Consider the following 72,089-nt stretch of genomic DNA (forward strand, 5'->3'; position numbering starts at 1 on the left):
GCAGCATGTTGCCATTATTCAACGCTACCAGCGTGTAATATCTATCATACTTAAAAAAAAGACTACTCGTACAAAAATTGATTACTCAAATGAGGTGAATGAAAGGAATGTGTATTAATAAAATAACATGAAATATGAAAAAAAGGTTTTTATCGAATTCATTTATGTTGTTATTGTCCATATTACTCTATCCCTACCATGCCTTTTTCACATTTTGGTTTCACAAGAAGACAAACTATTAAAAAAAAAAACATCATTGTTGTCAGACTAGTATAGGCTTTGATTGGCTGCCCGAACACAGCAGTTATTATCACCCTTATTATGCAAAATATGCAAAATGTATAGGCCTATACTTTTTCCCAAAGGAAAACCCATCCCAAAGATTTGGCTGTGGGGACTATGGATATGAAAAGATGGCAACACACTTGTATCCTGCCAGGGTACTGTTTAAGTACCCTGGCACGATGCTACAGATAGTAGTGAGCTTGCTTTTGGAACGGCTAGATGGCTGCAACCAAAGAAAATGTAATGCACACTACTATGAAACTGAGACCAGTATCCTAATGTCTACGTACTTGTCATGTGGCCTATGAGCTAATATACTGGTACGTAAATAAGACTTTTTTCTGGCTTACAGGCAGTTTTTGTACAACAATTCAGTGGATCTCAAACATTCTTTAGGCTACTGTACCCCTGCTACAATATATTTTCAGCTGAGTACCCCTTCACCAGCACAAAACAGTACTGATGCAGAAGAATGTATGTTTCTGTCTACATATCTAATTTTAATGTTAATTTCTTTAGTTTGCTTTAAATTCAAAACTCATTCAGGGCAGGTAAAAAGAAAAGTATACAAGGATCTAATTGGCAACCTTTTTATTGGTGGGTGATTGACGTATATTGGCAAGCAATTCATTGTATTGAATATGGCATATACAGTTATACAGTTAGTTTATTCTATGATGTGGGATAAATTAGACATTTTCGGAGTCCCCTTAGGAGTACCCTAAAATACCCCTATTTGAGAAACACTGCTCTAAATAACCTATACTGTAGGGCACCCTTAAGAAAACAATCATCAGTTGGAAAACTGATGGTCGTGAAAAGTATTAAGACCACAAAACTGGTAGAACAGAAAATGTAGAGCCACAATTAGATGTTATTTTGTAATACAATCACACTAATTTGGCCAATACAATTCTGAAAATAAATAGGGCAATGTACATATAGTATGACACAAATTCTGTAAACAGATACATTTCTCATCTTTCTCTCTCACTTACACACACACACACACACACACACGCACAGTCGCACACACACACACACACACACACACACACACACGCACGCACGCACGCACGCGAGAACACGCACGCATGTGCATGAACACAAATAAAGTCACTCTCAAGACAGAATACATCCAGCTACGTGTACAATAAGTACATTAAGTACTATAGTTTTGAACAGCAGCAATCTCTATCTCTCTTAATCTAGAACCTTTTGACTTTTTGCTATGACCTAGACACACCTCCAAATTCAAGAGCAGTCAACCTCTAACATTAACAGTCCTGTGTATCAGCTGTCACAAGTCTCATGGAAGCAAAACTGGCAACAAACCAACGCATTTCAGCTGCCAAGGCCTTCATCAGCCATTCATTGCTGTGTTGTGTTAAATTAAGATAATAAAGTATTCAATCAATCAATCAATCAATCAATCAATCAAAAAGTTAACCCCCAAATATCTGCTTTGGAATCTTTGGGAAACGTCTTTATTTCTATGATTTACTTGTTGAATTTGTGGTGCCATTATCAAAGGACTCCAGAGATCGTGTGTACCACCACATTTTGCAAGTGTTGGTTCCTAACCCTAATGCCCATTTCACACAAGCAGCGGCATGACGCTGGCACATTCTGATTGAGCATTTCAAAGCAAAGTCATGGAGACGAGTGTCTCAATGCTTTTCCAGTGTTAGGACACTCCACAGCAAAACATTTGAGAAAACCTCATTTTTGACACTATGCACTAGTCCAACTAATCAATCCCCCCCCCCCCCCCCCCCTTCCACATTTCACTTCCCACAAGGGTACATATTTTCTCTCCATCTTCCCTCACAACAGGATATACTCAAAATAAATATTTTTAGTTGTTAATCTGTGTACCGGTATATAAAAATATATATTTCTCAGCAAGTCTCAGGTTATATGAACATTGTTCCTGTGGAGCAGTTCGTTTCTGCTTATTTATTAGGATTATAAAGATTGTGTCATTTTGCAGCACCGGTGCTTGCGGTGCTGTGAGGCAAGCTGCCCTGCCCTAGCGAAGATCTGGATAGGCGGCCCTCGGGCGTGGACTAGTCATATACTCGACGGCACTTGAAACGGACAGAAACAAATTGCAGTATGAACATAGAGCACTGAGGAATTACATCACTGTCGCTAGGTCACCCCTAGGTCATAGTTTTTTTTTCTATTGGAAATCCCATAGGGGAATCTTAGATTGCGTCATATATGCGCTTTTACCCCAAATGTATCCAAACAGTAAGAAAATATAAATATTTGTTTTCCTCCAAAGTAAACACAGACGTTATCAAAATGTAACTCATAAATGACATAGAGTCACGTACCTGACTGAATCAGCTGGGCTACAACTGACCTTCATGAGATACCGGATGAAGGTCAGGTGGACCGAAATGTTGTATCCTAAAAATAAAATACTTTTCTGCTGTAAGTGAAGACAGTGTGCGGGATCTCCATTTGTTCCTGTCTCATGCACTGGTTGCCTGCTCCTACACACCTGTCCCAGTAGGAGTGCAAAAGGACCTTTTTTTCACAAAGTAATAGCTGACAATTATGTTGACACACGGTGACAGACTATGACTGATAACCTCGGACATGCTCAGGTTTATTGCTTTTAACGTTGTGGACTAGTGTCAACAATGCTGGTGTGAATTCAGCGTATCCCTACAAGGTGGTTAGTTGTTACAAACATTACTACGTCTTTTATGTAGTTTTGCTGTCATCGTTATGTCTCCCATACTAGTATGCTATTGTTGTTATTGATCAATTCTTGCTGAGAGGAAGGGAGAGAAAAAGAAATCAAATGCAAACTTAAAGGCCCGCTGCGTGGTGCGTCTCCAGTCTCTTTCAATCTTGACCTGTCTGCCCCCAGTAAGTGTAGATACACAGTCCAGGCAGTGTATAGCCTTCAGTTCAAAGGCTGGAGCCCTCGCCCCCAGACGCCCCCCCAGCTTGGTGCTGAACTCCACCATATTACCAGGGACCAAGTTAAACAGGACGTGCATGAACTCATGGCTGGCCATTAGCATTATATCACAGCCCGGATCTGCCATCCCCACATCCGGGATCATTCCGACAGTCACCTCAAAACGGTAGCTGTCGAAGCGCTTGACGTGGCAAGTATGCTTGGCCAGAGCTTTGAGTATGCACAGCTCTTCCTCCTCCTGCATCTGTAGAAGAACGGGCAAAGGAACAGGATCTGGCATTGAGCTGGCAGTAACATTGGAAGTCAGGTTTGCGACTGGGGCATTCCTTGGCTCACATTTTGGATACTTCTCCCCATACAGGCAGCGCAGCCAGTCGGCCATGAACAATGGCAGCATGCTGATGACGGACTGAGCCCCATTCTCTGTTTCAGCCACGCGGACATGCTTAAACTGCCCAGTCCAGGTGACTCTGTGTCCATCCAAGTGACTGCAGAATAGTTGCGTCTGGGCCATGCCCTTGGTCTGCCAGGCCGGCGGGCCACAATGCTGGCCGTACTGCTTCCAGGTCAGGGTGGAGTTGTAAACCTTCAGCCCCTCCGAGTTATACACATACAGCGCAAAGAACATGATCACCATGGAGATGCAGAACAGGATGACTTTGACGGGCCCACTCTGCCTCAGTGAGTAGAACACGTCCAAGATGGACATGCTGAACCGCGTCCAGAGGCGCAGGATGACAGGGACTGCGCACACGGCCAGAGTCACGATCACCTTGGTCAGCTCCAGCTCCAGGAACCACTTGATGACCTGGATGAGGAACAGGGCAGCCACGCCGAAGGCAAGAACAGGCAGAGCGAACAGGAAGAGAAAGTAGGCCACACAGGTGCGGAGGAGACCCAAGGGGGAGGAGTTCTGGAGGAGCACCATGGTGAACTCGCACCACATGAAGCACACCAGGTAGGGAATCAGGAAGCAGTAAGTGCCATGGAATCCTCGCATCTTCGCCATTCTGAAGGTAGGAGTCGGATAGACAGAGAGCATTAATCAAAGAGGGCTATATAGTCCTAAAACCTGAATGTGTTCCCTCATCAGAAAAAATATAATAATAATAGTCAGATAATCAGAAAATAAGATTTAAAGTATGATAGTGTTTCACGATATCACCAGCTTACCTGAAGAACTGGTAGAAGAGATAGATATAAAGTAGGCAGGGCAGACTGAGCTTCAGTTCCACCGACTCCCCAAGTGGCACTGTGGCGAATGTGACCCCCAGTAAACGAAGCACTTTCAGGGCTTTCATGGTGTTTTGTGGCAGGTATCTGGTCAGGCAACACACAGACGCCGCTACCTGGAAGTGGCGAAATATTAATATTGTGCAGGTTCTCATAAAAAAATTAATTCAGTTTAATCAACCATGATAGCAAAGTATTCACTTCAAATATCTTTCATTATATTCAGTTGAAAATAACTGATGTTTTGAAAGCCAGTTGTTTGCAGTGGTGTAAAGTAACTAAGTAGATTTACTTAAGTACTGTACATTTATTTGAAAACTTTAGTTACTGGTTACTTTGCAGGTATAAATTATAATATTATAAAACATAAATTAACCCACTTTAGCCCTATTTTATACCTAGGCTATTTGAAAATAGCTGACGCGTTGTGAGCTTGTGGATCTGCTATTTTCAAACATTTTGTACTTTTACTTTTGGTACTTTAAAGGAGTAGTTCACCCCCCAAATTACATTTTATATTTTGATCCCAATACTTTCGTACTTTTACTCAAGTACATTTTCTTATACAGACTTTTACTTGTAACAGAGTATTTCTATATTGCAGTATTGACACTTTTACTAAAGTAAAACATCTGAGTACTTTTTCCACCACTGATTGTTCGGGACTGCATTGACTCTGACCTCTATGATCATGGCTTTCCTTGCAGAGGTAGCAGCCATGGGGCTGAGGCTCATGTAGCTGATAGCAGTGAAGAACATGGTGACAGTGGAGAGCTCAGAACAGGGGATCCAGGACTTGTCCGCTACAGGGAAGGAGAAGATGCCGAAGAAGACGGAGAGGATGAAATAGAGGTACTGTTCTAGATTGTTCCAGCCGAAGTTGGTCTCAGCCTGCTCCACGTCCAGCCCAGGTTCGAAACGTGTCAGCAGGGCAGTCAAGGTACTGAAGTTCTCCCAGGTCTGGAAACACACACAAGATGGGAAGAGGGCAGAGGATAATAGAAAAAGGGGGCGTTGAAAAGAAGAGAACAGGCCAAGCTCACAACGCGTTGCATCACAATACATTGTGAGCTTGTACAGTAGATCTAGTACTAGTAGTAACACTACTGAAACTTTTAAAAAGTCCTATAATGATGAATGTGGTTAAGGTAATCTATTGGTTTATCAAGATTAACCAACAAAAGGTATTAACAACAGCTTGTGAACTAAATAATAACTATTGGAACCAAAGAACACAGGTTCTTTCGGACATACCTACGGTTAAGGTTTCTGCCTGACAGCAAAAATGTCCTTGATGGTGTATATGACATGGTTAAAGCTTTAAAAGCCTCACTTTAAAGCGGCACTATGAAACCTTTTTTAATTCATTCATTTTTAATTTGTCCAATCTGTATGGTTGAGTATGTTAATACAATATAACGTTGTCTCCCTGCTCTTCTATTGAGACATTTAGCTTGTGTGTACCTGATGGTCAGATTCTGTTTATCCCCTGAGCAAGCAGGCTAAAATGTCAGCACTAGCGCAGGAAGACAGGTTCAAATCCGGGGTAGAATAGCTTTAAGTCAATTCAGTGGAGACCATGTTTTTAATTTAGCAAAGTTGTGGAGAGGGGTCCTTAATGTTGGGCTACACTCAGCAGAGAGGAAACTAGTAATTAAAAAAGAAGGACCTTGCTGCTTTGGAAGATGCGTAGCGTGCAGATTATCATGGAGATGAAAGAAAGGTAGAAGACCAGCAGAGGGATGACAAAGGCAAACAGGTCGACTGTCAGGTTGCTGATGATGAAGAAGAAGATGAGAGCATTGACATGGTGTGTGGGGATGACGGTGCTTAGCCACTGGACGCCGGCCCGCGACGCCCAGTCAACTACGTGATCCTTCATCTCAATCATGGATTGGACAGGGTACTGTAGCACCTGGACAGGGGAGAGAGAAACAGAACAGAAATGTAATAAATGTACTTTTAATTTAGAGCAGACAATTTTGTACATCCAATTTTTCCCCATTCCAATTAATCCTCCTCACACGTTTCTGTGTCAGGAGGCAGGGCTAAATGTCTGAAGGACATCTTTAAAAGTAGATTTAGCTATGAAAGTACAATTGAAAAACAAACGTGTAGGTCGTTCCATTCTCTGGCTGTGGCAGACTTTAATGATGACAAACCTCAATGCGTTGCAAGCTTGTCAATTGTCTATTTGTTTTTGGCCCAGCCCATGAATCGCTAGCCACGCCCATTAAAAAAATATGTACGGGCGAAACAAAATGTAAATTCAGGCTGAGTGTCAGGCTAGGCTTTTATGCCTTTATTGATAGGACTGACAGGAAAATGGGGAGAGAGATGGTGAGTGACACGCATCAGAGCCTATGTGGTATGCACCTGGACCGCTACGCCAGCGGGCGCCCCGCGATTGTCTATTTTCGGTAAGCAAACACCATCATTATGATAAAGTATAAATGATGCTTAAGTGGTTAATTGGATAACGAATAGATTAGATGGATAATAGGTTGAGGAAGTGAAGATGCATCAAAGTATGATGTTTTAGAGAATGTACAGTGAACAGATAATGGAACATACCGATAAGTGATGTTTGATGTCCATAGCTGTTTTTATTGCTCCACTACGTTTGGTGTCCAACATCATCCCACCACGTCCTAAAGTCCATGAGCTGGCTCTCCTGCTTCCTGCAGGGACTACCTCAGATCTCTGTGCGTGAACACACACAAACACACACGCACGCACGCACGCACGCACGCACGCACACACACACACACACACACACACTCAGGTGAGATGCTGTAATTCATTCATTCAATTAAGAACGGCAAGTGTACGTATAATTCAGATTCAGGTTATTTTACTTGCGTGTCATTGCTCAGGAATGGGGTTTTAGTCTGGGCTTTGACCTGGCTGCTGTCCTGGGGAGCAGAGGGAGAGATTCCCTGGGCAAACCTCTGAGTGAGTTCCACAAAGTCTTCAAGGTTCACCATCTGATTGGCTGAGAAGACATAGTTTACTCTCTCTCTCTCTCTCTCTCTCTCTCTCTCTCTCTCTCTCTCTCTCTCTCTCTCTCTCTCTCTCTCTCTCTCAGGACTAAAAGTACTTAGTAATACAGTAATAGAATTTTGTCTGCCATTGGTGAGTGTTAAGAATAGAAACAAGCAGAAACTTACACTCGTTGATGACCATGCTTTCTAAAACCTTTTGGGTCTGGTTTGAGGTTGGAGAAGGGAGCCCTGTCGAGCCGCCACCTGCTGGTAAGGAATGGAAGCAACACAGAGTTACTTACTTACATACTTCATGCTTGCATGTCAATGCAGGCCTCCAGGGACAAATCACAAAGGGATGAATGAGGTGATGCCACTGTAGATATATTGTAAAGTAAAAAAAAAAAAATCATAATATTAATCTTAGGCCAGGAGTAGTCTTGTGTAGCCAGACAACTATTCCACAATCTCTGAATGCTATATAGAGTCTGGAACTACATCTCCCGAAATCCAAGTAATGGAAGCAGGCATTTCCGTTCACGAAAATATATTTTAAAATATCTTTTAAAATATCTTTACATAATGTATTTTATTTCCATTCATTCCATCATACAGCAAGCTATATGATTTTTATTTAAATTAGGATAAATGTGCGCGACTGTAAAGACGGAACAGTGTTGAGGTGACTTCACATCTGCTTTATATTTGACTCATGATCAGAGCTTCCGTGCTACAGATGACGGAAGCATTTGAAAATTGTGGGAGACAACAGCCTAGCCACGCAAGACTAGGCCAGGAGCTAACCAAACCATGCCAGGCATGCCAAGGAAAGGACCCCCAAATGCAAAACGGAAAAATACAAAATTGCCCCCCCAATTTTAGATTTTGACAATCATGACATGCCCAAAATTGGGACCCCAGGTTGAAAGTGGTTAACCTGGCACAATAATGAATACCTGTACATAAATTGAAAAATACTGTATATATTTTAGATTTTTTTAGGATTTCTTCTATTCCCCTCTCCTTTTCAGGCGACGCTGATGCCACTGCCTCGTGCCCCGCACTTTGAAAGTCTGTATAAAGATGGCAATATAGTATCGTTGTTGTCGGGTGGAAACCTTGTATGTCCAAAACCGTTCATTTTGTATTTATCATTTTAAAAATAGCAAAACTAGCAAATAGTAAAAATCACTTGCTTGTAGATTTTCTATTTTCACTAGTTTTGTGCGACAGTCTTATGATGAAGCTTTTACTTTACAAAAAAAAAACATACAAATTTTAAACTTGGATACGAGGCCCCGACAGTGCCGATATACAGTAATGCATCCCATTTTCTACCTCAGTCTCACCTTCCACATTATTGATCTGGCTGACGTTTTCCAGCATCTCGGCCATAGCCATCTTATCCTTCCTGTCTGGGTTCAGCTTCAGGAACATCATCCTGGCTGCCTTTCTCACTGTCTGCTCAAACCTGCTCTCTGTTGACAGCTTACGTACTTCTGCCTCATTCTCTGGAGTGATGCCTGGAAGAGAAGGACACAAATAAAGTGTAAAGAATGAACACACACACACACACACACACACACACACACACACACACACACACACACACACACACACACACACACACACACACACATACACACATACACACATACACACACACACACACGGTGTGCACATACCTTTATTCTGGATCCAGCAGCGCTGTAATATTCTTGCAGCACTTCGTCGACCCTGCTTGGCTGCATTAATCAGCCAACTAACAGCCAGGGTGTTATTTAGGTCTGTGTCCTTTTCTTCAGCCAGAATCAGGTAGTGTTGACCCAGCTGAAACAATTACAAGAAACAGCCTATTAAAGCTGGGAAAGGCAGGTTTAGCGGGAAACCAGGGGTCGTGAGTGTGCGTGTGCTTGTACATTTGCTTGTGTGTGTGTGTGTGTGTGTGTGTGTGTGTGTGTGTGTGTGTGTGTGTGTGTGTGACGTGTGTGTGTGTGTGTGTGTGTGTGTGTGTGTGTGTGTGTGTGTGTGTGTGTGTGTGTGTGTGTGTGTGTGTGTGTGTGTGTGTGTGTGTCACACTTACACCAACTTTGATTAACAAAGCAGCTATACTTAACTTTTTTCTATTCTATTCTAATAGTTCCTGTAACTTTGCTCCCATCGCAACAATTGATTATAAATGATTAAAGACATTTCCTACAATGCCACATGCTTCCAGAAGAAAGCAGTGGCATTATATGGGACTTGTAACTAACCAACCACTTACAAGTTTAGCCTCTGACATACTAAGTCTCATGTTCCAACCCTCAGCCCTCCCCCAGCCAAGACCCCTTCCCTCACAATGTGTGTTTAAATATGTGTAGAGGGTAATAAGAAGTAAGCAGAGAAAGGGGGAGTCTGTGAATTGTTTGAGTGAATGCTTACCACAAATATGGATTCATGCTGGAATACTAACACACTAACTAAGCATAGCACAGGACCTATAAATGTGATGGTATAATGTGTGATATTGAAAACATGGGATCATCTTCCACAAGGCTGAAAATAGACAGACATGTATGACCAGGCAGAGTTTCTTTGTGTGCAGCCGCAGAGCAACATCCTGAGTTTCAATCTTATACTTCATCGTATGCCGGTGTCCCGTGGAAAAAGATGATCTACAAGCTCACAATGTGCAGCAGGTTGTGGATCTTTTTTTTCTGTTTGTTTCTGAAAATGTTGTTTTAAATGTTGCAATGTTTATGATTTCACAATGTGTTCATCTGTGTGTGTGTGTGTGTGTGTGTGTGTGTGTGTGTGTGTGTGTGTGTGTGTGTGTGTGTGTGTGTGTGTGTGTGTGTGTGTGTGCGCGTGCGTGTGTGCATGCGTGTGTGTGGGTGGGTGGGTGGGTGGGTGGATGTGTTCACTCACACGGGTCTGTGATCTTGCATCACCACCTTTGGCTTTCTCCTGCAACTGCTCCAAGGTCAAGTCCTCCTCTGGTTCTTCATCTTTGGATGAGTTGGATGAGGAGAGGAGTGTAAAGAGCTGTATCAATCAATCTACATTAACCACCTAAACTCTATATACTGTGCTTCATTGACTGGGATCTATATTTGGTACGCTCCTTTTCTTCCCTTTGCACCACATATATCTGCTGAAAATGTGATGAGAAACTTGACATTGATTGGTCTGGTATAGTTTGTGAGATTAGCTACGGACACACAAACAGCCACACATAAAAGGGCAGAAAATATCATCTCCCGCCCCGGCCTTTGGCCTGGTGGAGATAATCAATGACAGAAATGAAATGATGAATGTATAATAATAAGACTTTCTCATAAAAGTACATTGTAAGATGTTCAAAAGATGGTGCTGAATTTGCAAGTCTGAGATACTATAGAAACATTAACAAACAAACAGAAAGAACTGCTGACATATATTAAAATGTGGACCTCCCGAGGGGGAATTCAGTTATCAGCTCAACCCAGCTGATCGCAGCCATCAAGGGCTGCAGAGCAATTAGGGGTTAAGAAGAGTCTTGCTCAGGGACAAACATCGCCATTGGTGGCCTGGCCTGGAATCATACAGTACTTAGGACAACCAGGGGCTCTGGCTCCCATGGCAGGCTCACTAACCACTCAGCTATGGGCACCCTCTAATATCTTTTAACATGAGCAGAAACTGAACATGCATGTGGTGGAGTGGCCATGTGTGCATGCATTTTAAACATGTGTACGTATGTGCAACTGTCTGTCTATAAACTAAATCTGTCTAGATACCTCAAGCCAAGATCCTGGAGCACCAACTCTGTGCCAACAGGTTCATTTAATACCCACAGACAGCATATTGGTTTCACAAATGTCTCCCCTGTGTCCTTTATGCACAAAGGTTTGCCAGTGTCGCACACTGAAGATAGCAGATCTATAAGCTCACAACATGTCTCGATGGGACACATTGTGAGCTTGTAGATCAGCTATTGTCTGTGCACAATAGAATAAGTCAGGCAGTACAGCATGTTGTTCTCTTATTTCAAATAGCAGTGTCTCTTCTGCAGGACAAAAACCTTTTAGTCACAGCACAACGTGTCTCCTCACCGGCAGGTGACAACAGATTACACACATCAAGGAATGAGTGGGCAGACTAAACAATAGTTATTATGTGCTGCCCTCTTTGTCTGCCTGAATTAGTTATTTCGTAAGGCTAGATTTATTTTTGGGAATTGTTTCATTTAAAGTGATATAGTTTATCAGATCAAACAAACTAACTTGTAGTCTTGATAAGTATCATTTGGATGACTATTTTACTTCTACTTGAATCATAATTACAGTATTTTAAAATATCAATACTTTTACTTGAGTACTTTGTTTGCTACTCTATACCCACCTGTCTACAACAACCTAACAGTAGAATAACGTTGGAGATTCAGGCTAACATGGTCATAGACCAGGGGTCTTCAACAGGGTGTCCGGGACCCCTAGGGGTTCTTCAGAGTTACTACAGGGGTCCTCCAAATCTTTGTGTGATAGAAACTTGTTTTTTTCCCTTATTCCCATATTCTGAGAACTTTAGCCAAAAATAGCCGATCTACAAGCTCACAAAGCCTCGCGCTGCGAGGCATTGTGATCTTGTAGATCGGCTATTTTCGGCAAAGAGCTTTGGTGTAGAGGAGAAAAAGAGCAGACTAGGTACATTGTGAAAGGTAACCTTTCACAAGGTACATTGTGAAAGGTAACCTTTTACAATGTACTTAGTCTGCTCTTTTTCCCCTCTACACCAAAGCTCTTTGCCAAAAATAGCCGAATAAGTATGGAAGGTTAAAGTGGTTAAATATCTGAAAACACACATTAACATGAATCCATCATCCACTGATGATCGTGCTGTCAAAAAATGAAACTATATGGAATCTGTGAACATATTGTGGGGGTCACTGGACTCTATCACACATCGTCATTTTGTGACATCAACACAAATGTATCAATCAATACCAAGTCCAGCTGAAGGCTTTCCTACCTTCATCGTCAGCTATGGTGTCCTCCTCTTCAGCTTTCCTGAGTCGCTCCTGTATAATCACCTTCTTGGCCAGGGCGGCAAAGGTGGGGCGCCTAGAGAGAGCTTTCGGAGGCTTTGAGGGCCCTACATTGGCAGAGGGAGAGCTGATGGAAGCCGGTGTAGAAGGGGATGGGGTTGGAGGGGTCAGTGCTGGGTTAGCAGGTGTAGCGGCTGCTGTTGTGGGTTGGGTAGGCTGAGGAAGAGCCGTGGTGGGTTCATTGATAATGGGCGGAGGAAGACTCTGGGATGGACCACCCTGCACAGGACATGCCCTCTCAGAGTGGCTGGCAGCGGGGGGAGATGGATCATCCATCCCTGTCTGTTGTTCTGGAGAGAGAGAGACACAGACAGATAGATGGATAAAAAAGAGATAGTGGGCTATGGAAATTACACCACTGACCAAAGAAATGTATTAGTCAGGGACCAACAAGCCCAAAAGCTCAAGGAATAGGGTTGAACTTGTGATGTCTTGCCGTACTTTTTATTTCAGTTTTATCTATTAGTTTGGTCATTATAAGGTCCACAGAATGAGAGGTCTGCTCTGCCGGAAACATCGTGAAAAGAAGTTATGGCCATTTGTATATTCACTGTCCCATTAACTCATTGACATATTCCTTGGGCTAAATTTCGGCCCCAGAAAACGGTGAAAAGCGATGATGCATCAACAAAAAGTTTAAAAAAAAGTGATGACTCATCACTTTTCACCGTTTTCTGGGGCCGAAATTTAGACCAAGGAATATGTTTCATGCAAAACAAATGCTTGCAATGGATTCAGAATCATGAAGAACCCCTATTTGACCCTTCACATGCTACTTAAAGCAGATGTTTTTCTTTCTTTTTTTTAATATATTTTTCTGTTCCTGTGTAGTGGAGTCAAATGGACAGTGAATATACAAACGGCCATAACTTTTTTTGGCTATGTTTCTGGCAGAGCAGACCTCTCATTCTGTGGACCTTAATGACCAAACTAATAGATAAACTGAAATAAAAAGTACGGCAAGACATCACAGGTCATCCTGGGTGAGTGGGTCCCTGGCTATATGGTATGTTGCATAAATATTATAAGTCTATTATTACAGTACATGGAAGTCAGAAATTACAATCCTGCATGTGAATTGCACAACACCACTCCACACACATATGTAACACGTGCAGTCGTGCACGGCTTGGGGAATTGGAGGACTCATTCCTCTGGTTATTTTACCCCCTTCCTACCCTCAAATATGACACCATCTCCTTGAAAGGAGTTCTAACATGGAGACAAACATGTGTCCTCATCTACCCCCTAAAATAAGTAGGTGAAAACTTAAAAAGATAACAATAATAATAATGATGATGATGATGATGATGATGATGATGATGATGATGATGATGATGATGATTAGGGTAATAATAATAGGCCTAGTTATTATTATTACTTTTATTATGATCACCTTATTGTCAGCTATTGCATAACAAATCTAAATACAAATGGTAATGTGAATCAGCTGTATTATACCCTAAAAATGTCCAAGGAAAGATGAGAGTGACAGTTATATAATATTTGGCACAATGCCCAGTGGTGGAAAGTAATTAAGTAGCCTACATTCACTCAAGTACTGCATTTTAGGTACTTTTACTTTACTTGAGTATTTCAATTTTTCGATATTTTATACTTGTAGCCTACTAAATCTCAGAGGCAAATACTGTAATCTAACCTTTGTTAGTTACTTATTACAAAACAAAGCCTATGTACAATCATGAACTGACCATTTATGCTATATTATTATTATTGAGTAAGCAGCAGCAGCAGCAGCAGCAGCAGCATGCAGCAGCAGCAGCAGCAGCAGCAGCAGCAGCAGCACATAAATTCATTGAAGTAATAGCCTACATTACTAATTATAATCCAATATTAACTCATTGACTGCCAAGGCCCGAGTTTCCCGAGTTATTACAGTAGTCCCAGGCTGCCAGAGCCCGAGTTTCCCGAGTTGATTTTTTTTTTTTTTTTTTCAAAATTTCTTTTTATAAAAAAAATTCTAAAAATGCCTCAAATGTATTAGGCATGATCGCAATTGTGAAATTGCATGTGTAGCCCCATAACAAACAAACACATCTTTCAAAATGTCAAAAATGGCTGTTTTGTCTGACTTTGAAGGCTTGTAACTCATGAATGCCTGAACGGATTTCCAAGCGGATTTTTTTGTTTGAAAGCTGTTAAAAAGTACTACACATATGATGCATATATGGTGCATGGGCGTGCACGATCCGTGCACTAAAAATTGATCCGTGCACTAGAAATCTAGGATAGTGGCAGTCTGGTACTTATGCATCTTGAAATGGCATTCAATTATGGTGAAATGGCCGGGGCCATTGTTTATAGGCTAATAACTTTTGGTAGCCTAAACCTAAATGGTAAATATAATTGATACCAACTATACTTTAGTAATTTTACCCAAGTAAAATGTTACATGCAGAGCATACCGAGTATTTCTACATTGTGGTATTATGTGCCTACTTTTATACAATAACATATGTCGAGAGTAGTCTGACTTATTCCACAAATAACAAAGACACATGTTTTCACGTTTATAATGTTGGCTGTAGCCGACGTGTGTGCGTGCCATGCTCTGTCATCTCTCTCTCTCTCTCTCTCTCTCTCTCTCTCTCTCTCACACACACACGCACACACGCACACACACTCACACACACACACACACACACACACACACACACACACACACACACACACACACACACACACACACACACACACACACACACACACACACACACGGTCTTGCAAAACATGCATCATGCCAATTTATAACTCCACACACTGTCCCATACAGGCATATACTATAGGCCCTCAACACTCATAATTCAATAAAAAATGGAGGTATACTACCTTGCTTGTTGTCCAACTTTGAAGACTTGTTCAAGACATAAACAAATATCCCTTTTGAATTCAAGAGTTTGGAGTGAATTCTTTGCTTGTGTGAGTAGTGTCCATTAGCCTACCCTCTGCATGCGGAGCGTCCTGTAAGTAACCAGAGATAATGATAGCTTCAGCTTTGGCGACTGCATGAGCAACAGGACAGCTGATACAGCCCGCCCTCTTAAAATAGACCATCCTCTCATTGGTGGTATAAATCACCATCACCTGTCTGTCTTAGCTGATTGGTTGTGGGTGGGACAAGCTGGAGACTTTTTCTTAGGTCTGTGTCAACCTGTCAACAGTCAACCTGTATGTATGTATGTATGTATGTATGTATGTATGTATGTATGTATGTATGTATGTATGTATACTATGTTGTATGTATGTATGTATGTATGTATGTATGTATGTATGTATGTAGGCCCTATGTATGTATGTATGTATGTATGTATGTATGTAGGCCTATGTATGTATGTATGTATGTATTTGATTGATTGATTGATTGATTGATTGGTTGATTGATTGATTGATTGATTGATTGATTGATTGATTGATTGATTGAATACTTTATTAACAGTTTTCAAAAACAAGGCATGCACGTGCACAGTGGCACTGATTTATTCAAAAGAATGCTAAAAGGATAACCCAGATATTAAGCTCATGGGGCTTGTTTCCATTAAGGTCCTGTGTGTATCGAGACATTTAAAAGACAAACAATAATATACAATATGTAATAACAACAATAACAACAAAAAATCACACCCGTGTGAACTGAGCGGTGGTCGTGGGGGGGGGGGGGGGGGGGTGCCTGTGTGTGTGGGGTGTGTGTGTGTGTGTGTGTGTGTGTGTGTGTGGACAGAGAAAAAAATGAAATTGAATTGAGTGAGTGACCCACCAACCCCCCCCCCCCCCCTTCCCCCCTGTGTGTGTGTGTGTGTGTGTGTGTGTGTGTGTGTGTGTGTGTGTGTGTGTGTGTGTGTGTGTGTGTGTGTGTGTGTGTGTGTGTGTGTGTCTCTCTGGCCTGGCCTGAACAACAGCGCCCCTCCCTTAACATGTGTGGTCATAAAAGGTACTGCAGGCTAAAAGGTACTGCAGGCTACATACAGACACGCACACACACACGGACGGACGGACGGACGCATACACACACGGCCACGTATAGGAGACGGTGTAACCACCGCTCAAAAACTCATAGGCCTATAGGCCTACGAGTATATAGCCTGTCAGCGGGGGGTGCCTCCTAGTGGGGAGCTCCCTGGCAGGTGTCGAAGACAGCGCAAATGTGTGTGGACTGGAGTATTTAATATAGTCTCTATTAAAAAAAGAAAGGGGAAAAAAAAGAAATGTTAAAATTAGTGCTGTCCGAGTTAACTAAATTAATCGCAATTAACTCACCGTTATGTTAATCGCGATTAATTATTTTAATCGCAATTAATCGCATATTTACAGACATTGCTATAATATCGGCTATATTGGCTACAAGGTCCATCCCTGTTGATGTAACAAAAAATACAAAGTATAATTAAAGCATAAACGTGGACACAATCATTTAAAAGATCCTTATACCCATCAGCTGCAGACTGTTTAATGCAATACCATTATGATTTATTCAGGTTTTTAGTTGATTTTCAAATAAAAGATTAACATACTTTCGCATAAATCCAGCAAATATTTCCACTCCCAAGTTAATAGGGCCACGAAAAACTTGAAAGATATCCCTTGAAGTTGCATTGTGACCTGATAAAAGCTGATGACTTATTTGCGATTAATCGCGCGATTAACTACATAAATCATGTGATTAATCGCGATTAAAATATTTAATCGTTGGACACCACTAGTTAAAATTATTCATTTAGGTAGATTATCAGTATGGTCCCAAGTCAAAAGCTAAGCCTTAATCGAGTCAGCTGCAGCCCATATCCCATATGGTTATACTGTGAAGTGTCAGTCTTGACACACACACACACACACACACACACACACACACACACACACACACACACACACACACACACACCCCCACACACACACACACACACACTTTAGATTTGAGGCTGGAAGTGAAATTTTGTCACGGTACGGCACCGGTGGAATTCCCTCAATTTTGCACATTGTTCCCTTAGGAGCTGTCCACCTCCGCAGGTGCTGAAATGACAAAGTGCAGCACCTGTTCCGTTTCTGTCACCGCCGGAAACGTCCGTGCCTTATAGCAAACCGATTTTACATTAGAAACCAGCTTTAAAAGCACAGGACGTTCTGAATGTATTGGAGATAAACATACCCAGGCAGTTTCGCTGGACAAACAGAAACTTTGGAGTTTGGATCAACAGCAAAACATTTAATAAGCTGTCTGTCCATCCAGTGATGATCCAGATATGGGTCAAAGATCACGTTGGTTGATTTAACCCCGATGGTTGCCATTCAAGTCGTCATCCGCCGCTGCTGGTGGGGACTTACCGAGAGAGAGAGAGAGAGAGAGAGAGAGAGAGAGAGAGAGAGAGAGAGAGAGAGAGAGAGAGAGAGAGAGAGAGAGAGAGAGAGAGAGATTTTCACATCAAACAAATGTAGTAAACTGTGACATTCTCCGCCACTCCTCCTCGGCTCAGCCGAATCCGGAGGACTGCATCATTTCTGTGTGTGCATTAGGAGGCAGCACTCAGTAGGCTTTACGCGGTTGCTTGAGACTGGAGCTGCGCTTCACCGTTCATAGCACTAGATCAGAGGCTGTGCTGAGAGCGTCTGGCGGCGAGCGGAGACGATCGTGACCCGGTTATTAAAACAGCAACAATAGGCGAAGCTGTCTCCATTGTTCTGTGAGGAGGAGTATCCGTAGACTAGTGTTTCGAAATCACCATGTCTGACTGCAGAAGGGAGTGGAACCGGGAGGACGAGCTGCCAGTCTACCTGGCAGGACCAGTCGCCACAGGGCCGAACCAGCGCAGATCGGGATACGGGATGTTCAGCTCTGTGGAGGGAGCGTTCGACAGCAAGACGATAGATTTCGACCACTGCGCGGCGGGGAGGAAAGGCAGCCGCACCCCAAGGAGCGGAAGCCGAGAGAGGGTCCTGGACACGGGTGAACCCACCAGCCAGACGCCCAGCGAGACGCGAGGCAGCAGGTCACCATGCAGCTCCCCCGCGGAAACGACTGACATAAACAATTCAACCGAGAAGGAGATCGGGAAGGTATTAAGGCAAATCATTTGATTTACAGCATCTCGGGTACAAGCTCGATATTATGTAAGGCGGACAATAATTCTTCAAAGGTTGGTCTGCATAAATGATGAACTTATTCTGCAGTGCAGTTCGTTAATATTGGATCATGGTTTAATACACTCGGCTTTGCCTTTGTGGCGCATTCCAAATGCCAAGGCTTTGAGCTTCATGCGTGCAGGCAGGCAGCACTCTGTTCTGATGCTGTGGTGCTGAATTGGACAGCGACAGACAGGATTCAGTCACCGTGCTTTGTTTTCTTCTCTCACGGCATGGCACTGCAAATCAAACATCTTTCTCCAGCCACGAACGTCACCATCCAGCCTAGACGTTTGTCCCCTCACATTCATGTTCCTCCCCCTTTTGTCCCTGGGAGAAGGCAGGCTTCATTCTCTCTCTCTCTCTCTCTCTCTCTCTCTCTCTCTCTCTCTCTCTCTCTCTCTCTCTCTCTCTCTCTCTCTCTCTCCCTCCCTCTCTCCCTCTCTCACTGTCTGTCTGTATGTTTGTCTGTCTCTCTCACGCGCACACACATTGCCACACATTGTTGGTCCTCTTCTGGGGAGAGTAGACAAAGGGCACAGAGTCACAGCCTGTGGCTACAGCGAGTAGAGCATGACTGGTATGTTATCAGGACCTGGCAGGGGAACATGAGCAGGCATATGAGAATCTCTGTGCCCAATACCAACAGATCAGAATACATTCTTAGAGTGGCAGAAGAGAAGGCCCATATGGTAAAAGTTTGAAATCAGTAAATGGCTTGAACCCTAGTCAACACATGATTACAGTAATAGTAGAGATCAAAGAGAACATTGCAGTGCTTGAAGATACGGCGTACCTATAGCATCTCTAAAAGAACATGCTGTATCTGTCATGCATCTGTAGCCTGGTTAATAAACCAACAAAGTGTGTGATAGAGTCTGGTTTATTAACCAGGCAAATGCATCTGAGCATTTGTGTACTTACTTCCAGATTTGAATTGGTTTGGGGTTTGGTGTGCCAGCGTTACTTAAAGAGCGCTCCTATCTCATTAGTTCATATTGGCCTTAGAATCAGATTCTAAAGATGAATCTTAAGTATGGATTAGAATCCTAGATGCTTGTGACCCACAATCCACAACCATGGATGATTGAAGGTTACCATGGAGACTCAACATCTTCCTCATGCAGTTGGCAGGCTTCCAGCGGAGCAGGAGGGGGCATGAATGCATTGTGGGCTGTGACGTCTGTCAAATGTATGCATTTGCTTTATCGCTGTGCTTCTAGATATGTGAGATTTATTTGATTTGCGCGATGAATATGATCAATTTTTCTTTGTGAAAGACAGACCCCACCCACACATGGATCCTCTGGATTAGGCATGTCTGCCCCTCAAGAGCTCAATAATGTTTAAAATATTTTGTCTGTCTCTTCTTCTCTCACCCCTTTCCCTCATCCCTCATCATGCAGAGGGATGATGCGCTGCTGATTAAAGGAGGGCGAGTGGTCAACGATGACCAGTCTCTGTATGCAGATGTCTACATCGAGGATGGCCTCATCAAGTATGTATTTGCAGCAAAAGAAGCATACAAGGAAAAATATCACACAGTAAAATCCTCAGTGTCAAGCGGAAACATGTGTCCAATACTGTTACTTTTCACGAAAAAGGAAAACATAACCTCTATTCCATTAGACCCATACAGTTATTATTATATAGCCAAAATGTCAAAATTCAAAAAGTATTTCAAACGTAGCAAAAATACTACATTGCATTTACGCAGTTTCGTTTGAATCAGTTGTGAATGACTGAGTAGAATGTAATTGTATTTATTCAGTAAAGTCAGAGTCTCAGAGATGCGGAAATGTGTTAGTTTTCACTCATTCGGAGGCATTTTCTGCATCCGCCGAGCATTTCATTTCCGCCCTGCCATGTCTCTTCCTCCCCATGATTCTTATCTTCCTGCGTGTGTTTATACTCCTCTCTCTTCCTGTTCCTCCGCAGGCAGGTGGGAGAGAACTTGATTGTTCCCGGGGATGTGAAGGTGATCGAGGCCAACGGCTGCTTGGTGATACCGGGGGGCGTAGATGCCAACACCTGTCTTATGAAGCCCCACCTGGGCAGTGAGCCGGTAGACGACTTCCTCCTGGGCACCAGGGCAGCGCTGGCCGGGGGCACCACCATGATCAGTCAGTGTGGAAATAGGGCTGTCTAATCGTCTAATCGTGATTATTTGACATTATCACAATTATTTTGTCATAATCATCATAATCGTGAATGTTGAAAAATGTCTGAAATAGTGGAAATAGCAGATCTACAAGCTCACAACGCGTCGCATCGCGACACGTTGTGAGCTTGTAGATCGGCTATTTCCACTATCAAAGTTATTTTTTAAGTAGTAAGTTGTCATTTCTTTGTATATTTAGGTTATGTGTCATATCTACCATGTACAACTTCAAAGCCTAAAAGCCAAACAGAAATGTAATTATCAACGACAAAAACACAATTAAATCGTTAATCGCCAATTATTTGAGTGACAATTAATCGTCATGTAAAATGTCATATCGTGACAGCCCTATGTGGAAACGAGGGTTCAGTTACAGTATGTACTCAGCTGTACATGTAAACATTCTCCTAATCCTTGACTGTCACACCTTCCACCCTCAGTTGACCATGTGGCCCCCCAGCCCGGGGATAGCCTGCTGGAGGCATTCGAGCGCTGGCAAGAGGCTGCAGACAGGAAGGCATGCTGTGACTATTCGCTGCACATTGACATCCCCCAGTGGCATGAGGGCGTCAAGGAGGAATTGGAACTGCTGGTCCAGGACAAAGGTGCAGTCAATGTATTCCATGTTCCCTTTCCACTCTTTTTTTTTCTTCTTTTAAATGGCCGTTGACAGTCTTTTTGCCCTCCCTTTTTTGTCCCCATTTGGAAGACTAACAGGGCTAGTTTTAGAAACGTTTTATTTCAGAATTCCCCTACGGCAAAGTCACATGGCTCGTGTGACATTATTCTGTTATTCTTGTGTTGCCGCAGAGGCCAGGTGTGAAGCACATTATTAATCTGTCTTGAATAAGCGGTTCATCATGATTTGTGTAGCAACCATGACCGTAATATAATACAGGTTATTAATTTTCCTCTACTCTACCCTCATCGCATGAGTCAGGTATCAACTCCTTCCAAGTGTACATGGCCTACAAAGATCTGTACCAGATGACAGACACTCAGGTGAGTTTCATACTTTACTATTGGTATACCACCATGCTGTTAAATTCATTTGATATGATGTGTACATCATATATTGTATGCTAGGGCTCATGGAATAATATGGTACCATTACCATATATTCCATATACCGTAATAATTGACATGCCATGTTATGGCATATGCTGTTCAATACCTTTTCACTACAGCTTTCAGTGTAATGTACCAACCTCACAGAGGTTGTATGTGAAAACATACCTGACTATAAAAAATGAATTCTGCTTGTTTCTGATAAACACTATACGCTAGCAATGATAACCTTACCAGTGCTGCATGTGACAGAAATTACCGCTCTTCTGTGCCACATCACTTGCCTCAGACACTAAAATATCTCCCCTTCCTTTCATTCACCCACACCCAGTTGTATGAGGCCTTTTCATTCTTGAAGGAATTGGGCGCCGTGGTTTTGGTTCACGCTGAGAATGGAGACGTGATTGCTCAGGTAGGTGTCCTCTATAGTTTATTATGTCCTCTGTTCTACAGCAATGGTTCTCAAAGTGGGGTCTGGGCAACCCCAGGGGTCCTTCTCTACAGGAAGTAGCACCATTAGAACCGCTCTCTAGAAAAACGTTTGCTATTGTTACTTCTATCGACTCAATCCACTCTATAACTCAAATCACAAAAAGAAAGAAAAAAAAAACTTCTTTAAAAGAAAAATCTATAAGCTCACAACATGTCACATAGCGACACATTGTGAGCTTGTAGCTTTTTGGAAAAGCGCAATTTAAGATCTAGGATGAATGTCAGGCTTTTCAGTAGACATAATTTCCTGTGTTCTGGTGATTTCTTGTGGAGTTTGATACCAAAGCAAGGAGGGATCCAGGAGAAATCACAATCAAGGAGTCCTCAAGGCGATGTGGTTGAAATCAAGTAGAATACAGGAGGGTTGGGAGCCCTGGCTACAGCTATAGCACATATCACTCTCTGTCTGCAGCTTGCAGCTCCTGCTGCAGTACGGATTGTTGCATAACAGCCTGTCTCTCAGAGAGAGGATTATTGCTGTCTGATGTTGTCACTGCTGAGGGTGACAGGTTTATCACAGGCAGCCATGGCCGCTGACTGTGATTACAATAATGATGATGATGTAACGATGATTAATATGGTGGTGGCGATGGTGATGGTGATGATGATGAGTATACTGTATTTGATTGTACAGTAGATGATGGTGGTGCTAGAGCTAGAGAGGGATTAATAACTAAGGCAGTGTGTCCACCATAGCATTTTCCCCCAGGTGAAGGTGCTGGTGTTTCTAGCATAGCGTAAATAAGTGCTGCTCCCATTGAAAACAATCCAAAACATACGCTGCACAAGAAAATGCTTTGGTGGACTTCATATAATAAGGATGTTTTGTTTTTCATTTTAGGAACAAAAAAGGATCCTTGATATGGGAATCACTGGACCTGAAGGGCATCCTCTGAGTCGCCCCGAGGAGGTAATCTCATGTTCTTCTCATTCATTCAATGTATCCGTAATTGTTCCATCCATCCATCCAGATTACATTCACCCACACGTTCATACACCGATGGTGGAGGAAACCATGCAAGGCACCAACCTGGACTCGACACTAACTCTGGGGGAGCCCGGGATCAAACTGGGAACCCTTCGGGAACACTCCGTGTTGTAAGACGGCAACTCTACCCCTGAGCCACTGCCACCGCACAACACAATCTATCCATCCATCTATCCATCCGTACATAAATAAATACACCCTTGGCTTTATATTTATGTTTTCCTTTTACAATACAGCTTGAGGCTGAAGCGGTGTTCCGTGCCATCACCCTTGGTAACCAGGTCAACTGTCCCGTCTACATCACCAAAGTGATGAGCAAGAGTGCAGCCGAAACCATCGCCCAGGCTCGCAGGAAAGGTATGTTTCTTTTTCCCTCCTACATTTCTACCCGCCCAACTCAACTCAACTTTGCCAGATTTCACAGATGTGATGTATACAATACATTTTTGAAGTACAGTCTATGTATCGATTTCCATCGAATATTCCATTGACACAAATGATCTCTCTCTCCAACCGCCATGCAGGTTCGGTCGTGTTTGGAGAGCCAATCACAGCCAGCCTGGCTACCGATGGCTCTCACTACTGGAGCAAAAACTGGGCAAAGGCTGCTACCTATGTGATGTCTCCACCCCTGAGTCCTGACCCTACCACCCTAGACCACCTTCACACACTGCTGGCCAGGTAAGACTAAATATTCATGTAGAGAGAGAGGGAGAAAGACTGTATTAGCAGGATTCAGGAGGTATATTAACCTTGTGAACCCTAGAATCCTATGGGCATATCATGATAGGCAAACAACATGACACATTGTCAGTTTTTAGATTGGCATAGAGATTTGGTGTAGAGGGAAAAAAGGGATTTGGTGTTGAGGGAAAAAAGGAAGGTGAACCCTGGAGAAGCTGGCACAAGTACTATTTTTGTATAATATACTCCTTTATTATGCTCACAAGAACTACTCTTGATGGTGCGTCTCTGCATCTTTAAAATGCCCTACAAAACACACATTCAAATTCTAGTCTCCTCAAAGGCAGATAGTCTAGACTCTATAAAAAATAAATGCATAGAAATATTGTGTATAGAACGCGAGAGCAGGCCCACAGCAATATAGGACGACTATTATCACTGTAACGTTCTCAGTGTTCATTTATCCATTTGTAATTCAGAGAACATAATAATATGGTACCTTCGGTGACATTTGTACACTCTCAGAGGTAAATGGGTTTGACTGTGTATGGCACATTTTTCATGACTCTCATATTGCCCCAAGTACACTACGAGCCCTAGTTCTCTCATCCTAATATCAAGCATGCACACGCATCCACGCAAGCGCGCACAACCCTGCTGAGTATACCTTTCACTGTTCCTGATTCCATAAATAGCACAGGAACTCGAATTCTCCATCAGCTGTTGCCTTGGCAACCCCCCCCCCCCCCTTCCCACTCCCCACTTCTCTTCCACTGCTCCATCTCCTCCACCTTTTCCCGTTTGAGTCTTGAATCTTTTCATCGTCTATGGGTGGGTACATCTGTTGTCACAGTGGCAGCATGGCACTACTGTCATCTTTGAGCTCCTGTAGAAGTGACTGTGTTTATTTTTAGAGAGGTGAACCGAAAGGGCAGCCTTTTTGAAATACTCGAGGAGCCATATTGTTTCAATAACTATAAGACACCACATACTCTAATGGTATGGAGGGCTCTCTGCCTGCAGCTACATAACGCATGAAATCAAGGCCCTTGATGTGATAATGAGGGCAATGCGGGTGAGGCAGCCTATTGCATATCGCAAGGAAAAGTTAAATTTGCATATACTGTACGGTTCTTCACTAACGCAAAATTCCTGTATGGGATGAACTAACCACTTGAATTAAGTGTCATTCCCACCGGGCACGATAACTATAATGATATATCGTTTTAAAAATCATTCTAAACTCAAGTGGATGGCAGCGTTCACACCAACTATTAAAAAAATACAATGGCGAACTATATCTTTATACTTATCGTTATAGTTATCGCGCCCGGTGGCAATGACACTTTAACCACTTACGCCCTTTGTCGATGAATAGGCAATATGAATAGGGATTACCTATAATGACATGCCCATAATAGGGACATCCTGTTGAAAATGCATTAAACCCTGAGGGAATGGTACTGCAGCTGTGCTGCATCACTTGGTGTGGACCAGCTGGCTGGCTTGTCTGCCCTTGGCCACTACCATGACTGGTCCTGTAATTCACACTATCGTGCTCACTGCGGACACCTGGTGGCTGGTAGAAGAAATGCTTGTCTGATATTGCCTGTGCAGTGAAAATTACCCCTATAAGAAGCCAGACAGGCTATCAAAACTGGATCTGCCAGTAAATGACATTGCTATTTTTTAACTGGCCTGATACTTTAGGACAGTTGGTGAATCTGCAATGTCTACATTCCCAAAACACACACACACACACACACACACACACACACACACACACACACACACACACACGCGCGCGCGCGCGCGCACGCACGCACGCATGCACGCACACACACTCGCACAACGTTAAATAGAGTACAGAATGTATTATGCAATAACTTATAGGATTACTGTAAGGGATGATGTACAATGTCCTGAATCTGCACTGCCTCATCCTATTTTGCACTTTATGTCCTGGCTCACTGTACATAATCGCTTAGTTCACTGTGAGGACAAACTCAGTAATGTGACACAAAATATTGACAACAAATGATTTGGTTAAAAGCTGCTTCATAAACAGAGGCATAACTGTATAAGTATTCAACCAAGCTGTGTCATAAAGTATTATTATAAAGTTGTGTTGCTCTAAATGCTATTTGTTATCCTGATGTGTCCATAAACTATGTTGTTGCTGATACAGTGGGGACCTACAAGTGGTGGGCAGTGCTCACTGTGCGTACAGCTTATCTCAAAAGGCCGTTGGCAAGGACGACTTCACTCTGATCCCAGAGGGGACCAATGGAGTGGAGGAGAGGATGGGCTTTGTCTGGGACAAGGCTGTTGTGAGTACTATCTTGTCTTATTGTTTATTGTTTATTTAAGATCCCCATTAGTCACTGCCTCAGCAGTGACTATTCTTCCTGGGGTCATATTACAAAATTACAGTATAATCAAATTTAAAAAATTACAGCACAAATAAAATAGCAATTGAATGACTGTACATACACATTTACATTACATACGATAGAAAACGGATGATAAAAAGTAGTACATTATTTAGTGCCCGTCATGTGCTCATGTTGGACTATGCAAGGCAGGGCCGTCCTCTTCCCTGAGCCAAGCCTAAACCTGGCCGCATACCCCAAATTATCTTATCATGCGTGTCTGGGTGATAGTCAGGGAATATTAATAAAAACCTGGGAATACATTCCTTACCAAACGATTTCTTTACCAATGTAAAGGTGTCTAGTAACATATCTAACAAAGATTGAAATTCAACATCCCTAGGAAAATCTTTGACAGCTAGGGTAATTATTCGTCTCATTCACTCACTATACACTACTATAAGGGAAAAAATTACTCCCAAAAATATGCTTTAAGTGGGATGTGAGGGGTCTAACTAGGTGTTTTTAATTATTCTGAATCCATTGCAAGCATTTGTTTTGCACGGAAACCATTCATTGGGCTAAAAACAATACATAAAAATTATGGTTTAGTGATGAGTCATCACTTTTCACAGTGGTATGGGGGTCCATTTTTAGCCCAAGGAATGTTTTTCGAGCAAAACAAATGCTTGCAATAGATTCAGAATAATTAAAAACACCTAGTTAGACCCATCACATTCAACTTAAAGCATATTTTTTGGGAGTCATTTTTACCCTTATAGTATAGTGTATAGTAAGTGAATGAGACCCAGAATGACCCTAGCTGACAAAGATTTTCCTAGGGAGGTTGAATTTCAATCTTTGTGTTACTACTAGACACATTTAGGAACACATTGGTGAAGAAATTGTTTGGTAAGGAATTTATTCCCAGATTTGACAGGTATTCTGCTAATTTTCCCTGACTATGAGTGCTCATTGACCATTGCATCTGGTACGTTTGTTTTGAACTTGTTTGCCCATCTAAAAAAGAAATGTCTCTGTGTCTCTCAGGCCATGGGGAAGATGGACGAGAATCAATTTGTAGCAGTCACCTCCACCAATGCTGCCAAAATCTTCAATTTGTACCCACGCAAGGGTAGGATAGCTGTGGGGTCCGATGCTGACATCGCTATCTGGGATCCTGACAGAGTGAAAACCATCACTGCCAAACTCCAGCAGTCTGTGAGTAACACAGAATAATTAAAAAGGCCAGGAGGGTGAGGAGGTGAAAGAAAAAGGAAGACAAAAGTACTGTACCCTTTTCTCCATTTAGGGAGAAAAAGTGGCATGAGACAAACAAATGATAATATTATGATGATATAAACTGTGAAATTTGATAGGGAAGATCAAGGTCAAGAACTGAGACAGGAAAGCCAGACTGCACTTTAGGCATTTTTTAAAATATTTTGAGCTCATAGACATTATTTATAAATACCTTCATTATGAATTATAATGAAGTTATATTATATTATAGAAATGCTGAGATTGTATAGGGATTGCACTCTGTCCTTGAACTAACAATTACATTGATACATTTTGGGCAAGATGCCCGTTTTGTGTACTGGCAATCTCACAATGACTGGCATGTTCACAACGGTCTATCCCAGCTTGAGGAACCACAATATCATCACACTATAATGTAGTTGGTTGGTTATGTGACTTGCTTCTGTATCTGAGTCTGAGACTGCTGAGTTCATATGATGAAGATGGTAAATAATGGTTAATGTATTCAGTCTGCTCTGCTACAGCCAAAAGGCTGGGGGTGGGTTTAGGTTATAATCCCCAACCATTCTGTCATATAGGCCTACCATATCTCTGCCCATCCCCCTTGTCGCTCTGCACTTTGTTCTCCCTTTTCCTTTGTCTGCATTTTACACCATCTTTTAAGGCCCATGTCTCATTTTCATTTTCTCCCTATCATATGTTTAGCACTATAGTGCAAGTTGTATACAATGTTTAAAAAAAAAACTAAAAACTACTTTCTCGCGCTTCCTCTGCTTATTTCCTGTTTATTTTATTTCCCCTTCTCTTGTACCAATAATGTATGTATGAAGCCAATGATCTCTGTACATCTTACTTCTACCCCTCTACACAGGCTTTGGAATACAACATCTTTGAGGGTCTTGAGTGCCGTGGGGGTCCAGTTCTGGTAGTGAGTCGGGGTCGAGTTGTGTATGAGGATGGCCAGCTGCAGGCACAGCAGGGCACTGGCCGATTCATTCCCCGCAAGCCCTTCCCAGACTATGCTTACCATCGCATCAAGTTCAGGAACCAGCAGGTATAATACGGGCTAAAGGGTTTAAAGCATGTATGTTGTTATACCTTTAAAACAGGGAAAGCATATGTGTAATGCAACAGGAATTGTCTTACATTGTTTTGAATAAAGATTTGAAGATTTTCTAAAAACGTAGAAGCCGTTTTTAAAATCAGCCTCAGGTCTAAATGGGTTAAGGAAAAGCAAGAGAGATTTCAAAGCATCGTCATTTGAAGCAGTAGCATGGTATGACAGGAAACTTCCAATGTTATGTAATGTTTCATTACACTCAAGTTCTCTTGCTATATGATTCATTTGAATGTCTATTAGGGAAAAATGCCTATTAGGGAAATACAAGCAAGTATTGATTCTGAATAGATCAGTGGTTTTCAACCTTTTTCATAATCAAGGGCCATTATTTATTCAGAATTTGAGCCACAGACCACCATTTAATGAGATTTAACATCTCAGACCCAAACCGTAGAATATTTCATTATCATTGGATGAGATGTTTTCAACAATTCCATGCTGTATTTATGTTGGTACCATACAGTAGGAGAGATAAAACAGGCAAACGTTGATGAAAAAAAAAAAAGAAAAAAGAAAAACACGTTTAAATGTTTTAATTGTGTTGATTTCTTGTAAATTAATTAATGCAGATGTTTATCAATAATTTAACTCTTGAGAGCATAAAATGAAACCAAATGGGTCCATTTGGTTTCATGTTACGCTCTCAAGAGTTAAAGATCTAGGGGTCCATTTGGTTACCAACTCTTCATCATTTAGCTGGGGACCACCTGGAACCCCCTCAACAGATGATGAACCCAATGTGTCCTTGAATATCTGTCATAAATTGTTACTTTATATGTTTGTATTGTACTTCTATGTAAGTTAACATGTTGATAATACAAAACTACTGCATGTACACATTATGGTACAAAATATATTTCTCAGCTCTGCTCTGTAACCTATATAACCACTTGACCCTCATCAGATCTACAAGCTCACCACGCTGGTGTAGAATTTAAAAGTAAAAGTGTGGACCAAGTACAGAGCCGACCCCGGGCAACTAAGGGTTTTGGTGGTAAAATATGCTTGCACGGAAATTATGGACTGAGCCCACGATTCATGTTATACATTATTTCTGTACTATAATTAATAACCATGTGCTTTTGTGATTGTTTCTGTGTATTTACTGTCCAGGCCAAGGGAAGGCAAGGCGTTTGTCGAGGGACGTATGATGGCCCCGTGTACGACGTCCCTGACACCCCCAAATATATCACTCCCTCCCCCTCAGCCAAAACCTCACCCACCTCTCACCAACCTCAACCAGTCCGCAATCTCCATCAGTCCAGCTTCAGCCTCTCAGGTAACAGGATAGAGAAATGTTATCATACAGTATGCTATCATTTGTAACGTCTTGATGATGTTGATGCTATAGTACGTGCACTCTATATGTTCTGTAGGATCAAACTGGAGTATAGAGTGGATGATTTTCACATTTTCAAGTACACAGTTATATAATCTGGATCAGGGGTGGGCAACTTTGACAATGGCGAGGGCCAATATATTTCCACCTTCACTCCAGAGGGCCACGTTGCATATTGCTACTTCCTACTTTGTCACTCTAGTATCTCATACAAAAATGCGTTTTGAGCTTGTAGATCTGCTATTTTTGCTTCTGTTGAATTGGAATCCTAAATAATTTTTTGTTAATTTTTTATTGGAATCCTGAAATGTAACAGTTTGATTTCATTTCAAACACATTTAGTTATTGTTACTTCCACCAGCCGTCAGGCCTTCCTTCCTTCCTTCCTTCCGTCACGTCACGTCACTCGTCACACTTTCCCCCTACTCATATCTCCGCCACCGTTGCCCCGATCCATGCCAAAATTTCCACACAAACTCCTTGCCTGCCAAACTACAACCTCCAAGGACCCCCGGAGCTCCAGGGACCCCTAGGTCCCTGGGGGACCCCCAGGTGTAAAAAATTACCAAATGTGCAAAAATTACCACCCCAACGGGGCTGCTCACGGGGAATTCCCGGGGACCACCGACTCCTGGTGCTCCAGAACGGATGCAAAAGTGGTGGCGCCCCCAGTGGAGGACTCCCTCCACTGCAGCTCACATAAAATGCCTTAACTCGGGCTAGGAGCGACCGGGAGAGCCGGGGCCGGTACCTATTCGTCCGACTCGGCGGCGCGGAGACCCCACCCCTCATTTCTCACATGGCCCTCTTCTAGCGCCACCATGAGGCCGATTCTTGCAAAACACATTTTTGGACACTGCTCCTAAAACTTTTGCCCTAAAATCACGCAAATCGGTACACAGTATGTCTACACTCATGTCATCAACTTGGATCTGTCCCATTTAGCGCCACCTTCAGGCCGATTTTTTAAAACACATTTTTGGACACTGCTCCTACAGATTTTGCCCTAAAATCACACAAATCGCACAGTATCTCTACAGTCATGTAATCAAAACGCATCTGTCCCATCTAGCGCCACCATCAGGACGATTTTGGTAAAACAAACTTTTGGCCTATTTGTGGAGATAAGCGACCAACGGTCGCTTATCTCCCGTTTAGGGAGTCTTACTGGTATAATTATTCATGTTGACTCTATGAACCTAAATACAAATACCTACATTGGACATAAAAAAATACATTTTAATACAACTATACTAGTCATTAAGCTACTAATATAGACTGACGGAATTAAAGCAGGTCATGTTTGGAATAGTAACAGCTGAAATAAATAATATATCAGTATTCCGGTATTAACCAGTGGGCCGCATTAAGTGAAGGTGAGGGCCGCCAGTTGCCCATGTGTGATCTAGATCTAGGTTACAAGGGATCTGCTTTAAAGGTCTGGGGGGAAAACAAGGGTAACAGATTATTTTAAGATACATAGTATATTAATCATGAATCATTTGCTTGTTAGCGTGAGTATTAATGTATTAGTTCTGTGTTATCTGTCATTATGAACTACTTATTGTTGTTCCTCATTTTGCATTGCCATATTCTACACACTACAAGCTATTAGTTAGAATGTTTCTCTCAATTAGCATCTAATTAATGCTTATAAAGGCTGTAGTTACAACTTAATTAAACCTTTTATGATCTGTCATGTCCCTTCATTCTTTCTCAGGGGCACAGGCTGATGACAGTGTCCCACGTCGCTCTGGCCACCGCATTGTAGCACCCCCTGGTGGTCGCACCAGCGTCATGTTTAGCTATGACTGAGGACACAAGAGAGCTTTGCCACCTGGAAAATATGTTTATATTTTTGGTCCATTTATTCTTACCATTTTCTCTAAGGTAGAGAACCAAAAAACGTTTGTGAACAATCACCTCATGCAAGCAAACTCACACACACACACACACACACACACACACACACACACACACACACACACACACACACACACACACACACACAGCACTAACTCTGGGGGAGCCTGGGAACTAACTGGGAACCCTTCGGGAACCCTCTGTGTTCTAAGACGACAACTCTACCCCTGAGCCACTGCCACCTCATACGCACGCACGCACGCACGCACGCACGCACGCACGCACGCACGCACGCACGCACGCACGCACGCACGCACGCACGCACGCACGCACGCACGCACGCACGCACGCACACACACACACACACACACACACACACACACACACACAGTGATGGACCCCTTCCAAACACCCAAACATACAAAATGTGATGTCTTAATGTTGTCGTCTACTCTTCCTTAAGCATGTTATCCTATTCCTGGTTCGTTGCGTCTCACCTCCCATTGGTCTGTTCTCTCACACTCCTCTAACAGTATATTCAACAGGACAGCTGAAGAAACATTTGGTTTCTTATCTGTGGTCATGGTGGCTCAAGTAGGTTGGTTATAATGATTGCATGGACTTTGTTTTAAATGTTAAAGTACTTGTAATTTGTCATTACGGAAGCAGCACGATGACTTTGTATTTGAGGCACATATGAAGTTGTATGAGAGCACAATACTACCGTAACTAGTTTTACACAGGTAAATGTAGGCATTATAGAAAATCATTCTCTGTGTGCGGTGCGGTGGGAGTCAGAAAACACCAGCTTTCTAAACATTACCTCAATAAGAGACACGCCACTTTATTTTGCCATCATGCTGTATGTCACTATACTGAATGCACTATCAATCAGTATGTTATGTTAAGAAGAGTGTTATAATTAGACTAGATGATCAGGTAAAGCATAAACTATAGAAAACACATGGCTTCTATACCAGTATATAATGCAAAATGCATTTTATTTAATTTGATTGCTGTGCTTACATTGTTGGATTTAAAAGAAAATAAAGGTTTAGAGATTCTCAAATCACTGCTGTAAAAGGGCTTCAGCTTACATTATTCTTCCTTAATCCTTTAATGGAAACTTTTAAAACAGTTTTTACTTGATTTTAATTTATTCTGGATGTTTATGGTACAAGTAATATTTCTATGTTTTGTTGTTGTCTTGTATCACCAATGTAACCACTGATAATCAGTAACTGTTGTGAAATAAAATGACCAAATAAACAAAATGTGTTGAATTCATTTACATGTGTTTTCTTTTTAATTGATAATGAGAATAATTTAGAAATGTTTCTTCCTACTAACACATTAGTAGGTATTTGGCATATTCTTATCCAGACCGACTCAAAGTGCCATGAACCTTACGTCAACTATAACAAACAGGATAGTACTGTATGTCCTACAAACTAGGAAAACATGTAGATATAAAACCTGGCATTATGGGCTCCATAGGGATATACGGTATCTTTAAAATAACATACTTAGCTCAAGCATATACATTTCACTACTAATACCAGTAAGACTCCCTAATCGGGAGATAAGCGACCGTCAGGTGACATGTATACACAAAGAGGGCTGTAAGTGGCATTGGTTCCTGGGTGTAGGGGGACGTGTAGACATAGTGTGTACCGATTTGTGTGATTTTAGGGCAAAATCTGTAGGAGCAGTGTCCAAAAATGTGTTTTGCAAGAATCTGCCTCATGGTGGCGCTAGAAGAGGGGCATGTGAGAAATGAGGGGTGGGGTCTCCGCGTTGCCTTGGCGGACGAATAGGTACCGGCCCCGGCTCTCCCGGACGCTCCTAGCCCGAGTTACGGCATTTTATGTGAGCTGCAGTGGAGGGGGTCCTCCACTGGGGGCGCCACCACTTTTGCATCCGTTCTGGAGCACCAGGAGTCGGTGGTCCCCGGGAATTCCCCGTGAGCAGCCCCGTTGGGGTGGTCATTTGGTCATTTTTGCACATTTGGTCATTTTTTACATCTGGGGGTCCCCCAGGGACCTGGGGGTCCCTGGAGCTCCGGGGGTCCTTGGAGGTTGTAGTTTGGCAGGCAAGGAGCGTGTGTGCAAAATTTGGCATGGATCGGGGCAACGGTTGCGGAGATATGAGCAGGGCAAGAGTGTGACGTGTGAGGTGTGACAGACAGACGGAGGGACTGACTTACAGTTTGTGGAGGTTTTGATAGTAAGTGCGACCTGACGGTCGCAACAAATCTAAATAGTCAACAGAAGTAAGTTGCAGAAGCAAAGATATGATTAACATGCTATTTTATATTTTCAGAGAAGTGTGGCATTCACCGACTCACTGGCATTCACACTGGCAACACTGTATTTAAATGTGCACAGCATGTATTGGGGACACCCTTTACTCTTTCTATGCACACACTTCTTTATTCTGGGGGTTCTGTTTTTCCTGCATTCTCTGGAAGGTTATTCCAACTATGTGTAGCATACTGTAATAACTGCTAAGTAGATGCACTGCAGCACGACAGTTTAGCTAACAACACTGTAGAGCTCAAGACCCTGATGTTAGGAGAGTGTGGAGGGCAGCAATCCAGGAGTCCCAAGTTGGTTTTGGCTAGACCACACTCTCGCATCGCATCGACTTGAGATGTGTCGATGGTTCATATTGTAAAAGCAAGTCTGATTTTTATTTTGGCCCTGAACCATTGATTGATTTAAAGATGGACACTAATTAAAATCAATTATATTCTATTTAGCTTATTCTAAGTCATTCAGAATGCAGCTCCATTCTTGACTCTTAAATGTGCCCAGCACTGCACAGACCTCCACTAAGCAGTTTATCTATAAGGAGCTTCTGGGGCCACTTCCCTTTTCTGCCAATATAATGATGCATTATAGCCCAGTGGTTCTCAACCTTTTCAGGCTGTGACCCGCCAAAAGAATTATATTTGAACTGGGGACCCCCCACCCCAACAACTTAGCACTTGGAATTGCAGGAGTTGACAATGAGTGGTGATTGGAACCACCTAAGCTCATACCAAGGGGTCTAGGGGTCCCAACCCACAGGTTGACAACCACTGCATTAGCCTACAAATGTAGAGTAGCCAGGCCTACCGTCGACACTCACTCACTCACTCACTGGTCTTTGGAGGTTGTCAATGAAGCTGTGCGACCAGTTAATGAGTTGTTCTTTGGCCCATGGTTGAAAATATTTTTTTTTCTTTTTTTTCTCCAATGTATTGTGGTGTAATATTGATTTGTTCTCAAATTATGTGCATTGAGCAGTGGTGTAAAGTAACTAAGTACATTTACTTAAGTACTGTACTTAAGTACAGTTTTGAGGTATTTGTACTTTACTTGAGTATTTCCAGTTTTCAGTACTTTTACTTCTACTTCACTACATCTCAGATCCAAATATTGTACTTTTACTCCACTACAATTATTTGAAAACTTTAGTTACTAGTTACTTTGCAGATATAAATTATTATATTATTAAAGATAGATTAATGCACTTTAGCCCTGTTCTATACCTTGGCTATTTGAAAATAGCCAAGGTATAGAACAAGCATTGCGACGCGTTATGAGCTTGTAGATCTGCTATTTTCAAACATTTTGTACTTTTACTTTTGGTACTTTAGGTACATTTTGAAGCCAATACTTTCGTACTTTTACTCAAGTACATTCTGAATTCCAGACATTTACTTGTAACAGAGTACATCTACATTGCAGTATTGATACTTTTACTTAAGTACAAAATGTGAGTACTTTTTCCACCACTGGCATTGAGACCGGCCATGCCCACTGCCACTGCCACTGCCACTGCCAATCAGTGTGAAAAGTTACATTTGCTCGAGATATGCTGCTATAGCATGCTAAAAGTCAAACAAACAGACAGACAGACTGACATCTTTTCTTAGAAGAGATAGAAGATAGAAGTTTATTGCATGCGACCACTGGGAGAAAGAAGTACATTAAACTAGAAGCAGTGCTCTTCCGAGCACAGGTCTCCACCAGGCCGTGCGTCCTGGTGGTGCTACTGTATAATAGGCCAATGTAAAAAGGGTGGCATAATGTTCTTCACATTAGATCTTTCATGGCAATCGGACGCTGCATGCATGATTTGAGTGTTCCAAAAAAGTTTTTTGCTAAAGTCTACCTGCTGGTGGCGCTATAACAGGCCAATGTGAAAAAGGTAGCATTTGTTCCTTGACCTAGTGGGAATATGTGTGGCAAATTTCACGGTAATCGCAAGCTGCATTGATGATTTGAGGCATTTTGTTCAAAAACAGAGCAATCCTGCAAACTTTGGAAGCTAATATTAGCTAATCAGGATGGAATATGAAATATCAGACGGATCGGACTTGATCACATGACTATAGAGATACTGTGTAACAATTTGCGTGATTTTTGGATAAAATCTCAAGGAGTAACATCCAAAAACGTGTTTGACATAAGTCGGCCCAAAGGTGGCGCTATAGAAGGCTGATGTGAAAAATGCAGGGCAAAGGTTTATCCTTAGCCTTTAGGGAGTGCGCTTACAAAGTTTGAAACTGATCGGTGAAGTTATAGGTAAAACCTCAAATCGCCCTGTTATAGCGCCACCATGAGGCCGATTAAAAAAAAATCAAGTGGCATTTCTTCCTCAGCCTAGTGGGAACGTGTGTGCGCGATTTCATGATAATTGCACTTTGCGTTTGGGATTTGAGGCATTTTGTTCAAAACAGCTCAATCCTACAATCTTTGGAATCCAATCTTAGCCAATCAGAATGGAATATGCAAAATCGGACAGATCCGTGTCGATCGCATGACTGTCGAGATACTGCCTACCAATTTGTAGGATTCTTGGACAAAATCTGTAAGAGTAGTGCACAGAAATGTGTTTTACAAACATCGGCCACTAGGTGGCGCTAGAAAAGGCCCATTTGAAAAATTTAGGGCAGAGGTTCTAGATTGGCATCCAGGGAATGTGTGTGCTCACTTTGGCAGCGACCGGTCCAACGGCGACTGAGATTAGCTGCACACAAACTGCGAGGACGCACGCACGCACGCACGCACGCACGGACGGACGGACGCACGGACGGACGGACGCACGGACGGACGAAGGGGAAAACATACTCTCCCCATGCCTTCGGCTGGTGGAGACAACAAACGGTTAGTGGTGGAGTAGTTCTCTGCTGAAGGCCATATTATTCATACACATAGATAGGGGAAGTTAAGCTGTACTCATAACAATAGATGTCTGTACCAGGTCAACATGAAGTGGCGTCTTCAGTCTTCAATATTCTCATTATCAGAACATATTACCAGTAAGACACCTACGGGCGAAAAGCGACCTCAGTCGCACCATCTGTCTTGGCCATATATGGACTTTTATTTTATTTTATCCTTATTAATATATATCGGACCAGTTATATATGGAAATCCCTGATACCCATATATGGAGATCCATGTATATGGAGATATGGGCATGTCGGTTGGATCGGCAGTTCTAAAAAAAAAAAGAAGAAGAAAAAAAAAGTTGTTTCATACAACTGTACATTGTGCAAGTATAGTAACGGCAGGGGAAGCAGCAAAGAACATAGACAAACATCGGAGCTATCCGTGGGCAAAAGAACCAACCGTGTGCAACCAGACATGCTTACTCGGTTACTCGTTGTGTGAAAGTCCTATGATGTCTATGACGTCTGAATCCCTTTTACGCCCATATATGGATAACCATGTCTGTAGAACCAGCCACACTGGTTAGAGTAGACTGACATATCCCTCTATGGCTGCGAAATCTGGGGTACCCTTGCCAACCAAGATTTTGAAAAATGGGACAAACACCAAACCAAGACACTGCATGCAGAACTATGCAAATCCATCCTCCCCACCCAACAGAAAACAACAAACAATGCTTGCAGAGCAGAATTAGGATGATACCCACTCATTATCAAATTAAAAAAGAGAGCGCTTACATTTTATAACCACCTAAAAGAAAGCAACCCAGACACGCTTCATAACATAGCCTTCAACCATAGTGAAAACCTACAGGGATGCCCACTGAGTCAGCTGGCCCAGGGACTCTGGGCACAAACACAAGCACAACTACCAGACGGAAAACCCACTGGACCATCCAGATTATAAGATAACAAAAAGAAAGCTGACATACTAGAAAGACAAAACCTAAAACCAAAGCAAAATGGTATGCTATCTACTGTAGCACCTAAAAGAGAATATACATTGGCAGAATATCTGAGCATGGTAAACAACCCAAAACTTAGGAAAGCCTTGACTAGGTACAGACTTAGCGAACACAGCCTTGCAATAGAGAAAGGCCGCCACAGACAGACCCCACTTCCAATGGAAAGACAGGATATGCAACCACTGTACACACAATGTGGTGCCCACTTTACCAAGACAGATCAGAGACAAATACTTCCCACAGATTACCCACACCCAAAGTGAATATGTAAACATGACCAACAAAAAAAAAAACTCCCATACCTACTGGGAGAAATACAACAATGTTCAAACACAGCAGCACGATTTGTGAACTGTTGCGATAAAAGAAGGCTAGAGAATGGAATACAACCGCCCTAAGATCTACAAACCATTGAACAGCATCCAGACCTACTGCACATACAGTAACAGAGCTGCTACCTTTAAACACGTTTTAAATTTGAGGCTTTTTTCTTTTCCTTCATTTGTATGCTATTGAAATTGTATTGAGAGAAAAAAGAAATGCTGATATTTGTTCCAAAAAGCTTCATACCCTGGGTATAACGACAAAACGTGACATAGCTCTGTTTACACAATGCTGTACCCCTTCCAACTGTACATATGATCCCCATTTTCAACAGTTTATATTATGTTTTGAAACTTGCTTTGGCAATGTAAACGAAAGTATGATTTCTCATGCCAATAAAGCTCCTCTGAATTGAATTGAATTGTATAGTCTATGACTATCTACATGTCTCTTGGAAAGCACCTTTGGTCAACTGCTGTTGTTTTGACATTTGTCGTATAAATAAACTCTCTATGTATTTCTATTTATGTCTTTTGTATTGTCTTTTAAATTGTGCTTAATACAAATTAAAGTGATCACCACAACATGGCTATGGATACAAACTACCTGATCCTTGATGTCATGAATAAATGGCCCATGGCATATTCTCAAACTGTTTTATTACTAGCTTAGAAGAACCACAAAGTCAAGCAGGCATACGTGAAATATCCTGCATGCAAATTTAGATTTGATAAATATGAGATTATTATGAGATTTATATATCAATTTTGGCAATTTACTTTCAGCTTGTAGCAAAACGCTACTTCATTTTGTGCAATTTTACTTTTATTTGTATGTTTTTCTACACCAGTAAAGCCTTCTTTTGCATTTGCATTCTTGCTTCCATAGCCTTGTGCTTTGCATTTCAGGTTTATCCATTTCCTGATTTACAGACAAAATCACATTTTGTGATGACTAACAGTCATGGACTACATTTCTGTGTATTGCTGAGGAAATGTGTCTACTGTCTACTATTCGTTTAACCACAATAACCCTATATCGTCACTGTCCGGATGAAACCTTGGATCTCTACGTTTCTAATAGCAGAACTACAAGCCTTAGCACACAACACCTCGCAGTGCAAGGTGTTGTGTGCTTGTAGATCGGCTATTTTCACTATTTTAAATCATTTTAAAAATGATAAATGCAAAATGGTTTTAGACAAGGTTTCCACCCGACAACATATACTTCATTCACTGTGATCTGCCAGGGGTCTATATTTGGTCCCCCATTTTCCCTCTGCACCAATTCTCTTTGCCAGAAATAGACAACTTTGACACAACTGTGTTCACGAACCTTGACACTATTCTGTTAAAACAAGTGAAGCACATTGCCATAGAGACCTCATATAGGATACAGGACAAACAAGTAACTGGAACAAAGTGATGAAACAAAACAAATGAGCAGACAAAATATTGGATTTGGAATGCTATAAATTTGAATTTATTGATTGAGTATTTTATTAGACAAAAATGGAGAACAGTACAAGTATAGTCGATACAATAAAAAAAAAAGTAGTAGTTAGTTAGATGCCTAAAAGGAGCATCCCAAATAAGTCCTTTTACAGTCTTTTTTTTTACGTCGGAAGTCCTTGGTATTTAATTCAAGGACTATGAAGCTGATGAATTAGTTGTCTCTCGTGATTGGATGAATATGCGTCCCAACTGATGAGCTGGAGAGACTGTTACTGAACTAAAGCGTAATTACCATTGGAATATAAAGCTTTTTATTGTTTAACAAAGAATATCCCTTACAGTACCTTTAAAAATATCAATGATAAAGTGATTTAATTGACAAGGTCTTCACATGAATATTAAAGTTATAATAGCAATACAACAGAACTCTGAGAACTCATACAGTATATTCATGCAGAAAACACAAATGTACCTTTGTTGCTTCAGTTAGGGGACTTATGAAAAACAGCAGATAGTTTTTATCATGGCTTTATTCACATAAAGCAAGGGGCAGAGAGCAGGGATGACATCGGTGACTCAGGACAAGGGACATTTGAGTTATATGGTCGGCATCCTTTGTGGCTGATCCATCAAGACTTCAGAAAGTACATTGAAATTACAGTAAATATAATGTTTGTGATGCAATGCATAAAGTCATAATTCCATGTGGATTTTGGTAAATCCTTGGTGTTGCTTGCCATACTGTAGGTCCCAGTGGTTTCAGGAACAAGACGGAAAATCAGCGATAGAAGATTAGCACGGAGGCCTCAATGTATTGCTTGTTTGCACTCCATCCTATGTTTGTCCCATAACCATCATAGTCCAAGGCAGTGAAGTCACCACACTGTTTAGGCGCTTTCTCAGGGAAGAATCCTCCTCCACCAATGCAAAACTGAAAATGCAAAAAGGATGCAAACACACAGTAATTTATTCAATAGTTAATTCACACACACACACGCACACACACACACACACACACACACACACACACACACACACACACACACACACACACACACACACACACACACACACACACACACACACACACACACACACACACACATATTAGTCATCATTGGGCATTATTAAATAATTTAATTGACTTACAAATGGCCAATTATTTATATTTAGATGTTTTTATTATGGAGTCCAGAGTTGATGCTTGACACATTTGGTAAAAATTAGATGGCACATACAGTAGATTGACATGAGCATGCTGTGTAAACAATTGATTAAGCTTGTGCCATAGAATCTATGGGGAAATAAAGTTGTTTCTGAGACTTGTGGTTCAGAAGTTATGAATCAAAATGTGCAGTGTACTCACATGTTCAACATTGCATCCACATGCTCTGACTCCAGAGCAGATGGCAAAGGCAGCGCGCTCATTATTGACCGCTCTGAAGTGGATCCAGCCTGGATGAGACTCCTCTGAAGGAGAAGACAATTTAAAAATAGTAGCGATAGTAATTGTAGTATTTTATTATTGATTCTGACATTTGAAATATAACCAGTCATACATGGATGAATGTTGATAAACATAAAGGCACCAATTCTATAGGTGGTTGATTTGGGATTATTGGACAGACAGACAGAGTGGAGAGTACAGGCCGCACACTACAAACGTACGTTTTATTATTGAACATTTCTATCTTCTGTGGATCTGATGAGAATTGAAATATTCAATAATGAAGGTGAAAAGGAGTTTGTAGTGTTCAAACTATACTATCGACTTTGCCTTTTCTTAATGTTCCATCGGGTGCATATAGTAACACCATTAAAATCTTACCATCTACATAGGTCCCATAGAAGCCTCTTACAGTGGCATTGTTCCCATAGTCGTATATAATGGGGATCTGTGGTCCGTCCACATGTTCATGGTTCCCTCTGCAATTCAGTACACCCTGTTTCAAAGGGAACATCTTGTGGATGGGAAAGGGGGGGGGAGATAATAATAAGAATAATTATGCATGAATGAATACATTTTGATGCAGTCACATTGAAACAAAACAGAAACAATGACTTTGCCAACTAAGACTAAAATGTCCATATTAATAAAACAACATGATAAGGTAAGATTTCATTCTGATAGGAGAGGTGGTAAAATGTCTTCAGCTACATTGCACATTGATCTAGTTACAATCAGGGACGTGCTGGGCCACAGATTCAGCCCGGGAAAAAGAGTTGGAGGGGCCCTCATTTTTTTAATATATTTCGCCGTTGCCAAAAAAACCCAAAAAAAAAAACGTTTGTTTTGTATTTATCATTTTAAAAAAAATATTTAAACTAGTGAAAACAGCCGATCTACAAGCACACAACGCCTCGCGGTGCGAGGTTGTGTGCTTGTAGATCTGCTGTTTTCACTACTTTTGTGCAACGGCCTTGTATGATGAAGCAGGGCTTTGCTTTGCGAAAAAATCTACACATTTGAAAATTGGAGATATGAGAATGGAACGAAGACCGACATTTTATTTAGATTTTTTTCCAAATGGCCGGCCTGGACCGGCCGGGAATGAACCGGCCGTTCGGGAGTTGTCCCGCTTTTCCCAATGGCCAGCACGTCCCTGGTTACAATATAACATTCAATTGACCTTACTGTGAAAAGTCTGAAGAGGTTCCCGCCGAAGTCCTTTAAGAAGTGAGTGGCAGTGTGGTATCGTAAGATAGCCTTCTCCTTCCACTTAGCACTTTCAACGATGTTGGGAACATGCCACACCTGAACATCATCTGCAGTAATATCATAGTATCCAGGACTCTGTCAAAGAAACACAATAATAATATTAAAAACTTCAATTATTACACTAATAATAATTAGAATATACATTTTATATTGTATTATTATTACTTGTCGAAATTTCCAGAAACAAGTTATAAGTTGCTTTACAACAAAATATAAAATGAGACAGTTAATAAAGAAACATAGAAGAAAACAGATGGGTATTACAAAAAGTAAAAATAAAAATATCCTACATATAACTGGCAGCCAATGAAGTTTCTAAATCAGAATTTATTCGCCAGGTATATTTGCACAGAAATGTGCAAATCTGTAATGCATCTGTGTGTATCAGCAGTATTAAGATGGGTGTAATACTAAAGCAATATTCCCATGGGCCTTCTTTTCTTGCATCTGGCATTAATACTAAGATCACTGAAGATCCGCCAAAGAGCAACCCACCTTGAAATCATCAGAGGTGGATCCCAGTGCTGATCCAAATGTTCTGTAGTTGCTCCAGTTTAAATCTCCGCTGTGCAGTTTGGGATTGTTGCCCTGCTGTGTGGTCCAGCGGTCCCCTACTGTACATTTACCATACATGTTGTTTTCATGAACACTGGCTACCAGTGTCCAGCCACCACCCACCGATGTCATGTCACAGTAAGTCTGATATTCCATGCCACATTCAGTTCTGAGGTGATACACGCCATCTGAAGGCAGAATAATGAATGAAAATCAACAAGTAGAAAAACACACAGTCACACACAAACCAAAAAGCAAGACAGCTGTGAAGCTGCTCTGTCATGAGTGAATCACTAACCTGAAGTAATTCCCAGTTCATCTCTCAATTGTTTACAGCTTCGGGCCCCTCCTGCGCAGGGAAAATCACATTGTGACTTTGGGTCTTTCCGATATACACTTTCCCCCGTTCTCTCTCTCTCTCTCTCTCTCTCTCTCTCTCTCTCTCTCTCTCTCTCTCTCTCTCTCTCTCTTCAGATAAGTAGATGGTGAAGTATTACAAATGAATAATAACAATGTACTGACTGTAAAGATTACAGAGAGACAGTACCTGAGACCTGTTGCACGACCATGCAGGTGATGAACAGGAAACTCCAAAAGGACATGGCGACAGAGGAGAGGGAATGGATGACAATACCCCTTCGTTTCCAACCTTAAATGAAATAGAAAAGTTCTGTTTAAGTTTCATTCTGATGATCTTAACCACTTAAACCCTACATTATTTCATTGACTGGGGTGCCCCAGCATAATCAACAACCATTGATGTGATTCAAATAAGACAGCTTGTAAATCATTGACCTTACCTTATTTCATTAGACAGGCAGAACTGAGTTTTCTGTCCTTGGTGATCTTCTTATAACCACCACTTGTTTATAATTAAGGAATAAGATAACAAGATGGAATGCTGTCAACACAGTTTCATGCATGTCTATGTATCTGCCAAACTAACAGAAGCAGTCTGATGTTATGTTTAACATAACAGCATGTGCAAATAAAAACAAACGTAATACTTCCTATATCAAATCAATATTTCAAATGTGTTTGTCTTTTTTTTTTGCACATGCATGCCATAAATTCCATAGGGATAGACCACACATGGCTTGCGACAGGCACATTTCCCCTATTGAGTGAAAGATTAGCTATTTCTAGAAGAAATACAATATTTAAGGTGTTTTTAATTTTACATTGTAGTTATAGAGGACAATTATAATGTATTAAGGCATATTTGTATTAGCCAGGGATCCTTTTAAAAACAAAAAGCAACATTTTAAACTCAATTCAAATCTTGGAACTGGTAACTGGTAACTGGTAACCAATACATTTTGTACATCTAAAGCAGGCGTAATGTGTTCTTGATTCTTTGTTCCAATCAATTTCACTTGTATCTCTGTATTCTTTATGGGTTAGGGTTATACTTTTTTTTTATCCCAATCTGAAAATGCATTTTCCAAAATCTGGAAAGACATGGAGACTCCTGTTACTGAACAAACACTCTACTCTAATCCAGGGGTTCCCAAACTTTTTTGTCTCATTAAGGCACCCCATAAATATTTGTTTTAATCCGAGGCACCCCTACATTATAATTTTCACTCCCAGCACCTTATATTTATAGCATATCGTTGTTGTCGGGTGGAAACCTTGGATGTCCAAAACCGTTCGTTTTGTATCTATCATCTATAAAATGTACTAAACTAGTGAAATCAGCAGATCTAAGCACACAACGCCTCGCGATGCGAGGCGTTGTGTGCTTGTAGATCGTCTGTTTTCACTAGTTTTGTGCGACAGTCTTGTATGATGAAGCAGGGCTTTGCTTTAGACGTACACATTTGAAATTTGGAGATACAAGGTTTCTGCCCAACAGTGACGACATTTTAGTGATTATGTTGCGAGGAAAACGTTGAGATAATAGCCATTTTGGTTAGAACTGACTGAAAATAACTTTGTACTTCAAGCTTAAAATGATACTAAATATTTTTTCAAGTGTCCAAATAAATTCCAAATATTATCAAATGATCTCGCGGCACCCCTGGACTGCCGTCGCGGCACCCCAGGGTGCCCCGTCACCCACTTTGAAAACCCCTGCTCTAATCTATAGCAATGAGCTATCAGAGCTACTTAGAAAGTATTTTAACAAGAGAAAACATTTAAAAAAATCACTCTATAGCTATGAGTAGCCTATTATCAGAACATGGAGATACTTATTGAAAAACATTCTGTGTTTACTATGAAATGCATTAAAATTATACAGCACAGGAGTAGAAGAGAGAGAGAGAGTGTGTGTGTGTGTGTGTGTGTGTGTGTGTGTGTGTGCGCGTGTGTGGTGTGTGTGTGCGTGCGTGCGTGTGCAGGCTATTTGGTGACCAAACGGTTCTCCAACATCTCAAACAGGGTTGTTAAGTAACGGATTACATGTAACGGGATTACGTAATCAGATTACAAAAAACAGGTAACTTGTAAAGTCTCAGGTTACATTTTAAAATGAGTAATCTGGATTACAGTAACGGATCTGAATGATGGGGGTTACATGCTGGATTACATTCTCCCCTTTGCCCTCATGAATTTTACAAATAAGTTATAACGCCAAACAATAAAATTATCAAGTCGAATCAGTGTAAAGTACTGCCACATCGCTTAAGTAAGATTCTGTTGTCCTTTTCCTAATTTCATTGGCTCAATATTCTTGTCTAGTTATCAATGGTAAAACTTGTTTTATTTAATTAGAGAGTTTTGCTAAACAGTAATCCAAAAGTAACTGAAAGTAACTAGTAGTTACTTTTTAAATTGTGATAATCAGATTACGTTACTGACTACATTTTCTTTGCAAGTAACTTGTAACTGTAGGGGATTCCTTTTTAAAAGTAACCCTAACAACCCTGATCTCAAAGTTATTAAAAACTAAGCTTCAGACCTCAAACTTATTCGACTACTTCTCAGGCCTAAAGCCTATGACCCACCTAATTCCAACACAATCTACAATGCCCTCTATACACTCATACCTGACAACTACTTGACACCCACAGACACAAGAGGAAGTGACAACGATCTGGTTTCACCTATCTATAGAACATACATATAGAACATACATGGGAAATTCTCATTCATTCTCATTCTACTACTCTGCCACCAAAATGTGTAATGCCCTCCCTGCAAGCCAAATGACGTCATGATGACGTTATGATAACATCATCCGGTGACTCCGGAGCTAGGCCAGAACTAGGCCAGATCACAGCCCATATATGGGGATGATCTTGACGTCATTACCAGGACATCATATGGACTTTTTCGTTTGACAGGATTATTGTTATTGTTTGTAATGTTAGTTGAAATATGAGCATATAAGGTTATATTCTGGGACATATCTGACTAGTTATTATATTTATCTGGCCTCGATCGGACCCTCTCTGATTAATCCAGGACGTCCGTTTTCGTGAGCAGGATTTATGTTGGTTGAAATCAGGTGATATACTAGGCCAGATCTGACTAGTCATGGTTTGACTTGATCTGGCCCCAATTGACTGATTGGTCCAGGTTCTGGCCGTGCTTGCTGGGCTTCACAGGCTTCTTTCAAAACAGGCCTGAAAATCGATCTATCTATTTTCCCATAGAAAGAAGGTAACATTCACTGCATGACTATATTTGTTGATGATGTATATTATTGTATTATTATTATTTCTATGCTGTGTTGATGAATTGAATGTACCACAATGGAAACAAGTCCCCGGGACTTTTTTGTGTTATCCTAACTGCCTGTACATTCCTGACTAATAAAGTATTGGATCAATCAATCAAACCTGCTCGATCAGAATTATTGTGTGTGAGGAGTTGTGTGACATTGAAATGCTTATCCCAGAGTTTAGAGCCTTTGAGGGAAAATAGACCATGGGTAATGTGATAGTGAGAGGGATGAAGTCTTGTATCCTGTCTGGTAAGTTTCCACTTTCATTTACTGTTCACACACTGTACGGTGTGTTTCCACGACCTTTGGGCCAGTTAACTTAATGACCCAGACAATTCCAGGTCAGCCACCAACTCGCTTTTGCTATCTCTGATTGTTGAGGATATGATTGAATTTGTTTGAATCCTATAGTCCAGGGGTCTTCAACGTTTTCAGGCCAAGGACCCCTTAGTTGAGAGAGAGAAGAAGCAGGGACCCCCATAGCTCTGGTCCATAGCGTTAGTGGAGTTCTCCCTAACGCTATGTTCCTCTACCTCCGTATTCCTTGGCAAAACCGGAACACCCCACCGTCTGGTCCAAAAATAACAAAAACTGTTTTGCCCCTCATCAAACCAAAGGTATCAGTGGACAGTTGAAAGCTTACTCTACTTAGTGGACGAGGTCTGAGCCCCCCACCACACGATTAAAATACATTTCTAGGGCAAAATGAAAAATATTCCACCGGATGGAGACGCTCTTCCAGGTTTTTACGAAACAGCGCTTCCAACGTCGCAGAGTTGAATAACACCCAGTGAGACTAATGCTCAGTGTAATTCGGTCCTCTGACCTGCGCGGCAGTAGTGAGTTGGCACCTTGATGGCGACGACAAATAGTGAAAAACAAGAAGAAATGGAGTCTCCATCCGGTAGAATATTTTTCATTTTGCCCTAGAAATGTATTTTAATCGTGTGGTGGGGGGCTCAGCCCGCGTCCACTAAGTAGAGTAAGCTTTCAACTGTCCACTGATACCTTTGGTTTGATGAGGGGCGAAACAGTTTTTGTTATTTTCGGACCAGACGGCGGGGTTTTCCGGTTTTGCCGAGGAATACGGAGGTAGAGGAACATAGCGTTAGGGAGGACTCCACTAACGCTATGGACCAGAGCTAGGACCCCCACAACCTGTTCATAGATTCTATATAGTTTCATTGTTTGAAAGCGCAATCTTCAGTGTATTTTGGATTCATGTCAATTTGTGTTTTCAGATATTTAACCACTTGAGCTGTCAATACTTAATACACTTGACCTTTCACCCTATACTTAGTCTACTTTTTTCCCCCTCTACACCAAACTTCTTTGACGAAAATAGCCGATCTACAAGCTCACAACGCCTCGCAGCGCGAGGCGTTGTGAGCTTGTAGATCTGCTATTTTTGGCTAAAGTTCTCAGAATATGGACCCATAGGGTTCAAGTGGTTAATAAAAAAAAGGAAAAAGTTTCTATCACACAAAGATTTGGAGGACCCCCTGTAGTAACTCTGAGGACCCCCTAGGGGTCCCGGACCCCCTGTTGAAGACCACTGCTATAGTCATCTCAATGTCAGTGTGATTGAATAATTGCTAAATACAGAGCCTGGTCATTAAAGTTTAGAACTGAACTGAAGATCTTTAATGACAGGGAGTTGTCATGGGATTCTCGATCAGTGAGGCAAATAGACGAATACACTTATTTCTAAGATAGACGTTTATTGCATGAGATCATGGAAGAAGTACATTAAACAAACGAGCAGTTCTCTGCAGAAGGCCATATTATTTACACACATAGATAGGGGGAGTTAAGCTGTACTCATAACAACAGATGCCATACTGTTCCAGGTCAAGTGGCGTCTTCAGTCTTCAATATTCACATTATCAGAACATAATCATTAGACAAGGACGAATTACTCCCTCACATCACATGCAGTCAGTCAGTGGAGAACATGTGTAAGGCCTTACCTAACAGTGAAGAAAGAAATCATCCCACCATTTGACCTACCTCCTTTTAGTAATTATTGATGAGTTATGCGTCAGTCAGGATGTTGAAGCAGATATATTTGGAGACACTTGAGTATTTTTAAATTAGTTAAAATTAATAATTTTTTCACATGACCTCACAGGGGAAAAATATAAAACACAGCTTTTATCTGCAAAAGGCAGAGACTTGGATATCATGTCCAAATATAGATAGAGTCAAGCTGCACCCAATAGACAATATATGTCATACCATACCAGGTCAGCATGAAATGGTGTCTTCAGTCTTCAGATTATCAGAAAATAAGTGGAACATACGTCATGCATAAGATATATGACTGGTCATGTCTTATATCAGCATAGCACACATGAACGACAGCAAGGTCTTTCCTGCCAGTGAATACAGAAATGATTCCACAGAGTCAAGGTTGGCACATCTTTATTCCTGAGCACCAATGTTTGCACTTAAAGGACAACTTTAGTTTTTTACAACAAGGGTTCATATTTTAGATTGTAATTAGAGAAAAGAAAAAGGGAGTGTTAAAATGTTTTCATTTGCTTCGTTCTATTGTTTTACCGCGTTTACCAAGCTAAAATTTGGGGCATGCGTACGCATGGGGGCATGCGTACAATTGGCTAAATATGTCTTTTAAGACACAATAAGCCAGCAGTTTCTTTACTGCTATTTACAGTAACACTTCTAGCCCCCATAAGTCACATCCAACCATGAAAGGTTGCGTTGTATCTTGGGAATGGGCTTATTCTGTGTAAAATGACATATTTAGCCACTTGTACACATGCCTCCAACGTCCAACCACTGAAATAAGAATCTCTAAAACAATAGAAAGAAGTGAATCAAATAATTGTAACACTCATCTTTTATATTCTTTAATTACAATCTAAAATATGAACCCTTGTTGTAAAAAACTAAAGTTGTCCTTTAAACTAAAATTGATCAAATGCTGTCACAACTGCTATTGCTTTTCCACCAAACTAACAGTATTTCTATTTTTGCACTTCCTGCTTTAATTCGGAACTGGCCCCTGTAAAAAATACTGTATGTACTGTATTATCTTTGTTATCTTAGCACATACTTTTCTTAGCTATGACATTCCTCAAGCACCAACATCCTGCTGTTGTTTGACTAAAGTTCATAGCACTAAAGCCAAGCTCACGCTACAGGATAATCAAGGAGATTTTTGGTTGTGAAGGTCCTGACTATCGGGAGAGGCGTTCCCAGTTCGAGCCTGACTGGCAGTGAGTATCTGGCAAGAAATCTCTTGTGAGTTGTGATTGATTCAAAGATCCATCCAAGTGTAACCAGCTCCGTTGTTTACAATCTACTTCCCCATGGGAAGTACTGACTGTTGACATTGGTCAAGTTCAAGCCAATTTACAGTTTAATTTTCACATATGAGAAGGGCCATTGGGTGTAAGTATCAGTGAAATAAAAGAGACAGCAGCAGTATATCAACACATCGGTTGTTATGAAAATAATCTGTTGTTAAGAGTACAAGAGTGCATTTGATAGGAGAGACACTCAAATAATCTGGGATTATTAATTATTTTGTCCAAAAAATGTACTTTGTAGAAAGTTGCAGGCTATTGACAGCACATTGATGTCTCTGCTGTATGGTCTCTGCTCGTGAGAATCACTGAAAATCAACGTATGTTGTCTGACTCTGATCTCATTAAAACATTAAGGTAAAGACTGCAAATATCAGAAAATATATAGAATTTCAATAGTATGCTATCACAGCTACAGCCTATAGCCTATGTATTTGAAGCAAATTAACTGTTATGGTAGGATTTGCACAATAAACTGATAATTTAAGGATACTAGAGGCCTACTGGACATACAGTAATAACCTCCAGATAATCTGTGCATGAATATACAGTATATCTGACCTGTCTCTATGCCATGGCACTCACAATAACGTAACTAAATAACTTCATGAGATATCTGGCATGCACTGTAATGAACATTCTCACACTCTAGTGACCTAGTTTAAATCTATTGGCTTTACAACAAAACAATACAAGTAAACACAAACAATAGTTGCCATGATGGGCCTGATGATGTCAATATGCACTCTACTTACATACTGTAGCTGTCCCAGACAGTGCATATTATAGAAAAGTATGCACATCTAGATCCCAATGAATACATTATGCCATACACAGCTGCTGCCAGGCAAAAACACCAAATCAAATAATACATCAAGTAATTAGTAAAGCCACATGATGAAGATTTATCAAGATTTGTACATTCGTCACTTAAAAACCACCCTATTCTCAGGTCACCCAAGGTCTCAGTCTGATAGTTTGATAGTTTAAAAGGGAAATATCCCTTTAAGGATTTCAATATTGGTTGGTTCAAACCTTTGATCTGTAAGGGTTAAGAGGCACAGCCTCTTTGGGCCTCTACAGTATACATTCTAATTTACAGTAGGTCAGTATTAAACAAAATTTAGACAAGTAGCATAGAGTTTTTTATATTTTCTTGATTTATTTTATAGATCTCCACCATCTCTCACCGTTAGCAATGACTGGGAGAAAATGGGGGAACTCTCACAGAACAAACAAACAAACAAACAAACAAACAAACAAACAAACAAACAAACAAACTAACAAACTAACAAATAATATCAATGAGGTATTGGACGACCCACAAATGGTAGTCCAGCTGGGATTTCTAGACAGGGTGTGGAGGGACTTAATTGGCTGAGAATGTCTCTTATGATTGGCGAGAATCAACAAGCAAAGATCACGTGTGTAGTCTGGCAGATACATAGACATTGCATGAAACTGTGTTGACAGCATTCCATCTAGTTATCTTATTCCTAACAAGTAACAAGTGTCTGTGTCAGAAGATCACCAAGGACAGGAGGCTCCTGTATGTTTAATGTGATAGGGTAAGGCCATTGATTCACATGTCTTTGAATCATTTTGCCGTAACACAGCAGCTTGTTTGTCGAGCAAAGTGATTGAAGGATATACTTTTACATGATTGTTCAGATGGCCTAAATTCAACTTTTATTGACAGAACTTTTGTATTTCATTTAAGGTTGGAAACGAAGGGGTATTGTCATCCATTCCAGTCGTCATGTTCTTTAGGAGTTTCCTGTTCATCACCTGCTTTGTCGTCCAACACGTCTCAGGTACTATTTTTACACTATAATGTAATTATTCATTTGTAATACTTCACCATCAAATAGAGAGAGAGAGAGAGCAAGAGGAAGAGAGAGAGTGTGTGAGAGTGAGAGAGAGCGAGAGAGAGTGAGTGAGTGTGAGAGAGAGAGAGAGAGAGAGAGAGAGAGAGAGAGAGAGAGAGAGAGAGAGAGAGAGAGATGCAATGTGTGTCATGGAGACCAAGACAACGGCCAAGATTGATTGACAATTGATTGTCCCTATACAGGAGCATTCCGAAGCTGTAAGGAGCTGTTAGACATATTACCTGAATATGTGAATGAAGGTGAAGTGATTAATTCTGGATACTCTTTCTACTTTGGGTTGATTTTAATTTCTTTTCAGCTGATTTCATGTTTCGGCTTGTTTTCTTTTCAACCCCTTAGATGGCTTGTATACCCTCAGATCTTTTGACGGTGGTGAGGAATATCAGACCTTCTGTGACATGACGACTGATGGTGGTGGCTGGACAATGATAGCCAGTATTCATGAGAACAATATTAATGGTAAATGTACAGTGGGTGACCGCTGGTCCTCACAGCAGGGCAACAGACTCAACCTGCCAGCTGGAGATTCCAACTGGAACAACCTAAACACATTTGGGAATGTAGAAAGCGCCACGGATGATGATTACAAGGTAGGTTGCTCTTTGACTGATCTTAAATAATCTTAGTATTAATGCCTGATGTGCAGTTCAAAGGAGAAGGCCCATGGAAATATTGCTGTTCTTTGGCTTTTGTGTCAACCATTTAATATGACTAATCTTATAGGCCTATACTTCTGATACACACAGATTAACTAATGTGGTTTCAACTGCTATTGTCACCCCCATGTGTAAATGAATGCAATTCACAATGTTTACCAGGTTTCCGAGGCTATGTTTACCATTACCTTCTTTGTAATTAATACACAGTGCAATAATTCATATGTTTGTATTCACCCATGGGCGAATAAATACTGTAAATATACAACATAGACTTTATTGATACATCAATAGCCTCCATATTGTATATCATTTTCTATCTTTAGTATTTAATATCATCATATATTTACAATAAAGTATCAGTTTCACTGAGACCAATCCCTCATTGTGTGCAATTAAACCTTGTGAAGAAAAAAAAAGAAAGAAAAAAAAAACAATCGTCGGAGGAAGCGTTGTCACTGTAGATTTCTCCAGAAACGCTATATGACAATGTTTCTGGACCAACGTTACGTGTTTACTATTTTATCTATGAACGTGTTCCCCCTACACTCTCACCAAAATGGCACAATCGGATATAGGAAGTGCTTTGGAAGCAGATATGAATTACTATAAACCCAGCAGCGAAAACATGGATGCCAATGTAGCTATCAGAAGTGTTGGCAAAAATACTCTAAAAAGCAAAGTTACACAGTATGATTTTAATATTTTACTTATCGCCTTCAAAGCCAGAAATGTTGGCATTCAAAATCACTTTATAATTTCTTTACAGAATCCTGGCTACTATGACATTGATGCAGAAAACCTGGCGGTTTGGCATGTTCCCAACAGCTCTCCAGTGGAAAATTGGAAGACCACAGCTATCCTACGATACCACACCACCAGTGCGTTCTTACCAACTTTCGGCGGGAACCTCTTCCATCTTTTTACAGTAAGATCAATTGAATGTCACCTTGTAACTACATCAGGGTGTACTGTATATCTGTAGACAAGATGTACTGTAGCTGAAATGCAAGATATTTTACCATTCCTCTCAGAATGATATCTACCTTTTCAAAATGTGTTTTGGAACAATTGATGGCTTTATTAAGATACACATTTTTTTTCTCAGTTGGCAAGGCCATTGTTAGAAAACATTTAACATTAGTTATGCCAAAACAGTGCATGCCTGTTCTTCGGATTCTTATTATAACCCCTTTTCCCCCATTCTCTAGAATCTCCCTGTGAAACATGGTGTGGGGAAATGCGGAACCGACAATGGACCATCCATCCCTATCTATTATGACCTTGGAACTGTTGGTGATGTAAAAGCCTTTTATGGGACCAGTATAAACGGTACAATGTTCTCTATGAAACATGTCATACATACCATATGGCAGTGATACTAAAACTCAGGCATGTGGCTGACTTCCATTTTGACTGTCCCACCAATCAATCAACCAATCAACCAATCAATCAATCAATCAATCAATCAATCAATCAATCAATCAATCAATCAATCAATCAATCAATCAATCATAATAAAATAAAATAAAATAAAAGTATACAGAATGCAGCTATCTTATCTTTAGGCTAATTACACTACTATTACATGAATAATCACCCAGGAAGGGAAAACTGTGTGCACTCATTCAGAGCAGCAGCAAAAATAAGCCTCAGCCAAGCGCCAAGCCTCACTTTAACCCCTCTTTAATTTTACCATATCATGCAAATTCAATTCCAACTTGTTTAATTTGCCAGAAAACAGTGTCAGCAAATGAAAGACAGAAGTTATCAAGTATCATTAATGTTGTCATTTCGTCAACTGGCCCCTGGCCCCTTGCCCTTTTTGTAGGTTCAGCTATTACTATCCCTGCCATGTGGTATACCACATGTATGTAATACACACATACCGGCACATGTATGACATACTGTAATATTGTGTGATATTGACTGCATGCTGTCATGAACATATGAAATGGCAGAGAAAAAAAAGAGTACATCCTGTACAAACTCCAACGCCTTCATTATTGGACAACATTTCAATCCTTGTGGATCTTTGGGGAAGATCCACAGAAGATAGAAACATCCAATAATACATGAGTTTGTAGTGTGCGGGCTGTACTCTTTGCTCTGCTGTTGTTCACTTGGTCCAGCACTTATACATTTTGATTAGTGTATTTAATATCTATAATGACTAATAATCGAATCCCAGCCGTTTATCAGGTTTATTTGTGTATGCTACCTGGACATCACATCATCAAATGTCAGAATATACTGTATCTATGTCTTATGCATGTTATGTTTTGTTGTTTTCTCCTCCAGAGGATTTTGAAACAGGCTTCATCACCTTCAGAGCTATCAATAATCAGCGTGCTGCCTTCGCCATATGTTCTGGAACTAAACCGAAAGCGCTTAAATGCAAAATTGAAAATGTGAGTATTCTGAATAAATAAGATCTTTATCTGCAGAGGGTAAAGAGGTGCTTAGGCAACCTATGGTTTCTCAACACATCCTCACTTAAATACTGCTGCTTGATCAACACCTTAAGTGTGTGTCACTTTACAACCCCACCGACGCCCTATAACATCTCTATCAGAATTTCACATTCCACTTCCATAGAAATCCAAAAATAACCGTGTGTGTGTGTGTGTGTGTGTGTGTGTGTGTGTGTGTGTGTGTGTGCATTTACATTTTTATAGTATTGCATTGGCGGAGGAGGATACATCCCTCAGGCAGCAAAACAGTGTGGTGACTTCAGTGCCTTTGACGAGAATATCGAAGGCTTAAATTATCAAGCAACCACGCTAATCACTGAGGCTGCAGTGATACTATTCTATCGCTGACGTCCGGCAAGCAAACGGTGGTGGCAGAAGTAGGCTACTCTGATGTTTTTTGTAAAAGTATCAATACCAGACTGTAGAAATACTCTGTACAGTACAATTCCTGTATTAAATGTTTAATGGTGCAGTTTTGCACCATAAAAATAATAGGCCTACTCATTATGCAAAATGATTTCATTTTCCCAATGTTTTCGCAGATAGTCTGCATTTTTAACACTGAGTTTCTGATAAAAATGTAAAGTATATTTTTTCTGAATGTTTTACCGAACAATTAATTGCAAGAGCAAAGCACACTTAGGGCACTGTCACACCACACTTTTAAATGAGGGCGGATTCTGCCAATGCATTTCAGTGGGAATGGAGTGTATTTTTCTTCAGAAATCCGCAAATGGCAGCAAACCGCTCCATTCCCATTGAAATGTATTGGCAGAATGGGTAGAATAAAAGTGTGGTGTTGACAGTGCTCTTATAGGGTGCGGCCATACCAAACTTTAATTCTGCCTACGAGGGCGGATTCTGCTAATTCTTTTCAACGTAGATTTAACACTAAACAAGGCTCTAACTCGTTCTCCTGCTATACCATCAACATGTGGAACGCTCTTCCACAAGCCTTAAAGGAGTAGTTCACCCCCAAAATGACTTTTTTCTATTGATTAGTCACGCCATGGAGACTAGAGTTCAATAATATTTTTAGTTTTCTGTCGCATGCCTAAGACAAAAAAAATTATAACAATACATTTACCCCCATTCGTTCCGGATGGTGACACGTTTCGAAACAGGTCACCATCCAGAATCAATGGGGGTAAATTTACTCGAATCAAATTTTTGTCTTAGGAATGTGACAAAAAACGAAAAATATTATTGAACTCTACTCTCCATGGCATGAGTAATCAATAGAAAAAAAGTCATTTTGGGGGTGAACTACTCCTTTAAAGGAGAGCAAATCCCTAGCCTCCTTCAAAATTGGTATGAAAAGTCACCTTTAGGCGGCTGCTACCCGTGACTTGTAAATAGACTAAGCCCCCATGCTCCCCCACCCTTTTTTTCTGCCTTTGTATTTGATGTTATGCTTTTGAAACTGATATTATCCTAGATAAAGTACTATGTTCTATCCGTCTGTCTTTCAATGTTATATGAGATACTTAAAGTGTGGTTCCTGTGGAAATAAGCCTCGGCTTTCTAGGATCTCCTTTTAGTTGACCTTGTACCAGTGATTTGTACTGTCATGAAACTGTACTTTTTTCTATTGCAAACTTCTAATACATTCTTCAATCAATCAATCAATCAATCAATCAATGGGAACAGAGTGTTGTTCCAAACAAATCGCTCCGTTGCCATTGAAGAGCATTGCACCCTCATAGGCAGAATCAAAGTTTAGTGAGACTGCACCCTTATCATTTAATTTAATCTTCATGTAGTCATCAATAGCCTATTTTTTAATGAGCAGAGTGTCATTTCTGCTGTACTTATAAAGTAACCAACAGGAGGGCGGGATATTGTTGGGGTGGAGGGGCATAAGGGAGGGCAGCCCTGCACATGTAAAGCTTTGTCTGGATAATGTGTGTAATCTGTGTATAATATACACAGATTACACACATTATACAGACAAACCTTTACATGTGCAGTCATATACAGTCCACATATTATGTGGACTGTATGTGCATGTGTCTGTGCACATGCAGGTATATATTGTCCATACATTGTAAACATATTTTTTGCTGTATGAAGTGTTGCTCGGATGCATATAAATTATGGTTTTATGGAATCTGCTGGTGAGAATCCACTGAAAATAAAGGTAGACTATGTCGTGGCTGGGGAGCAAAAAACAGCTATCTCCATTTTTCAACTTTTTATTCTTTTTAATAAATCAATCAGTACTATTGAACAACCTTTACGTCTGTGTGTGTTTTACAAATATTGAACCAAAATATTAAAAGGCTCTTCTGGCTAAGTCCATTGGATTACACAATTCTGTACCCCCTCCAACTGTATATATGTTCCCCATTTTCAACTGTTTTTATTATTTTTTGAAAACTTGCTTTGACAATGTAAACGTTTGTTTTCTCATGACATTAAAGATCCTTTGAATTGAACAGATTTTTTTTTCTTAATTTTTCCCCCCTGAAAAGTTAATATTTTGAACATAACTGGTTTCAGAGACAGCAGAGATATGTTGTCTGGCTCTGATCTCAGTGAAACATTATGATAATCAGAATCAGTTTTATTGTCACTTATATTGTCACTTCCATAATACACACTCTGCATACATGAGAGCAAAATACAGAAAATCTCAGAGACAAAGTCATAGAATTTCAATCACAGCTACATCCAGACTATTTGAATCAAATATATTGTCGGATTGGCACAATAAACAGAAGGGATATCCCTTTGGTCTGATGGTTAAGATGTTGGGGACCCGGGTTTGAATCCCGGGTGTTACACATGCAACAATAGCCTCCACACAAAGCTGTGCATGAATATATCTGACCTGTCTCTGTGCCATGTAAGAACATAACCAAATATAAGATATCATGCATGCACTGTAACGTGAATTAAAATTCTTATTTCCAAACGCACTCGAGTGTGTTGTGCATGATGTTGCTCTCAAGTGGTTTTCTAACTATTTAGACAGGGAACGTGTCCATCTATGGTTGCATATCTGAGAAGTTCAAGTTATACAGTTTATGTTTTAATGTACTGTAATGCTCAACTGTAGGTGTCTTTTCCAGGCTATTGCTATACATGGTTAATTAGATATGAGATAAATCTAGAATAAACATGATATCATACAGTATACTTTTCCCAGACATTCTATACAGTGGAATATTTTACCTACATCTGCACATTTCACTGCTAAATGGTGCATTTAAATGGTAAATGGTAAATTTTGGCGCTTTTTTATCCAAAGCGCTTTACATAGATTGTGCATTACATTCACCCATTCATACACTGATGGAGGAGGAAACCATGCAATTCACAAACCTGCACATCGGAAGCAATTAGGGGTTCAGAGTCTTGCGCAGGGACACTTTGACACTGCTCTATTTTGATTGTCTTAAGTACCAGCTTATGCCTTAACTTAAAGGCCTGTCCATACTGTCTCCGACCACCAAACTTTTCATCGGAAAGGTCTGGTTCAACTACAAAATTATGTCACTCGCATCTTATGAAAAGCATTACCTCGAATTAGATATCGGAAAGCTGTACGTCGGAAAGTCGGAACTCTCCGACGAAAGGTTTTGTGGTCGGAGACGTATGGACAGGCCTTTAACTTAAGGCATAAGAGCTGGTACTTAAGACACTCAAAATACAGCCCTAACTCTGGGGGAGCCCGTGATCGAATTGGGAACCTCATGGTTGCCATCCGGCCACTCTACCTCTGAGCCACTTCCGCCCCATAACCAAGCACTATAGGCCTATCTGTCCATGCAAGGACTGTTAAAAGCATCTCTTTTGAGTTTGATTTACTGTATTTAATTATACTTACTACCTACTTATGAGGCGTGTGGATTCTTAGGGGTTTGATGCTATGCCGACCACAGGGCTCCAGTCAGAGAGCATGGATTCAAAGATGACACAGCGATCGCAGTCTATGGGTTTTTATGTGTAGTTGTTGGCATTTGTATACACAAACATACAGTGGAGGAATGGTGTTTTGTCAGGAACTCATTCTAAATGTTTATACCGTATGTCTGTCTTGCTGCACATTCACAGGATTGGGGTCCTTTCAACTAGGAGTGCTCAAACAGAAGCCTAAAGTGGAATAACTCAAATAATTCAGGAAGAATAAATGTAGCTAGGAATGTTGTACAGCCCACCCCACTCCAGCTGCAAGGGAGCTGGCGTCAGGTGCGGCTGATACGTCATCTGGCATCACATGTGGCTGGGATGCCGGCTGAGGTGGAGGTGTGGTCTAGTATGCAGGCTGGTACGGTGCTGTTTGGATATCTAAATGTTTTTGATTGGTTGATTGATTGATTGCTGTTTTTATTGACAAAAATGTATACACACACATCCACCTGTTAAAAGGATAAAATACAAAAAAGCTTGACAGCTAATTTCTGTTGAGGTCAATTGAGTGCAAATATCTGTCTACTGAGTGCCACACATGGTATTTAAAGCAGCAGATGGTCTTATCCAAGGTGCAAGGTCGGAATACGTGCCATGAACCTTAGTCAGCCAACAAGAGGATAAGTGGTTGAATACAACGTGATAAATAAAACACGCACGCACGCACGCACGCACGCACGTGTCGTGCACACAACTCTTAAACCACTTCTAAACACATGGCCGGATGAACCCAAAGTGGTAATGTTGTCGCCTACTTTTTTAATTTCACAAAGCTATTGTAAAAGACAAATAACATTATAGCCAGAGGGACACATTACCGATCAGTCTACAAATACAGAACTAACTACAGTCTTTGACTTGACTTCACCAGTCTCACGGAACTTGGTCCGAAGTTTGGAAATGGTACCAGGGCTGACACCAAATAATACTGCAACTCTGTATGCTGGAACACCAGCTTCTATTTGCCCTATTGTACGGGCCTTATCCTGAAGAGATAACCAGCAGCAAACTGGTGAGAGTCAATAAGCAGCAAGTACCGACACAAAGATCATGTGTTAGTTTGACAGATAACGTAGACATGTAAGAAACTGTGTTGACATCATTCCATCTTGCGTTCCTTATTCATAAACAATTATTGTTATAAGATCACCAAGGACAGATAGCTCAGTCTTTTCTGTCTAATGTGATAAGGTCAGGTCAGGTCATTGATTTACATACTGTAACACAGCAGCTTGTTTGTTGAGCAAAGTGATTGAAGGATACTTTACATGATTGTTCAGATGGCCTAAATTCAACTTTTATTTACAGAACATTTGTAGAGGTATTGTCATCCATTCCCTCTCCTCAGTCGTCATGTTCTTTAGGAGTTTCCTGTTCATCACCTGTTTGGTCGTCCAACACGTCTCAGGTACTGTCTCTCTGTAATCTTTACACTATAATGTTATCATTCATTTGTAATCCTTTGCCATCTACTAGCGCGAGAGAGAGAGAGAGAGAGGGAGAGAGAGAGAAAGAGAGAGAGAGAGAGAGAGCAAGAGGGTGAGAGAGAGTGTGTGTGAGAGAGAGAGATGCAATGTGTGTCATGGAGACCAAGACAACGGCCATGATTGATTGTCAATTGATTTTCCATATACAGGAGCTTTCCGAACCTGTAAGGAACTGATGGACATATTACCTGAATATGAGAATAAAGGTGAAGGGATTCATTCTGGACAGTTTTTCTACTTTGGGTTGATTTTAATTTAATTTCAACTAATTTAATGTTTCTCTTGGTTTCTTTTCAAACTCTCAGATGGCATTTATACTCTAAGCACTAAAGACGGTGAGGAATATCAGACCTTCTGTGACATGACGACTGATGATGGTGGCTGGACAATGATAGCCAGTATTCATGAGAACAATATTAATGGTAAATGTACAGTGGGTGACCGCTGGTCCTCACAGCAGGGCAACAGACTCAACCTGCCAGCGGGAGATTCCAACTGGAACAACAGAAACACATTTGGAACCATAGAAAGCGCTACAGACGATGATTACAAGGTCGGTTGCTCTTTGACTGATCTTTAATGATCTGCAGTTCAAAGTAAAGGGCCCATGCATGGAAATATTGATTTACTTAGCTTCTTTTTATATTTCTAATCTTACAGTAAACTGCTAATATCACTTGTTTCCCCATTATTTTCCGCTGTATACATAAGTGCAATGCACAATGTATATCATTACCAAGCATAGACATATACCGTATACAGTAGCCATATACTGTATACATGTACAGTAGGCATATACCTATGGAGATGCTGTTGTCCAGAATCGCTGATCCAACCTATATACTGTATGGGACCGACGACTTCAAAATCGACACAGCTCACTTAACCGACTGAACCGCTACATAGTATCAAGATATTTACAGGGGTGACCTGAGCCAAAAATGTTTGAGAACCACTGGAATAGATACCTCACTCTTTGTAAATCTGTGAACCATACACATTTGAAATTCTCCTCGACTCAAAGCCTGCACTCTAGGTTAAGAAAATGGGCAGGGAGAAGATGAGTTCTGGGATGTAGTTTAAGGGTTACTCTAATCATTTAGTTTTCTGTAGCTTTGTTTTGAGGATATTAGGGGTGTTAGAATACCAGGAAGTGCAGGCATAGACAAAATGACATTGTAGTGCTGATGCTAGAATTTTCAGGGCTCTGTGATCTAGTCGAGACTCTAGCAAGAAATGTTACTTTTTGATTCACTTTTGCTATGACTTTTCAATACAATTTCTTTACAGAATGCTGGCTACTATGACATTGAGGCATCAAGCATTGCAGTGTGGCATGTTCCCAACAACACTCCACTGCAAAATTGGAAGAACTCAGCTATCCTACGATACCACACCGGCTGTTTTAAGTTTGAAAAGTTGGGTGGGAACCTCTTCAATATATTTGAAGTAAGATCAATTAACGACATGAGTATGTTCTGTACATCTTGTCTTCTTGCTGAAGACAAGATGCACTGTAGGTGAAGAGTATAATTTCTCTCAGTATGATACTGGATCTACCTTTTCAAAATGTGTTTTGTAATGATTGATGGTTTTATCAAGATAAGATATTGTATTCTTAGTTGGCAAGGTCATTGTTTATGTTTTATTTTACATCAAACATTAAAACAGCTAAAACAGTGCATGCCTGTATACTTTTACATGCCTTGAATTGTTACTATAAACTATTTTTCTCATTTTCAAGCGGTTCCCTGTGAAACATGGTGCAGGGAAATGCCAAACCGACAATGGACCATCCATAAATATCAAGTATGACTTTGGGGATGCTGAAAAAATAAAATCTTTTTATGGAACCGCTGCAAGAGGTATGATTTTGTAAATGATATGTGATACAATATGCATGACATGTGATATTGACCTCTGCTGGTATGCAAATGGGTAGTAGTGTAAAGTAACAACTAAGTACATTCACTCAAGTACTGTACTTTACTTTACTTGAGTATATTCAATTGTCTATACTTTTACTTCTACTCCACTACATTTCAGAGGCAAATATTGTATTTATACTCCACAACAATTATTTGAAAACTTTAATTACTTGTAGATTGTTATTTTTATTACAAAACATACTTTAACCACTTCAGCTCTACATCTCGGGCATTTAAAAATATCCAATCTACAAGCTATTGCGTCGCATTGTGAGCTTGTAGATCGGCTATTTTCAAAAGATTTGTATACATTTTATGCATTTGAGTTGTAAAGTGTAATAATAATATGTAATAATATTATGTAGTATACGTGTAATATGTGTATATCTTTACTATAACATTACTATATGTTTTTGTTTTTTATTTTATTTCTTGTCCAGAGGATTTTGAAACAGGCTTCATCACCTTCAGAGCTATCAATAATCAGCGTGCTGCCTTCGCCATATGTTCTGGAACTAAACCAAAAGAACTTAAATGCAATGTTGAAAATGTGAGTACTCTGTCTAATTATGATCTTTATTTATTTATTTGAGAGTAATGAGGGGCCCATAGCTGTGGGTGTGGCTAACTTCGGGTTGGTAGTGCTAAGGTGAAAACCAGGTATGGGTCGTTCTCCCCTTTACGTAATGAACAGGTGGATATGACCACATAAAAACTACATTTTTACACTTTCTGTATACTTTTTTGACAAAAGCTTCATCCTAGTATAATCATAATAAGAATACGGATGATCATGTTTTAGGGGGGGCAGATCACAGCACCCCGTCTTAAATGTCACTTTACAGCCCCACCGACACTAACGTCTCTTATTTCAACGCCAGCAATGCACTAGAAATTCCATAATTGTCATAATTTAGACACCCGTCGCACGCGGTATACAATACAGAAAAGAAATGTAAATAACTAGAAGTTTGCGGCCCTTTGGGCCGCAAAAGTCTAGAGTTCAGGCCGCTGCGCGGCCCTCACCGCCATGTTGCGGCAGTGTGTAATGGCCAAATATTTTTTGAGAAAAAATAGTTTTTTGAGTTTTATAAGATAATCATTATTTAGATGCCCACATTAGTACAATATATTAATGTACTGTATAGCCTAACAAAATGTTCATTAAGACATTTCCAAAGCTGTGTCTCCTTTTTTATTTCCAATGTCATCGGCGATGGAAAGTGATTCCGGGGTGTTGATTAAGAAAATCTTGAAAAGTAGTACACTTGTCAGGTTGGTGGGTAGTCATACTGTGAGACAGACATTATCTACTGTACCGAAAGAACAAGTTCCTACGAATGGCCGCTAGTTTAGCTGTTTTCCCCCCTGCTAGGACCAAAAACAATTCAGGCTTTTGCAAATCCCGTCCCATTCTGCCCTGTTACTATGGTGGGACATTAACCCTGGGCAGATTGTTTTTATAGTGGCAGTGAATGGGATTTTTTTTTCATAGCCTCATTATTGCAATTTAAAGTAACAAAGGAAAAACATCTAGGTGATATTAATAAAAAGGGAAGACAAAGGTACAGTAGTTACATTGCAAAACAGGGGGTTTCCCCGAAAATATATGTTTTAATTTGTTTAATCCCAGTGGGACAGAATCACTATCGCAGATTCTTTTATAGTGGAAGTGGATGGGATTTTTCTTTTCTTCATAGCCTCATTACAGCTATATAAAGTACCAAAAAAAAACACATCTACGTGATATTAATAAAAAGGGAAGAAAAAGGTACAGTAATTACATAGCAAAACAGTAATTTCCCCCCGAAAATATATGTTTTAATTAGTTTAATCCTCTGGATCAGAGAGAGAATAGAAATAGAAAAAGAAAGCGCATTGCATCTTGGGTAGGAAGAGGAGAACTATAATCTGTTCTCCTCACATAATAGGCTGGCTTTTCGTAATTCTGCCCATTTAAAATATATGTACCCAATCGTAACTCTTAGACCATTGATAAGGTCCATGTGAACTAGTTTGTTGAAGCTTATTCATTATGATGAGCGAGATCGCTATCACCGCCCGCGGCCGTACTGGACGAATGCTGTGTCGCGCAGAGCGGACAGTTTTTGAAAGCCTGAAGCAACATTCTCCACTGCACAAACTCCACCCCCGATAGCAAAAAGTGAATGTTTTTTTCTGGTTGGCCAGTCAGGGAGTCTCAGGAACCAATCAGAAGGCTGACAAACGGTGAATTATGCTCCATTCAAGTGAATGGGTTTTTGCAGAACTTAACACTTGCTTTTATTACCTTAATAAACATTGTCATAAAGACTGGTTCCAGTCGCTAGTTTAAAGTCTTGTTTCAATCACCATGATATGCGTTTTGTTAGCATATGGTCCCATTTATTTTAGAATGGATGATAAAGTAGGGTATGCTGTAGGAGGGGCATGGCTACCCACCTTCACCCTTGTCCAGTGGTGTAAAGTAGCCTAAGTAAGTACTTTTACTTAAAGGATCTTTTTGATATTCCGCAACTGGAAATAGCAAGATTGGACAACAGTCGTAATGTGTTTGTTGAATGAAAGGTCTGTATCGAAAATCACACCCAGACGGGCTGCTGGTGTGATGTTAGAGGAAGAGGGGACCAAGTTGTGAGTGGAGGGAGATGGTTGAGCTGGGGGAACCAAAAAGAAGCCTTTTTAGCAAGGGCTGAACCAGGGCACTTTTAAGGCTGGAGGGGAATATGCCAGTTGACAGAGAGCAGTTTATGATAGATAAAATAGAGGGGCCAATGGTCTCAATAACCTCCTTCAAGAATGAGGTAGGGATGGTGTCAATAGAACATGAGATGGATTTAATCTGATTTATTGTCTCCAGGAGTGTAACTAGTGAAATTTGTTGGAAGGTGGTAAGATGAGAAGCCAGTGGTGGACCATAATCAGGAGCTCTAGGTACAGGGGGAGCTGCAGTCGTATAATTCCTTCCACTTTGTTTATAAAGTGGTGGAGGAACTCCTCACATTTTTCAGCGGAGGCCTCCAGGGGCTGGGTGGGCAGTGGATTGATAACTGAGTCAATGGCTTTAAACAGAACTCTGGAGTTATGGGAGTGTGAGGTAATGAGGTTGGAGAAGTAGATATTTCTGGCCTCTTTGACAGCAATCTGGTAACTAGCCATCAATTCTCTGAGATGGTCATAGGAGGAGATGAGCCTATCTTTTTTCCATTTTCTTTCAGCCTTTCTGCAGGTTCTTTTTAATTCCCGTGTCTGGTCATTTAACCAGAGCATGGCCTTTGGCTTGGTATATTGAATTGTAAAAGGTGCAATGGAGTCAAGTATATAAGAGCAGGTGCTGTTAAAATCATCAACTAATTAATCGACTGGCAGTGAAGCATGGATGGTGGAGTTGAATGGGGTAACTAATAAAGCCTGATGGAACTATTCATTAACTTTTATAACATTATAGTTAATTGTACTTGGTCTGTCACATGTTTCAGCTCTTGAATTAGGCCAAACTTGCAGACCCCTGTCGTGCTGTAATCAATTCAATGTTTTTGTCCAATGACACGTTGCACATGTTTTTGCATTTCCATAGTACTGCATTGGCGGAGGAGGATACATCCCTGGGACAGCCAAACAGTGTGGTGACTTCAGTGCCTTTGACGAAACTGCAGAAGGCAGGACTGCATCCCGGGAAATTACTGAGGCTGCAGTGCTACTATTCTATCGCTGACATCCTTTGTGTTCTTCAAACCACTGACCTCTGGCAAGCAAACAGTGGTGAAAGAAGTAATTGTGGGCTCGCCTATAAGGCGAGCACACTTTAGATATTGTCATTATTGTGGGCTCGCCTATAAGGCGAGCACACTCTAGATATTGTCATTATTGTGGGCTCGCTGAAGGCGAGTCCAGCTTGTTATACCCCAGTTTATATTTATTTAAAACTTCCAAGGTTCTCCACACTTTCTTCGTCCGCTTTCAACTCCCTCACACTTTGTGCTACAAACTTCGTTCCAACTTCAACATGTTCAGCTTTCTACAGTGATGTGTGCTTGTACTTTTCTTTTCAAAATATTTCATATTTTCGGAAATATTTAACTTTTAAACTTTTATTTTTTCTCCTTATAATGGGAGTCTATGCAAAAAAGTGCCCACTTTTCTGGTGCAAATTCTTTGTGCTCTTATAACTCTTTCATACTTTAACATAAAAACTTCGTTCCAACTTTGAAATGTTCAGCAAGGTTTGAAGTTTCATTGTTGTTTTCGAAATTATTTAAAAGTTTATACTGTTTGAAATATTTAACTTTATTCATAAATATTTCATCCCATAGAGAATGAATGGGATCTGACTTTCAAATTTTCACTTTTTCACAAAACTTTCTAGCCTCATTACTCTGGCATACTTTTACGTAGGAACGCGATTCAAACTTGAAAAACGCTCACACGCCTTTGGACTTCTTCATGGTTCAAACGGTATTCGAAAACGTCATACCGTTCTTCCACAATCGCAGTCCAAAGGTAGAGTGGTTTGGGGTATTTTGGGGGTATTTTTGGCGGGAAAACCATTCCTAGAGTGTGGCTAGAGTGGAGGCGATTTTTTCTTGTTCCCAGATTTACTGTGAATGTATTGTCCTCACGGCCAAAATATTCAAAATTTATGCATGTTTTTTGGCATGTTTGTCGCCACGCTCGTCGTGTTTCGTAAAGTGCGACTAAAATAAAACAGAGACTTACAGAATTTCATCTATGGCCCTCTGAGTGCCGGGTCGCGGCTCAGACCCCCCATTCACCTCAAGTAATTTTTTTTCTGGTTTTCGGTATTTTTTTATTTTCCCCCAAACATTTCTAGCTTGCTCTCATGTGCACATTATTGATCCTTTTAACATCAGAATCGCAATGTTCGTAGAGCCACTCACCGAGCCACTCCCCGAGCAAAGACTATGTGTTTTCAACTTTTCGTGTTTCCGGGAGAGCGATCAGTTCGTACACTTGCGCTCCCTATTCAAACCAATGGATATGGCCCATATCTTGAACAAACAGTTCTACAGCTCAGAAGCAAAGGTGCTCCTTATTAACTTTAATTACAGTGCTGAGTCAGTGGTCTCACATGATTTACAAGCTCACAATAAGTTGCACTGTGTAACTTTGTGAGCTTGTAGATCGGCTATTTATCAGGTTCTCAAAGTGTGGTCCAGGGAACACATGGACGCACGCACGCATGTATGCACACATACACACACATACTCACACACACACACACACACACACACACACACACACACACACACACACACACACACACACACACACACACACACACACAGTCACTTCCACATGATTGGTAGATCTAATTCTAAAACCAGTCCCATCCCAATGATTTTTAGATCTAATTCCATCGGCAGTTCCAAACCATAATTTGTAGCTCTAAATCCATCACCTGTCACATCCACATGATTTGTAGATCTAATTCTAAAACCAGTCCCATCCCCATGATTTGTAGATCTAATTCAATCTGCAGTTCCATACCATAATTTGTAGCTCTAAATCCATCACCTGTCTCATCCACATGATTTGTAGATCTAATTCTAAAACCAGTCACATCCACATGATTTGTAGATCTAATTCTAAAACCAGTCCCATACCCATGATTTGTAGATCTAATTCCATCGGCAGTTCCATTCCATAATTTGTAGATCTAATTCTAAAACCAGTCACATCCACATGATTTGTAGATCTAATCCTAAAACCAGTCCCATCCCCATGATTTGTAGATCTAATTCCATCGGCAGTTCCATACCATAATTTGTTGCTCTAAATCCATCACCTGTCTCATCCACATGATTTGCAGATCTAATTCTAAAACCAGTCACATCCACATGATTTGTAGATCTAATTCTAAAACCAGTCACATCCACATGTTTTGTAGATTTAATTCTATAACCAGTCCCATCCCCATGATTTGTAGATCTAATTCCATCGGCAGTTCCATACCAATTTTCAATTTTCAAAAAACTTTTTTTTTTCCAAAAAAAAAATTTTCAAATTTTTTTTTTCAATTTTTTTTTTCAAAAATTTTTTTTTTCAATTTTTTTTTTCAAAAAACTTTTTTTCAATTTTCTTTTTTTCAAAAATTTTTTTTTTCAATTTTTTTTTTTCAAAAAAATATTTTTTCAGAATTTTTTTTTCAAAAAACTTTTTTTTCAAAAATTTGTTCAATTTTTTTTTTCAAAAATCTTTTTTTTTCAAAAAACTTTTTTCTCAAAAAACTTTTTTTTCAAAAAACTTTTTTTTTTCAAAAAACTTTTTTTTCAAAAAACTTTTTTTTTTCAAAAAACTTTTTTTTTTCAAAAAACTTTTTTTTTTCAAAAAACTTTTTTTTCAAAAAACTTTTTTTTCAAAAAACTTTTTTTTTTCAAAAAACTTTTTTTTTTCAAAAAACTTTTTTTTACACCCTTGCACTTAAATGCATTTTCTACTATTACTTCATAACAGTTTCGAGCGAGCCCACGCAGTTTCTGCAGGAACTGCTTTTCTAGTTTATATACTAGAGCAAGTTCTCCTCAAAATTTCGGTTCCTTTCTACTCCTACATACTTAGTGAGAAAATGAAAATAAAAACATCAATCTGTTCAGTTTACAGTGGCGAAGTGTGCTATTATTTTCTATAGCAATCGGCCAAATGGTGGCGCTGTAGGAAGCCTTCGAAAGTGCGAACTTTGAACAGGTATAGCTCATGCTGTGTTTGAGTTACAGTCATGAAACCTGTATACACTTATGCGTCTCCTCATGCCGAACAACTTTTACCCTCTAACTTTTGACCTCTGACCTTTAGGTCTCCCACAATTCGAAATAATATGAAAAACAGTAAAAATCTATCTCCTCCTGGGTTTTTTTTCGTTACGCGCACGAAACCTTTTTCACATGAACTTTGGACCAATACGGTCAAACTGTCTGGTCGGATTTCTTTTAAAGTGAAATATATTTTTTTAATAATTCAATCAATATTGCGGTTTTATGCAAATTGTTCTTCGGCCTCTAAATCATACATGCAAAGTTACACGTTCATGGCATTTGGCAAAGATGTGGAGGGTTAGTCAAAGTATCACTGAAACCAATTTTATTCCAATCGGCCAAAGGGGGGCGCTATACAAAGCGTCTGAAAATTCAAACTTCAAACGGGCATAAGTCATGACTCGTTTCGTTTGAAGACATGCAACTTGTTACACGCGTGCTTTGACTCAAGCGGAAGACATCTGTGTCGTTGTTAAGTAAGCTCCGCCCTTTGATTTTCCGCCATTTTGAGCAGTTTGTAAAACGCGTAAACCCGCTTTTATTCTGGAATTTTCGCGTCACGTCCACAAAACTTTTTTTACATGAAGTTTGGACCAATATCTAAAGATCTGTCAGATCGGATTTGTTTTTTAAATTGAAACATGCTTTTTTAATAATTCAATGAATATTGCAGTTTTATGCAAATTATTCTTCTGCCTCTAAATCATACATGCAAAGTAACATGTTCATGGCATTTGGCAAAGATGTAGAGGGTTAGTCAAAGTATCACTGAAACCAATTTTATTCCAATCGGCCAAAAGGGGGCGCTATACAAAGCGTTTGAAAATTCAAACTTCAAACGTGCATAAGTCATGACTCGTTTCGTTTGAAGACATGCAACTTGCTTACACACGTGCTTTGACTCAAGCGGAAGACATCTATGTCTTTGTTAAGTAAGCTCCGCCTTTAGATTTTTCGCCATTTTGAGCAGTTTGTAAAACACTAAAACCCGCTTTTATTCTGTAATTTTTGCATCACGTGCACAAAACTTTTTTGACATGAACTTTGGACCAATATCTAAAGATCTGTTAGATTGGATTTGCTTTTTTAATAATTCCAATAAATATTGCAGTTTTATGCAAATTATTCTTCTTCCTCTAAAACATACCGTACATGCAAAGTCACATTTTCATGATGAAATACTGTAGAGGGTTAGTTCAAATATCACTGAAACCAATCTTACCCCAAATGGTCAAAGGAGGGTGCTATATAATTTTGAGCAGTTTGTAAAACGCTTAAACCCATTTTTATCCTGGTAATTCAATGAGTATTGCAGTTTTATGCAAATTATTCTGCCTAAAAAGGTCTTTGCCTATCTGTCAAAAGGTCCCCAGTTCAAGCCTTTCGACATGCATTGAAACTGCACGTCACAAAACATGGCTGTGAATCTTTGTCAATTTGAAGTATTAAAGTTAATGTAGCCGGTCCGGGCCTACATTCTAGCAGACCCTCGCTACTGCTCTGCGTTGTGTTTTAATAGATGAGGAGACCCAGGTGTTCACGTTAGCCGAAACTGTGGCATCATTTATTTCTGGACAGAAATAAATAAAAGAATGCAGCAGCATTAAGATCACACACCGGTCTGCAGCTCACTGTCTCCTCACAGACAGGTTAGAAGTGAGTTTACACAATATACACATCAGATCCACATTAGTCACAATCTTCTTCTTGTCGTGTCCACAAGACAGTCAGTTACAAGGCTTGGCTAGATGTGGTTCAGCCACAACTGAACACATTGCTGTCCCTTCTCATTAAACTCTGCCAAGTCCGATGCTGTGCATGGCTGTTCCAGCAGGGGGCATATCAGGAGGTGCTGCATGGTTTGCTGTTCAGTGTCACAGTCACACACAGCATCCCCGTCATTTAAGTATCCCCATTTAGCGAGAGTGGCTTTTGCGCGTCCAACACCAGATCTTATTCTGTTAAGGCATTTCCACACTGCGTAGTTGGTGTCTGCTCCAGGGGGGAGTGCCTCGCTCGCCTTTAGCTCCATTGTTGTTGCTGGTGGGAGGTTGTTTAGTCTTTCTTCCCACTGAGTGACTCTTTCACTGCTGATGCTCTGTGTTCCGAGGGGCTGGACGCTCTTCAGGAAGCTTTTCCTGGATTTAAGGCGGCTTTTGGCTGGCACATGGCCGAAGAGAGGGTGTCTTTGGTCATTAGACTGCTGTTGGCGCTCTTTTTTGCTTGCTGCATTTCGTCGTATCTCTGGCGGGGCTATGCCTGCCAGGATGTACAGACGGTCTGTAGGTGTAGATTTCAGGCAGCCTGTGATAAGGCGGCAGCTAGCATTGAGGGCGGGATCCAACTTCTTGGCATGGGCAGATCGTTCCCATACTGGGCATGCATACTCAGCAGCTGAGTAGCAGAGAGCTTGTGCGGTTGACTTTAGAGTCTGTGGGTTGGCACCCCAGGTTGTGCCAGTGAGCTTACGGATGATGTTATTCCTCGCACTCACTTTACACTTGGTCTTCTCAATGTGTGTCTTAAAAGAGAGACATCTGTCCAGGGTTACCCCTAGGTAGACTGGGTGCTCACAGTGTTCAAGGGGGGTTCCTGAAAAGTTGACCTTCAGTTGGCGCTTGGCTTCCCGGTTTCTCAGGTGGAAGGCACACACCTGTGTCTTAGATGGATTTGCACGAAGGTGGTTCTCTTCATAGTACGGTGTTAGCTCTGCCAGAGCGTTCGAGAG

The 72,089-nt window shown here is 40.7% G+C and overlaps 3 protein-coding genes across 3 annotated transcripts; 1 reads left to right on the forward strand and 2 right to left on the reverse strand.

The window, feature by feature from the left end:
• Positions 1-3,056: 3,056 nt before the first annotated feature.
• On the reverse strand, positions 3,057-12,787 carry wfs1a (Wolfram syndrome 1a (wolframin); the record flags this gene model as incomplete). Its single annotated transcript, XM_080722623.1, has 9 exons — positions 3,057-4,236; positions 4,400-4,575; positions 5,141-5,419; positions 6,129-6,374; positions 7,034-7,140; positions 8,793-8,966; positions 9,129-9,273; positions 10,354-10,433; positions 12,436-12,787. The coding sequence occupies 9 exons, from the start codon at positions 12,785-12,787 to the stop codon at positions 3,057-3,059; spliced, it is 2,739 nt and encodes a 912-aa protein (XP_080578749.1).
• A 5,457-nt stretch (positions 12,788-18,244) lies between these two features.
• crmp1 (collapsin response mediator protein 1) lies at positions 18,245-31,945 on the forward strand (the record flags this gene model as incomplete). Its single annotated transcript, XM_080722624.1, has 14 exons — positions 18,245-18,577; positions 20,050-20,141; positions 20,582-20,766; positions 21,245-21,409; positions 21,745-21,806; positions 22,204-22,284; positions 23,206-23,274; positions 23,589-23,709; positions 23,877-24,033; positions 26,225-26,366; positions 27,459-27,629; positions 28,543-28,725; positions 29,905-30,070; positions 31,851-31,945. The coding sequence occupies 14 exons, from the start codon at positions 18,245-18,247 to the stop codon at positions 31,943-31,945; spliced, it is 2,022 nt and encodes a 673-aa protein (XP_080578750.1).
• Positions 31,946-40,738: 8,793 nt separating this feature from the next.
• Positions 40,739-43,836, reverse strand: itln1 (intelectin 1; the record flags this gene model as incomplete). The annotated part of the gene is made up of 6 exons (XM_080722625.1): positions 40,739-40,891; positions 41,327-41,430; positions 41,789-41,921; positions 42,596-42,754; positions 43,175-43,422; positions 43,782-43,836. The coding sequence occupies 6 exons, from the start codon at positions 43,834-43,836 to the stop codon at positions 40,739-40,741; spliced, it is 852 nt and encodes a 283-aa protein (XP_080578751.1).
• Positions 43,837-72,089: the final 28,253 nt, after the last annotated feature.

The sequence above is a fragment of the Nannobrachium achirus genome (assembly GCF_963921795.1).
Source record: "Nannobrachium achirus genome assembly, chromosome: 3".
Lineage (NCBI taxonomy): Eukaryota > Metazoa > Chordata > Actinopteri > Myctophiformes > Myctophidae > Nannobrachium > Nannobrachium achirus.